General features: G+C 35.7%; 1 pseudogene; it reads right to left on the reverse strand.

The window, feature by feature from the left end:
* Positions 1–30,054: 30,054 nt before the first annotated feature.
* Positions 30,055–37,686, reverse strand: LOC126495366 (odorant-binding protein-like; annotated as a pseudogene).
* Between the last annotated feature and the right edge of the window lie 34,403 nt (positions 37,687–72,089).

The raw sequence follows: 72,089 nt of genomic DNA on the forward strand, positions 1-72,089 counted from the left end.
CCATATGAGCATAGAGAAATGCTGAAAACAGTTAAAGGTTTAGAGAAATATTGGGTCCCTAGAGGACAGGCCTTTGCACCCCCACTTGATCTGCTTTGCACTCTTGAGGTTGGTTGAAAACAGGAACAAAAGCAGGAACAGTCTGTTGTTTTCAGCAATGTTCCTAAGGATGTTTTCCCCTAAGCCATTGAGTTATGGTGATGAGCTTCCTGCTTTTGCTGGTTTGGCCTTTCCTGCTGAGGGCTATATATACTTGTGAGAAACTGGAATAAAGGGCTTGTCTGCAGAACCTGAAGTTGTGTTGTGTGTTAATCCCAATGTCCCTCGCTCAGAAGAATGAAATTTGCCATGCTGGAACAGCAAAGTGGAGGTTCCCACAGAGATCTGTAAAAGAAGGGGTAGCGGACGGGGTCGTCCTAGGCCGGTAAGGATGGATTGGAGTAAAATGGGATCCACAAGCAGTAAGAGAGACCTGATAGATGAGATAGCTAAACTGTTAGAGAAACAAGGAACCATGGTCAAAGAGAGAACTATAGAAGGGTTTTTTTTTTTTTTTTTTAAGAATATAGCTGCAGCAAGCCCATGTTTTTTGACAGGTGGAGGTTTGAACACCTCCGATTGGAAACAGGTAAAAACAGATTTGCAGAAAGCCCCTAGGTCCCTCTAGGGAGTGGCTCAAAGATAGTAGTAGTAAAGCTTGATCCCTCATTTGGGCTGTCAAGACTGCTCGGGCGGAGGTAATGAGGTTCAGTCCTGAACTTCCTGGGGTGGCATGGGCAAGGTCTGCAACACAAAAAGATTGCCCTCTGTAACAAACTGGATATGGCCATTGGGGTGGGAACCTCTGACTCCTTCTGTTATTGCTCCATACACTGAAGTTCTGGGGCCCTGGAGCAGGACCCTCTGCCCATTTCCCTGCTGTTGGCCTTGGATGGGCAGAGGCCTTCTATCTATATCTGTCTTAGATCTGCAATCATTTGCCAAGGGGGCCCTTTTGCATCATGGACACTTTCCTGGTCTGGCAGTAGTTCCCCGACTGAGTTGTGGACATTCCTTTTTAAAATGTCCAGGGGTACCACAGTTAAAGCAGATTTTATCCCCAGTTGTCCAGGATCCTCACCCAGGCCTGATGGCAGTGGCAATCACCTGGCCCTGAATGAAGTGCCCATCAATATCCCGGCAGATCTGGATGTATTCATTTAAGCCTTTTACCTTATGTGGCAGCAATGCTTACTTACAGTATTTATTTGAATTCTCAAATGCCAGCTACTTAACTATGGGCATAGCTGTTGTCACATCACCAAACAATTTTCCTGCCAATTGTAGCGACCTATCCACATAATCCTGGAAAGGCTCTGAGGGCCCTTGTAATACCTTGGACAACTGATCCCCTGTGGCCTTGTTTGGCAGGGCTTTCCAAGCTTTGGTAGCCACAGTGGCCCTTTGGAGATATATGGCAGGATGGAGCACAATTTGATTGGCCAAATCAGCATAAGCTCCTACTCCAGTTAGCATGTCTAGTTTGCACTGTGCCTGTCCTGCTTGAGCATTTAACCTAGCTGTTTGTAAATAATTTTCTTTATATTCTCTCCAAAATATGTAATCTTCTTCAGATAGTACCATATGGCTTAGCCACTGCCAATCACTAAGTATAAGATTTAATGCCACAAAAGATTCTACTATGGCAAAAGTAAAGGGGGCCTGAGCACCATGTGCTGCCACAGCCTCTTTCAACTGTTTCATTTCCTTAAAGCTGAAGACCACGTGTTGTCTCAGCATCTGTCCTGGATTGTTCAGATCAGATACCTCTATGAACAGAGCAACTGTGCACCTGGCTGAAAACAGACACTTCATCTTCTTCCTGAGCCCTCTTTGGTCTCCCACTCATCTCACAGTCCCCAAAGTGCCTCCCTCTTTCCCCAATCCTCATTATAAGCAGGCAGGGCTGACGAAACACATAAGGAGTTCTTCACCTTACAGCGTTTCAGCCTTTTCTGAAGTACCTTAATTTTCTGTGTTTAGCTGTTCTTTTCTCATCAGATAAACTATCCTCTGCACTAGAGCTGAGGCTGTCTTCCCCATTTTTGACTCATGTTATTGTTATCTGGTTTTGCAACTGAAAGCCTGCAGAATTTGGTGCTAGCCTTGGTCTTGTGCCAGATTCCAAAGTTACCCCTGGTACCCCTAACTCTTCCTTTGCATTCCTATGTGTAACATGGAGGGCCAGGCCTGCTTGTTTGGGTTTCTGTCCCGCCTGGTACCTCACAACTGTTTAGCCCCAAAGAAAGTCACACATGGGTCTCCATAAATTATAAGCTGATTGCCCATTAGCTCTAGCCTCTCATTGGCTAACTCTCACATCTTGATTAACCCATTTTTCTGATCTATGTTAGCCATGTGGCTCAGTACCTTTTTCAGTGGTTGCAGATCACATCCTGCTGCTTTGATGGTCTGGGCAGGAGTGGGAGGAATCAACTTCCTCCTTCCCAGAATTCTCCTGTTCTCATTATATCATTTCTACTTCCTGTTTGGTTTTCCCACCTATACTTCCTGCCTGGCCAATCAGCATTTATTTAAAACATGATTGACAGAATATAAACAATTCTCCCACACCACTTATGAGACTTCTCCACCGATCCTATGGACCAGCAAGTTTCCTCCTCCTCTATTTCTTCAAGTATTTCTTTAGCTGCAGTGACCTCCTGTCTTATTTTCACTTTATTTGTAAGCAGGGCATTGCAGACCAGGCACCATAGCAAAGAAGTAGAAATAGGGATGCTATCAGCACCATCCTTTTGCAGTCATTTCTCCAAGTCTCTTCTTACATGTTCCCAATCAGGGATGTTCAAACCTCCACCTGTCAAAAACCATGGGCTTGCTGCAGCTATAGTCTTAAAATCCTCTATATTTTTCTGTTTGACTGTGATTCCTTGTTGCTCTAACAATTTAGATATCCAATATATCAGGTATCCCTTACTGCTTGTGGATCCCATTTTACCCCAATCTGTCCTTACTGGCCAAGGACAACTCTGTCCTTTACCATTACTTTCTCAGATCTTGGTGGGACCTCCACTTGCCACACCAGCACTGGAACTGTAGTTCTCTGAGTGAGGGACATTAGGATTAACACACAGAACAACTTCAGGTTCTGCAGGCAAGCCTTTATTCTACTTTCTCACACAGTATATATAGCCCTCAGCAGAGGAGGCCAAGCCAGCAAAAGCAGGAAGCTCATCACTGCAACTAACACGGCTTAGGGGTAAACATCCTTAAAAATATTGTTGAGAATAACAGATTGTTCCTGTTTTCAAAACAACCAAACACAAGACTACAAAACAGGTCATGTGGGGGTGCAAAGGGCTGTCCTCAAGGGACCCAACAATGAAGCTCCTCAGAAGTTACTGTTACTGTGGCATGGGGGCCCATTTCCTAGCCTTAGGTCAACATCTATAGTCACCTCCTCCAGGGCTAAGGAATCATTGCAGGAGAGGGGGAAGGAAAGAATGCAAGAGTGAGATTATTCTGCAGGGGAGATCCATAAATAGCTAAACAATGGAGCTTCAAGAATTTCCTGTGCTTCCCTCGCCCTGCCTGAGTAAACAGATCCTAGCTTCAAATAAGACTCAGACAAGTAAATACTCACACAAGACTCTGAGAACAGAACAGCTTCCTGTAAGAGATTGAGACCAAGTTGTAATTTGCTGTTATCTGTGATTTGGTCTACTGTGGGTTCCCTGTCTGGGGTGATTAACAAGTGGGTTTTCTCTCCTCAAGAAAGGCTCTGTCACACATTTCCTCAGCACTGACTGGGACTGCAAGCACCTATAGATTTCTTAAAAGAGTAGTTGCCTAAGTTACCAAGCAAGGTGTTAATTGGTCAAATCATAGTGGGCCATACTGCCTCAGTTCATGACACCATGGGTATGGTGGAGGCTGTTGTGTCCCCAATAATCTCTTTGCCACCCACCATATCTTTATCATACCTCTAAAATCTGAAGTGCTAAAAGCCACTGTTCTTGGTGAATCAGGACCTGGGTATACACCAGGGCCACATCTGCATGGTTTAGCAGGTCTCAACGATGCTGACTGTCCAGAATGGCTTCCACCTGATGTAGCACTTGAATAGGTTTGTGCTTCAAGTTCAGACACAACTTGCCTGCTTGGGCCACCAGCTCCTCTGGGAGAGTAGGAATGTCCCCATGCACCCTTAGCGGTCTCAGGAAGTTCTGCATCCTGCAAGAGCAGTTCTGACAACACAGAACATTCACAATAACACTGTTCCCACCATGTTCTAGCCATGAATCTTCAAACCAACTCCAGAAAGCAGGTGACATGAGAGCCTCAGGCTATAGCACTTCCAAGGTAAGGTAACAAATCTTGTTATGGGTTCCCTTTCTGGGGTGCGTAGATGAGTGTTTTTCATCTCCCTAAGGAAAAAAGATTGTCAAACAACATAATTGGAGCCCAAACAGAAACCTGACAGTACTAAAGCATAGTTGAGGAGGAGTGAGTACATGGATCTAGGCATGCAAGCCATGCAACTGAGGCTTCAAAGACTGAGGGATGAACATTTACAAAGGATATTCAAGTACTGTTGTCAATTCCTTTGAACCAAATGATCACACGTACTTTAGAATTACTATAAATGAGATTCTTACAGTCTGTTGCATCTAATAGAACAAAAAATTCAACCACAAACCTCCAACCAAAACTATTTTGAAGGAAACACTAAGGGTATTGGAGACAGTATCTAACATCCATGAGAACTAACCTGATGTGGGAGTGTCATATATCAATCTGTTGATTTCATCGGTTAAGCAATAAAGAAACTGCTTGGCTGGCCCTGATAGGTTAAAACATAGGTAGGAGGAGTAAACAGAATGGAATGCTGGGAGGAAGAGGAAGTGAGCTCAGACCTGACAGCTCTGCTCTCTGGAGCAGAGATACCATGCTCAGCTCTCCCGGGTAGACTTGACAGCTCTGCTCCCTGGAGCAGAGACGCCAGGCTCCGCTCTCCCAGGCAGCTCCAACCCAGGATGGACATAGGCTAGAATCTTCCTGGTAAGCGCACCTTGGGGTGCTTACACAGATTATTAGAAATGGGTTAGTCCAGGTGCGAGAGTTAGCCGAGAAGAGGCTGGATATAATGGGCAAGCAGTGTGTAAAAGAATACAGTTTGTGTGTTGTTATTTCGGGCATAAGCTAGCAGGCGGCTGGGGTGCTGGGGATGCAGCCCCGCCGCTCTTATTTCAACACTAACCCATCATATAATAGAATAATCACATTGCTGAAGATGAGGTTTTCAATTTTATGACCAGAAACAGACCATTTCCCTGTAAGTTTGACAACATAAAGGCCGGGAAATGGAAATATTTTGCTCAGTTTACATGGTTGGCAATTTGCTTACTTGACCTAAAATGTGACTCCCATTTTCCTACATATCTCACTACAAGTAAGTTCATGAACATAGATTCTCAGAAGTCCTCCCACCTCTATCTTGTCCACATTGTCATCAGTGATGGCAATGGTAACCTACTTTCCTTCAAGCTGAAAAAACCACAAAGGCCATTGAAATGGGAGCTGGTATTCACATCACTTATCCCAATCTTTGGAAATACATAAGCTAACTAGAAATTTAAAATCAATGACATTTTGTTTATTAATTAAAAATTAAGCTTCTCATAGAATAACACAGGGAAATACAATGACTCAATTTACAAAGTATTTGGTACCCAAAACCTTTTGGAACTACTTATGTGCTAGTCTCTTAAGATCTGAAATTCAACCCATTGTTTTAGTTCATTTGTTTCATCATAAAAGAGAGAGAAAAAGAGAGACAGAGAGACAGGGAGAGAGACAAATATTAAACAAGTAGACGAGAGACATCTTTCGTTGGTATTGCAAAATTGTATAGCAATTCTGGAAACAGTTTGGATAATACATAGTTTTCTGAAAGTAAATATGGACCATGTGACTCAGTTATACAGCTTCTTGGAATATGCCTAAATGACTTGATATTCTACTTCACAGGTATTTTCTAATACATGTTCACAGCATCTTTTCATAGCAGATAGAAAATTGAAACCACCTAAATGTCCTACAGCTGTCTAATGTATGATGAAATAGTGATGCAGGTACACTGTGTTATAAGTATTCCATTGTAATAAAAATTGAAATAACAAAGACCCCAATTGGAGCACCGGACTGAGCTCCCAAGGTCCAAATGAGGAGCAGAAGGAGGGAGAACATGATCAAGGAAGTCAGGTCCTCAAGGGGTGCGCCCACCCACTGAGACAGTGGGCCTGATCTAATGGGAGATCATCAAAGCAAGCTGGACTGGGACTGATGGAGAATGTGATCAAACCGGAATCTCTGAACGTGGCAGACAAGGAGGGCTGACTGAGAAGCCAAGGACAATGGCACTGCGTTTTTATCCTACTGCATATACTGGCTTTGTGGGAACCTAGTCTGTTTGGATACTCACGTTCCTAGACATGGATGGAGGGGGGAGGACCTTAAACTTCCCACAGGGCAGGGAACCCTGACTGCTCTTTGAACTGGAGAAGGATAGAGAGGAGGAGGGGGGAGGGGGAGAGAAATAGGAGGAGGTAGAAATTTTTAAGTAAAAATAAAAAAAATGTAAAAAAAATTGAAATAATGACAATTTGCAGGCAAATGCCAGGTACTATAAAAAAATCCTACTAAGTTAGTTATAGCAGATCTAAAAAGACTAATGTGACATGTTTAGTCTCTTCTGTTATTTCCATCTCCCAATCTTCAGATAAATATTTGCGGGTCACTTGTGACCTGGACTCATATGCACGAGACAACATTTAGTAAAATAAAAGTACACAAAATTGAAGGAGATAAATATGGTGAATATTAAAAGTTTAGAGAGAAGAAAGGAGAGTGGGGAATGATGTAATTTTGCTATAATTTCAAAATGGAAGAAATAGGGAAAATATTAATATATTATTTTAAAAATGTGTCATGAAGGACCAACTAATTCTTCTTAATGGAGTAGTTAGTAATCACGGTTTGCTAACCAAAATTACCGAAGTGCTAAATGTAGGTTATTCCATGTGTCAGATAGGGAAGCCCCAGAGGATAAGCAAGTACTACAGAGTCTTGATATGCTTGGTTGATCCTAGAAATGGATGACAAGATCCTATGGCTAAGCATAACACAGACCTTGTTTTGATCTGTAAAGCAGTAAACTGTGCAGTGAGGGTACTTATATTAGGAAACATAAGCATATTTTGAGCTTGAATGCAGAGTGCATTTGCACATTATACTGTGTTTCTAAATGTCATTAGTTTTATAGACTGTTTCACTTCATTTTTTAATTGACTTTATTGAGCTATATGTTTTTCTCCGTTATTCTCCCATCCTCTCCCATCTCTATCAGCCCTCTCCTATGATCCACAAGTACCCAATTTACTCATGACATTTTTTTTAATTCATGACAGGATTTCTATGTGTAGCTTAGAGCATGTCCTGGAGCTCACTCTGTAGACCAGGTTGACTAATTCTCCTTCTCGTAGCCATCTCTAGTCACCAGTAGTTTATAACTATGATGGGAAGCTGCAAACCTTGTTCTTCTCCGTGTTAACATGTCCACTGATACAGTTATTGTCCCAGTGTTTACTATACAGCTATTTCTAGGAGACATTGTTTCACAGCCATTATCCTTATTTTCTCACCCTAAGAAACTTCTGTAATTCTCCTTTGCTGTGTTCCTTGAGTAATTGGTGGAGGAGCTGTCCTGTGGTTGTATCCATTGTTACTAGAAAAGGCCTCCAAAGGTATCCACAATAATGCAATAATGGCTCTTCTAATAGCTGGTAACCAACAATTCTCTATTAAATTTGTATGTCCTGATTGCACATAGGAAATTTTCACAGTGTGATAATGGTAATTTGTTAATCAGCACTTCTAGGGAAGTTTAAATAACATGGTAACTTGGCAGCATTTTCAGTTTGAACTACGTACATAAAGTATTTCAAAAGAAAAATTTTAATTTAATTCTGTCAGCAAAAACTTAAAAAGGGAAATTGAAATTTGCTATAGACAGTGAGTTTTAGACAAGCAAAATAAACTGACCATGTTGTCTCTTCTTTTTCCCAAGACATACATATTGTTAGTCAATCTTCATTAATGTTGTGCTTAAGTGTCATGAATATGGAAGGTAAACTTAGGTGTAGGCAGAGAGTGTTTTGTTTGTTTGTTTGTTTCAGGCTGCTCTGACCCTGAAATAGTGACACAGAAACTATACCATTCCCAATATTGTTTTGTCAATACCTTAAATGTATTTTTTAGCTAGCTCTTATACTCAAACAAACCAAACTCCATTAATCTTTGCATCACTATGAGGTCATTGCCTACTGGAATATTTTTGGCAAGCTATGGTGGAGGTATCTGTTTCCTATGGTGGCTACATGGCTTCTCTCTAACTTTGCCTACTCTCTTTCTGCATCTTTGTTTGGATTTCCCACCTGGCTTTACTCTTTTAAGCCATTGACCAAAAGAAGCTTTATTCATTAACCAATAAAATCGACACATATACAGAAAAACTTCCCACACCACTCAGGAACCCTCAAAGTTTATCCTCTTATGTCAATTCTTAGGAGCCATCCAGCTGATTTTTCAGACATGTTCTTTCATTGCACTGAAGCATCTCAAATATCTTAGTGTAGCAGTTTGCTGATGCCTAGGGATCCTCATGTTATTATTTCCTCACTTTAAGATTAACAAGTATATAACCCACATCTAGTGCATTATATAGTACATAGCTATAAACTTAGATCTACAGGCTTACTAGGAAAATACTTTGTTGAAGGAGGTATCTCCCATGAACCTAAAATGACAATTAAAATGTGAGACAAGATCTACATATGTAGCACAGTTTTGTATGCATTTCTGCAACCACCATTGTCATTTTCAGCAGGTAATGATCCACAGGAGGCAAGAAAGTAGTTTGGTTAAAAAATGACTAAATAATCTTTGTCAGTCTGGCACCAAATAGTTTATTCTAGAAATATTTAGACACCACACAATTGGATGAAAACTGGCCTGGTGTTTATTAACTCAATGTCATGTACACAATAAATCACAAAGTAAGCTAAAGAAAAGATCCAATGTCAAAACTCTTTACAAAGTACATGTGACACATCCCATAAATATTTGTTCTATAAATTGTGTTCATGTGACACATTCATAATGATGGGTGCTATAGAATGACTGCATTCAACGCTCTCCATTAAGTCAGGTTCTATAGACGGATGAGATAAACTAGATCACAATAATAGTCTAGGAGAGGCTCTGTTCTAGTCTCTGTCACACAGATAGTACAAAGGACACCCAAGCCCCAAGACTCCTGGGCTGATAACAGGTTATGCATTAAAATCTTTGAAGGAACAACCCTGTGTGGTTAACATCCCAGAATCCTATTACTTTTCTTTGAGCACAGGACCTCAGTTTCTCCTACACTGTTAGACCTTGAAATCATAATACCTCTGCCTCCACTCATCATATTCTAAAATCAAAGAAGTTAACCACACCATAGGGAATTTTAGTATGGCTAGTACAAATAACTTCAAAATTGTTTATGTATAGTATAATCTGTTTTTATGTTATTTTTGCTTTCTATAATGTTTGGATATTTAATATTTTGAAATAATGTAAACAATATTAAAAACAAAGTATATACTTCATTATATTAATTTANTTTCAAAGGGAAATTTTTAATTTAATTTTGTCAGCAAAAACAGAAAAAGGGAAATTGATATTTTCCAGACAGTAAATTTTAGACAATCAAAGTCAATTGACCATGTTATCCCTTATTTTTCCCAACACACATACATTTTTAATCGATCCTTATCAATATTGGCAATATTGTGGTTAAGTGGCATTCATATGGAGGGCAAACTTAGTTGTAGGCTGAGGCTGTTCATTTGTTCCTGGTCACTCGGACCCTGAAATAATCACACAGAAACTGTATCATTTGCAATACTGGTTGGTCCATACCTTAAGTGTATTTTTGGGTAGCCCTTATACCATAAACTAACCAACTTCCATTAATCTGTGCATCACCACAAGGTCGTTGCCTACTGGAAACATTTTGGCCATCTCCAGTGGAGGCATCTGTCTCCTGTAGTGGCTACATGGCTTCTCTCCAGCTCAGCCTACTTTCTCTCTACATCTCTGTTTGGATTTCCCACCTGGCTTTACTCTGTTAATTCATTGACTAAAAGCACCTTTATTCATTATTCAATAAAAGCAACACATATACAGAAGTACTTCCCAAACCACTCAGGAGCCCTCAACGTTCATGCTCTTATGTCAATTCTCAGGAGCCATCCAGCTTCTTTTTCAGACACCTTCTTTCACTGCACTGAAACATCTCAAATACCTTAGTATAGCAGTTTGTCGGTGCCCAAGGATCCTCTTGTTATCATTTCACCACCTCAAAATTAACAAGTATATAATCCATATCCAGCACATTTTATAGAACATGGCAGTGAACTTAAATCTACCAGCTTACCCTGAACACACTTTGTTGACTGACGTATCTCCAATGAAACTAAAATGATAAAAAATTTTGAGACAGGATCTATATATGGAGCACAGCTTTTATGTGCCTCTCTGCAACCCATGGTCAGCAGGGTAATGATCTACTTGAGGTAAGAAGGTACTTTGGTTCAAAATGACTAAATACTCTCTGATGGTCTGGCACCACGTAGTTAATTCTAGAAATATTTAGGCACCATACAATTTGTTGAAAAACGGCCTGGTGTTTATTAACTCGATGACATGTACACAACATATCACCAAGTAAGGCAAAAATAAAGATTCAAAGTGAATATATCAAAATGTTCTACAAAGTACATGTGACTCAATCCAGAAAGATTGGTTCTATACATTGACTACATGAGACATATTCCATAATGATGGGTGCTATAGAATGACTGCATGCAACACCTTCCATTAAGTCAGGTTCTGTAGACTGGTGAGATAAACAAGATCGCAAAATGTTTCTAGGAGAGGCTCTGATCTGGTCTCTGCCACACAGATAGTACAAAGGTCACCCAAGCCCCAAGCCATCTGGGCTGATAACAGGTTATGCATAACTATTTTTGAAGGAACAACATTGTGTGGCTAACATCCCAGACCCCTAGTACTTTTCTTTGAGCACAAGGACCTCAGTTCCTTCTACACTGTTAGACATTGAAATCATAATTCTCCTGCCTACACTCAATATGTCCTAAAATTAAATATGTTAACCACACCATAGAGAGTTTTAGTATGACTAGTACAAATAACTTCCAAAACTTCATAAGTATAACACAATACGTCTTTATGTTATTTTGCTTTCTATAATGTTTGGATATTTAATATTTTGAAGTAATGTAGACAATGTTAAATGCAAAATATATACTTCATTACATTAACTTAAACTACTTAATTAAATATTGCTAAAACAAAATTTATATATAATTGTTCACATGGAAAAATATGAAGAAATAGTTATGACTTGTGATTAAGAGATTAGATCATTACTCACTTCCAAATACATGTTTTGCTTCAAATTTAGAAAAATATAACTCATATAATTCAGAGAAGAATATTTCTAAAAGGTAGCTGACTATCAAAAATTTTTAGAGATGTGCAATTCACTTTTAATCTTCATGTGGATTTCTTTCCTGTTATAAGTAAAGTAACTGAAGAATTCCCATTTATATTCTTATTTCAAATTGAATAAATGCTTTTGTGTTTGTTGAATCTTGAAACCAAATGGATCACTCATTTGCTACTGTTTTCTCAAGAACTCTTCTACAGTCTTTCTTGACATGATGCTCAGGATCAATTCTGACAGAAGAAAGAATAAGTGAGATATATATACAGCCATTGATCTCTCCAAATCTATTGATACCTGTTAACACCATTCATTATTTCCATGACAGAATTGAAGACTTTTAGTTTTATGATGTCACAGTTGTCAATAATTGGCCACTATTGCTTGGCAAATGGAACGCTGTTTGGACAATCCTGTCTTACACTTATATCTTGTAAGGTATTGCCTATGTTTTCTGCTAGTGTATCTACTGTTTTATGATTCAGATTGAGGTTTTAGAGACCTTGCATCTCATTTTTGAGATAAGTAATAGATTTGGTCCAATTTCCTTGTACTGCAAGTAGATATTCAGTTTTCTCAACAGCATTCCTTGAAGATGCTGTCTTTTCTTCAATGCAGGTGTTTTGCCTTTTGTTAAGGTCATTATGCCCATAGTAATGAGTACTTTTAATTGGGTCATCTTGATTCTATTGCAATACACATTTATATTTGTACCTGTATATGATGTATGTTTTTATTATTCTGTCTAAATTTTATGATTATGATTAGAATTACATTACCATATGCCCTTTGTACTCTTCCACATTCACAGCTTTTTTTTTTTTTTTTGGTGGAGGAATTGTTCTTACTTACATATTTGTGTACGTTTATTCCTCTGTTTTCCAAATAGATAAATATAACCGGCTCATTCTGTATGTTAATTATGACCATTTGTTATTGAACTGTTCCTCCATGGAAAGATAATACCTCCCAATTTTCACATAATTAGTTGCATGTGAGTGATATCTGTAGGGCTGAAGCTTCATGATATTTCCCCAGGCTACTTTGGCATCCCTATTGTTGTCATCCTTGCTCTGCTGCTGTTGAGGCTGTCATATAGATGACACTTTGTGGGGGTAGCATCTAATACTATTAGCATATAAAATCTCATACCAAATCTCTTGGTCCTTTAGCTCCTTCTATCTTTATGCCCTCTCTTACACAAGGGTCCCAGAACCTTAGGTATGGGAATGATTTTTTATATATCCATTGGGAATGTGTTTTACATCTCTGTCATATGATTGATTGTTGTTTTATGTATTGTTTCAGTATATTGAAAATAGAAGTTTGCTCTAAGAGATGTCAAGAAAATACTTTTCTGTGTTGATTAGCACAGAATTGTGTGTGTGTTGATGTTGTTGTTGTTGTCGTTTTTATTGTTGCTGTTGATACTGTTAAGAGAAAACCTGGCAATTATTTGTAATATATATACATATATATATAAATATTATATAATTACTGGTCCTGGGTAGTTAGCTAGATTTTTTCATCACTCTAGACCTATAAAATACCTTGAAGACTGAAATATCAATACGTTCTATATTGAAAATTTTATCCCAGGATTCCTTTAAGAATCTAAAGTCTTTTCAGGTTGTATATGAAAAATAGGAGGCATATTAATTCTTATATCTGTGAAGAATGTCATATGGCATGTCTTTTTGGCATTTTATTATACCTGTAAATTGTTTCTTGCATATCAATCACTCCCATAATATTAATTCTACCATTCTGTGATTATTTAATGTCTTTCAAGTTCATAGGACTTTTTTTTCAAACTTTCTTCTGAGATTAGAAGTTTATTTTCTTTTTGTTCATTATGTTTAACCCAAGATTTTTGTCCTTTGTTGCTATTGTAAATGGCATTCTGCTCATGATTTCTTTCTAAGTTGGCTTTTTTGGTAGTGTATAGTGTATACAAAAAATTTTAATTTTTGTAAACTGATACTTTCCTTGTCATGCTGCTATTTTTTTCTTACTCTACTACATGTATTCTGTTACAATTTAGGTATGTCTTAGGTATAGGATCATGTCATCTGAAACAGGGGTTAATTTAGATTCATCTATTCATAGGTGAATGATTTTAATGTCCTTCAGTTTCTGTATTGCTCACTGTATTACAGCCAACTCAACATTAATTATAAAGGAGTGTGACGAGTAGGCAACCTGTCTTTTTCAAGATTTTAGTGGGATTCCTTGCAGGTTAATACCTGTAGGATATGTGTTGACAGCGTGTTTGTCAGAGACAGCTTTAATATTATAGAGTATATTTCTCCATTCCTATTATCTTACAGAATTTTATCTTGAAAGTATGAGGCATTTTATCAAAGGGTTTTTTCTTAAAATATTGATTTGATGGATTTGTTGCCTTAATTATATTGTATGATTTATAATATTTTTAGAAATCTATGTATTAACCCAAGCCTGTACTTCTGGAATAAAGTCAGCTTAATCATTGTGGATGATATGCTTGATATAAATGTGTATTCATTTTTTCTAGTACTTTATAATAGTTTTCAGCCTTTATTATCACCAGTTTTGTTTTCTTCTATGTGTACACTTGTGTACACACACAAATAAATGCATGTGTGTGTTGATTCAGATTAAATTAATAAGGCTATATATAACAGGTTTGGGAGTGATCTTTTACATTCTATGTTTAAAAAAATGTCAAGAGAGTTTCATTATAATGTTTTGCAGGACTTGTGGTAAGACAGATGTTATCATGTTAGGATCCTCCCCGCTGATTTTGATCACAGCTGAATCAGTTTTTACTTCCACCAACCAGGGCCAAGTGCAGCCCTTTCCCCACATCATAGACAAATTCTCTAAATAGTTACAATTTTATTTTCCTGATGGCTAAGGATATTGAACACTTTTAAGTGAGTCTTGGACATCTGTGCTTCACTTTCTGAGAACATAATTTTTATAATACATGTTTAATATGGAGTCATATGTTTTCTTGATGTTGCTGATGATATAGAAAAATGAGGATTCCTGCATTGTAAACTTGTAAAACTGACACCTTTGGGAGGCTTCAGGCTGTCATAAGAACATATCTGCAGAAACAATGCATTCTGCAATTTAATGAAGGAAGTTTATTCCTGGTCACCATGACAGTACTACCAACTAAACTTGATATTGATATCATCTATAGTAGTCTTGATTAGGAAACTATCATTCAGAATACACATAAAAATTACAATGGTTGATGAAAAGAACAATGATAGTTGAATATGTTTATGGAACCAAGTATGAGTTACATTCTACAGCTCAGGATGTAAATTCAACAAATCACCTTTGGGTTAACTCTCAGATTGGCCAAACTTTACCCATGTTATCATGGTGCTAATGGTGATCTTTAGAACTTCCATGCCATTTGAAGTCTTGCTATCTAAGAAAGCAACTTCTGATAGGAAAAGAAGTAGGTGTATTCCCTTTACCTCTAGAATGAGACTTTTAATTAATAAATAATTAAAGAACAAAGGGCCAGCACTGAATACAAATGCATATTAGAAACTCTACATGGACACAATTGGATATAAATTTCTGTGTAAACCTCTTCTTTCTTAATACACATACATATTCACACATATATTGAAATGAATTTGTATATTTATTAAGAAGTTGGAGAAATCGCAAGAAGAGGGCAGAATAATAGTAGTAATTAGTTGGAGAGTGAAGGTGAAATGATGTAAATATACATTGAATATACCAAATTTTCAGAAGACATAATTCAATTATTTTTTCTAAAGTAACTTTGTTTTGCAAGACACACAGAGAAAGTTTAAATAACAGGAGTTTTTCAACAGAAAATTATCATTGTTTCTTATTCATATCTCTTGTTTGTGAACATTAAATGCACGTTGCTTTCTTTATATCTTTAGACCTCATTAAACTGTATATAGCGACAGTGTCTAATATATTTTGTTTTTCCTTGTTCCAAGTCCTTAAAGAAGATTGTATCTGTCTTTTCTAATTTGATAGATAACTATATCCTAAAGAATTGTTGTAATACAAGGAGAAAATTGTAACAAACACATGCATATATGTAGGGCATGGCATCTTTGGAATATAATTCTCATGAATTTATTCTTCAAATGTGACTGAATCATATGCACCCTATTTAAGCATATCCTGATTAATTTGCTTACTGAAGTCATTTAATAAAAGATAATCTCATCAGATAGGCTTTTGAAAACATATTTCATCTTCTTTTTTAAATAATGTGTAACATGGAGGCAGACCCAAATTTTTTTTCTGTGAAATTTTTTAGAGTATTAGGATCAGTCAACATCAAATCACAATTTTTTAGCTAAAAGTAAACATGAAGCACAACATAAAATTTATTTCTTCACTGTTATTACTCATGGGTATCCAGTAATTGTCACATTTCTAATTTTTTTTCTAATTATTTTGATAGGTTTTAGTAATACAGATATTATTTGCTACACCAGAGTGGTTATTTTATTAGTTTAGTGAATATTTATGTGCTTTTTGAATGAGATACTTTCCACAAGGTCTTTATTGCTTCTTGAAACACTTTATTTAATCATTCACAAAATAAGAAGAGTTCATACATCATACGAAGAGAATTGAAAGGCAAGTCAGGAATTTAGTATATGGTGTTCTGATTTCACAGGATAGAAGACAATTCATTTGAAAGGAAATGATGATCTATATATGATACTGATTCCATAGTCAAGAGGATATGATGCATAATTCTATTCCATCTGTCATCTGTGCAGACACACAAAAAAATTAAAACATAATTGAACAAACAGGAACAATTTTATCATTGAGAGTTCATGAATGCAAAAATAAATATAACAATATAATGAGTATAGAGAAAGGATGGTACACAAAAAGTTCCTTTCCTAGATATCACCAACATTTTGTACTTTCAATTCTATAGAAGCACTGTTGACTGAAAATAATGACATTCTGTGACCTTACATGAAAATTTATATCAAAAGGTTTCAAGAAATATACTGAAAATATCAACAGGCTTGCAGCATATCTGTGACATTTAATACCCCATAATCATAAGTAAAGTAAGATTTTTCAAATAACAAGGCACATTATCTTGATGAACTATTCCTCAATATAAACAAATTAGCAATTCTGAATTAGATAAAATCCTTCATATTTTTTATAAATTAATATATCCTCTCCTTCATTTCTATCTCTGTAAGATTTTCTGTATTAGAAGACACATAGTATCCTATCAACATTTTGCTAATTTTCAGTTCACTTTTTCTTGGTGACATACTTATCTCTAATTTTTTATGCAATAAGCATGAATCCATTCAAATATCAAGATGATTAGGAATGGATTCTGTTTCTACTTACCTACAGAAGGTCATTATTTAGGACAAGTATCTGTAAAATAACATGAATGGGGTAAAAATTAACAGAAATATTTTAATAGGAATATGAGAACAGCTCCCCAAGTATTATTTCTGGAAATAGCAACTAAAAGATTGTATATGACTACACATAATCTAAATCAGGGATCTTACTAAGTAGATAGGTAGGTAGATAGATAAAGTATGTTTNAAGAGAGAGAGAGAGAGAGAGAGAGAGAGAGAGAGAGAGAGAGAGACTATTTTTTTTTTTGGCTAAAATATTGTTCACTGGGTTTACCTGCGTCCAGAACTTCTCTAATGTTTTCTGGTGGAATGTTCTGTTGCTTAGCAAATTCCTCAAGTTTTTCATATTGTTCAGGTGTCAAAGGTTGACCTTTTCCTACATTGAATGAAAGACAATGCCAGAGACATGTTCAAAAATTCTGGATAAATTACATTGCTTCCTTAGTGTCCCTGCATAATATGCAATAGAAAATCCCAACTGCCCAAATTCATCTACACTGGGTTGGTCAATACAGACAATAGTAATTTCCCCCAAGTTCCATGTACACACTTAATTTAGTCTCACTGATGATATGACATCAATTTTCAGTATTTCATGATATATCAAAAAATAAGGCAACTTCTCTAGAGAATTCTCTCATCTCAATCCTATGTACTTTCAAAAATATAACACTGGAGAGTCATGGATGCCTATCATTGGAACCTTCATATTTCTTCTGAGTTTATACTCTAGAAGTCATTATTTAATTTAGTACACACCAAATGACACTCAAAATGGTCTAAACTTTGGACAAATAATATTTGTTCCCTTCTTTCCAGTAAGGAAACATGAATATAAGCAATTCCAGTAGCATTCCCCATCACTCCGAGTCTTCAATGACCATGCTACTCAAATTATAATATAATGTAAAAGTTGGTCCGCACAACAATCATATTGTTATTTAGTGGAGAGGAGTTTGGAAATACCATGATACTGTACTTGGAGTGTGAATCTGACTTAATCTCTATTTGCAGGTTGATACTTTTTTTTCCCCACATCAGAAAACCCACTACCATTCTTACCAACAACAAAAATCTGGTTCGTTGTCCGGCCAGTTCTATCCACATTCTTATTGGTAAAGACTATATTCTCTGATGTTGCATACACAGGTTCAAATCTGTTGTCACCTTCAACTGAAGTAACAGAAATATTTCATGCTTAGTGTCACTCATTTTTCTACTTTGTTAGATGTGACATGTTGACTAAACATTAATAACGACCCTGACTCTAGCAATCACCTCAGATCCACTATCATACGACACACATGGGCCAAGGTATTCTTGTATGCATTCATTTTGTGTATCCTATCATAATACAGTGACCAATTATTTCCAATCTTTAAACCTGATAATGAATCCTAGGTACAGACACTTTCTCTTTTCCTCAATTACTTCTGTCAAGACCTGTGGGATCGGGTATTCCTTTCCCTTTCCACCAGATCCAAAAAGCCACTTGTCAATTTTTTGAAAGTGTAAAACATGGGTACCATATCACAGTAATACTTGGTAGGAAAAATGATACATATGCAGAAAGGCCATACTATTGGAAATATGCACAAAAGTTTTCATCTTGTAAGATTATGGATGACAAAGAGATAATAATGAGCGTTTTTAGTTTTCCAGACACTCATATTGTGTTTGTGTTTGTCTTTCTGTGTGTGAGATTTTGTCTTCATTTGCTTCTCTCTCACTTTGTCTCCCTGTCTCTCTGTCTCTCTGTCTCTGTCTCTGTCTCTCTCTCTCTCTTGCTGTGTTTGTGTGGGTGGGGAGTATATGTGTATGTGTGTTTGTGTTGTATTTCCTCTTGTAGACACTGATTAAATGATAAAAGCACTTCACTCAGGAGATCTTGTCTTTTTCTACTTCCCATGTAGATTATATCTATGTATGTCTCTCTTAGGGTCCTCATTTTTGTCAAGGTTCTCTGGCATTGTGACTTGTGTGGTGGTTTCTTTGCTTTATGTTTAGAAACCACGTATGAATGAGTACATGTGAGAATTGTCTTTCTGGGTCTGGGTTACCTCACTCAAAAAGATGTTTTCTACCTCCACTATTCACCTGCAAAATTCAAGATTTCATTATTTTTTTCTGCTGTGTAGTACTCCATTGTGTAAATGTAGCACATTTTTCTTATCCATTCTTCACTCAAGGGACATTTAGCTTGTTTCCAGGTTCTAAGTGTGACAAATTGGTATCATGGGGACCTTGGGAGAAGGTTGAAGAGGAGTGAAGAGATAGGGAGGAAAGTAGAGAAAAATGTGGAGCTCAATAAAAATCAATAAAAAAATTCATGGGAAATAAAATGATTTTAGGATCTACTAATTTTCTATTACTGGAATACTTTATATTGTTCATGTAAACTTAGGAAAGTAATAATATTGACAGAAGATTTGCTCTCCCCTCATTTAAGATCAAACCATTCATAATCCAGTTGCATAGTGTTGCTATTATTTTAGCACATCTTTTAAAATTGAAGGAGTCTGTCTGAAATTTTTGAGCATTTTTCCCATAACAGCTTTTCAAAATTGAAGTTTATCATCAAATGATCTAAATGTTATGATCCCTACAAAACAATGGAATAGGAAGCTTTAAACTAGAACTATTCATTAAAATTTTCCACAAATCCAGTATGACAGTTAATGCCTATAATATAAGTGCTTAAGAGCCTGAGGCAAGAAGTTTGCAGAAGATGTTTGAGGCCACTGAAACCTATCATTGAGTGTCAGGCCTGTCCAATAACAGAGAACTGTACAAATGCATCATTATTTGTCACAGCCAAAACCTGGAAACAACCTAAATACCCCTTGTTGGAAGAATGGATAAGAAAAATATAGTACATTTACACAGTGGAGTACTACACAGTGGGGAAAAAACAACATCATGTAATTTGGAGGCAAATGAATGGATCTAGAAAACATCATTTTGAGTGAGGTAACCCTGACCCAGAAAAAACAAATTTTATATATACTCACTCATAAGTGGTTTTCAGACATAAAGCAAAGAGAAACTAGCCTACAGTTTACCTAGACAAAAAAGAAGACCCGAAGAGAGACATACATGGGTACAATCTAAATGGGAAGTAGAAAAAGACAAGATCTCCTGAGTAAATCGGGAACATGGACATCATGGGAAAGGGTAAAAGGGGATGGGAGAGGAAGGGAGTGGAGCAGAGAAAATATATACTCCAATAATAAAAATTTTAATAAAATAAAAGACACTGAATATTATATAGAAATAAATTTTCATGCAGGAAACTATTTGGAGACATTTTGTTAGCATTAATCACATCTTCAGGTAATAGTATTCTTCTCTATGAAAACTTCAGGTGACCTACAATGTACTCTGACTTGGTAGCATATCTCAGTTGGTTGGAAGGATTGATGAATTTCCAAGTAGCTGATATTGTTCTAAGTCCATGTACCTATGAGTAGCTGAAGTGTCAGCATAAATGTACTCATTCAAAATGGTTCTGTTCATAGAGGAATCCCCCAGATCCCATACTTACACTGGGTCCTGTACTTGCCATCTTCTTGCCTATACCCAATGACTGTTGTTTCTGAACATTGGCCATTTGCACTAAAAATCAAACAGACAATCCCTGGTTTATTCTTTATAACCTTTAATTTATATTAGAGATTTTTAAGTATTACAATAAACTTGATGAAGTAAAAGAATCTATGAATAGTGTGCAGAGCTGGAACAGAAGTACCACTTACATCTCTTGATTCTTTTTTTTTAGAAAATATCATCCTATTTTAATCATACACATGACTTCCTTTATTTGTGGCAATTTTCCAAGTGCTTTGAAGGCTCTGACAACTTCCTTATCCAAATTTCCCTATTTACTGCATATGATTTTCAATATCTTAATTCTCTTATTCTAGTCTAATGATAACATGTACATAGATTTATATGCATGTGTTTTAAGTGATTTAATTAATAACCTAAAACTTACATTCATAACTAGAAGAAAGAAATGGTTCTATTCTTTCTAAGTTTGTATGGTCTTATGTACCCTTTCAATGACCACAGTCATCTAAATGTTAAGGAGTGTCTTTGAAACTAGAGCATCAAAGTAAGGGATCTGCAAATTAGATTTGTATAACCTGTTTGTGCAAAACTATTTATGATGTCATTGACTGAGTAATATAACACATATGATTATGAACCCAATGCTCACAGCCTTCAGCTTAGTAGAAATGAGATTTTTATAATCACTTGCATCTAATATTAGAGCACAAAATTTAACCACAGGCCTCCAACCAAAGGATTTCTAAAAAAACATTCAGGGAATTAGAGACATTGTCCAGAGCTAACTAATCTTGTAATAAAATAATCACATTCCTGAAGATGAGCCCTTCAATTTCATGACCAGAAAAAAAAAATATTTCCCTGTAAGTTTGACAACATAAAGGCTGAGAAACGTATAACAGTCTGCTCAGTTTATATAGTTGACACTTTGCTTACTTGACATAAAATGTGACTCCCATTTTACTACATGCTTCACTACAAGTAAGTTCACGAACGTAGAGTCTCATGGGTGCTTCTTCTTCTATCGTGTCCACATTGTCAGCAGCAATGGCAGTGGTGACCCACTTTCCTTCAAGCTGAACAAACCACAAATACCATTAGAATATGAGTTGATACTCGCATCTCTGATCCCAATCTTTGGAAATACATAAAATAACTAGAAATATAAAATGAATAATATTGTGTTCATTAGTAAAAAGTTATGCTTCTAGGGATGTAGAATAACACAGGACAATATGATGACTCAGTTTATATAGTATTTGGTACCTGAGACCTTTTAGAACTACCCATGTGCTGGCCTCTTAAGTTCTGAAATTAAAACCATTGTTTTCTTATTTCCATTGCTTTATCTTAGAAAAATTTGCTTGAAAAAGTACACATGAATGAATGTCAAAAAGGTTATTTCATGAATATGGACTGCAATGGACAAACTGAATGAAACATCATACCCACAGAAATATGCTGTTGATAAACATCAATCCAATGCACAGACCAAATAAATTTACCTCAGTATAAGCATGAGCCAGACCAAATGCCAAAGCCAGCAGCAGAAACTTTACCATGGTCGTGCCTGCCTTTGCTCTTCTGTAGAAGCTCAAAATAGGATATTGGTTGTGAAGGAACTGAACTGACAAAGCTTTTTATACAGTTAGTTAGAGGGAGTTTCTTGGAAACAACCAATGGTTCTGCACCACAACAACCTGCATCTGTTCAGTATTTCCTCTTTGGCCCTGTTGAACAGCATATGATCTCATATCCCCAAACTAATATGACTAGGCTAAAGGTCAGGTTCTGTTTGGATGATGAGTTGAGCATTCTTGTCAGAAAGAAAGAACTGTCCTTGTGAAAGCATCAAAGCAATTATTTTGAATCCACATCTCTTGGTTGGTAAAGGTCAAAATGCATATGTGCATGTTTTATGTGATTCATCCAACCAACCTGACATGCCTTTTAAAATACATTCTGGATCTAAGCATAATACTGTGCTGTCAAATGAATTTAAAATTGTGGCCTTAGAAATGTAAGTCAAAGCAACCACATTTTTAGATGATAAGATGGTAAAACTAAAGAAGGGTTTCCTATACAGATACTGATATATCCTGTGCTACCTTTAAGTCTTCCAATATATTGATTACTTTATTCTTCCAGCACACAGAATTCAAAGGCTCTGGCACAGAAGTGTAAGAGATAACACCAATGCTTATCTGCATCAATAATAGAAAAAAATGCTGCTAGATGTCCACTGGCAATAAATACAGCTATTATTAATTAAAAGAAGCCAAACCATTATTTTTTCTGTTGTGTAGTACTTCATTGTGTAAATATACCACATATTCTTTACCCATTCTTTAGTCAAGGGGCATTTAGGCTGTTTCTAGGTTCTGGCTATGATGATAATGCAGCTATGAACATAGGTGACCACATATCCTTGTAGTATGATTAAGCATTCTTTGGGTATATACCCAAAATTTTCTGAGAAATAACCATAGTGATATTCAAAGGGGCTGTAGCAGTTTAAACTCACATGAACAATAGAGGAATGGTCCCTTTACACCACATCCTCTCCAACATAAGTTTTCATCAGTGTTTTTGATCTTGGTCATTCTTAGAGGTGAAACATACAATCTCAGAGTTGTATTAATTTACATTTCTCTAATGGTTAAGGATGTTGAGCACTTCATAAGTGTCTTTCAGCCATTTTAGATCCCCCTGTTGAGAGTTCTCTGTTTAGGTCTGCACCCCATTTTTAATAGGATTATTTGTTCTTTTGATGACAAGTTTCTTGAGTTCTTTGTATATTTTAGAGGTTAGCTCTGTGTCCTATGAGGGGTTGGGAATAATTTTTCCCATTATGTAGGCTGTCATTTTGTCTTGTTGACCATTTCCTTTGCTTTATAGAAGCTTCTCGGATCCAGGAGGTCCCATTTATTAATTGTTTCTCTCAGTGTCTGTGCTACTAACATTATATTTAGAAAGTGACCTCCTGTGCCAATGTGTTCAAATGTACTTCCCATATTCACTTCTATGAGATTCAATATGGTTAGTTTTATGATGAAGTCTTTGATCCATCTCGATTTGAGTTTTGTGCATGGTGATAGATATGGATCTATTTTCTTCTTCAACATGTTGCTATCCAGTAATGTCAGCACCAGTATGCTTTCTGTTTTCGATTTTATATTGTTTGATTCTTTGTCAAAAATCAGGTGTTCTTAGGTGTTTGGGTTAATATCTGGTTCTTCGATTTAGTTTCATTGGTCTTCTTATCTGTTTTTAAGCTAGGAGCAGACTGTTTTCTGTACTGTAGCCCTATAATAGAGTTTGAAGTCAGGGGTTGTTATGCCCCCAGGAGTTCCTTTATTTGAAAAGGATTATTTTGGTTATCCTGGTTTTTTGTTTTTCCATATAAAGTTAAATATTGTTCTTTCATGGTCTGTGAAGAATTTTTCTGGAGTTTTGATTGGAATAGCATTGAATGATGACTTAGGTAAGATGGCCATTTTTCTATGCTAATTCTACTACATAAATACATGAGAGATCTTGTCGTTTTCTGGTGTCTTCTTCAATTTCCTATTTCAAAAATTTAAAGTTTTTGTGATGCAGGCCTTCCACTTGTTTGGTTATAGTTACTCCAAGATAGTTTATGTTATTTGCAGCGATTGTGAATCGTGATATTTCTCTGATTTCTTTCTTAGTCCATTTATCATCTGTGTAAATTAGGGCTACTGATTTTTTTTTCTTAGCTAATCTTGTATCCTGCTACATTGCTGAAGGTGTTTATGAGTTGTATAAGGTCCTTGGTAGAATTTCTGGGTCACTTATGTAGACTATCATATCATCAGCATATAGTGAGAGCTTGACAACAGATTTTCTAATTTGTATCCTCTTGATCTTTTGCTGTCTTACTGCTTTAGTTAGAACCTAAATTACTATATTGAATGATATGGAGGGAGAAGACAACCTTGTCTTGTTTCTGATTTCAGTGGGATCATTTTCAGTTTCTCTTTATTGAGTTTGATGTTGGCTGTTGGATTGATGTATATCATTTATTTATTACATTAGGTATATTCCTTGTATCCTTACTCTCTCCAAGAACGTTTTCTTTGAAGGGATGTTGAATTTTCTGGAAAACTTTTTCAGCATCTAATGCGATGATCAAGTGGGTTTTTACAGTTTGTTTATATGGTTGATTACATCCATGCATTTTTGGGATGAAACCTACTTTGTCATGGTGAATGATTTTTCTAATATGTTCTTGGTCTTGTTTTGCCAGTATTTTGTTGAGTATTTTTGCACCAATATTCATGAGTGATACTGGTCTGTATTTCATTTTCTTAGTAAAGGCCTGTAGTCATTTGGTTATCAGAGTAATCATAGCCTTATAAAAAGAGTTTGACAATGTTTCTTCTGTTTGCATTGTGTGAAACATTTTGAGAGTATTGGTATTTGTTTTTTGAAAATCCTGTGGATATCTATGTTAAAACCATCTGACCCTGTGCTTTTTTTTTAGTTGGAAGACTTTTGATGACTGCCTTTATTTCTTTGGAAATTATAGGTCTATTTAATTTGCTTGTCTGGTATTCACTTAATTTTAGTAAGTGATATTTATCCAGAAAATTGTACATTTCTTTTAAGTTTTCTAATTTTGTGGAGTACTGGTATTGAAGTAAGACCTGATGATCCTCTGATTTCCTCTGTGTCTATTGTTATGTCTTCCTTTTCATTTCTGATTTTTTTTTGCATATTCTCTCTCTGCATTTGGTTAGTTTGGATAAAGGTCTATTTTGTTTATTTTCTCTAAAATCCAATTATTTGTCTCATTGGTTCATTTTTTTTTTTTGAGACAGAGTTTCTCTGTGGCTTTGGAGCCTGTCCTGAAATTAGTTCTTATAGACCAGGCTGGCCTCGAACTCACAGAGATCTGCCTGCCTCTGCCTCCCAAATGCTGGGATTGAAGGCATGTGCCACCACCACCCAGCCTCATTGATTCTTTATATTGTTTTCTTTGTTTCTAGTTTGTTGATTTTGGCTCTCAGTTTGATTATTTTCTGCCATCTAGTTCTCCTGGGTGAATTTGGTTCTTTTTGTTTTAGAGTTTTAAGGTGTTCTGGTAACTCATTACTGTGGGATTTTTTTCCATCTTCTGTAATAGGAGCTACGGGCTGTGTTCCACTGCCCACCTCCCGACCGTCTGGGTAGCTTATGCCCCAAAATAACAACACACAAATTGTATTCTTTTAAACACTTTTTAGCCCATTCTATCTAGCCTCTTCTCGGCTAACTCTTACACCTGGACTAGCCCATTTCTAATAATGTGTGTAGCACCCCAAGGTGTGCTTACCGGGAAGATTTTAGCCTATGTCCATCCTGGGTCGGAGCTTCATCCCGTCTGCCCTGGCGATGAGCTGCATGGTGTCTGTCTGAGGCGTCTTACCTCACTTCCTCTTCCTCCCAGCATTCTGTTCTGTTTACTCCACCCACCTATGTTCTAACCTATGAGGGCCAAGCAGTTTCTTTATTTTTTAACCAATGACCTTCCTCCATCAATCTTCTTTATGTAGGCATTTACTGCTACGAAATTCCCTCTTAACACTGCTTTCATGTGTCCCATGAATTTGGGTATGTTTTGTGGTCATTTTCATTTAATTTGAGGGAGTTTTTATTTTCTTTTTTACTTCCTTGACCCATTTGTGATTTAGGTTAACATTGTTTAATTTCCATAAGTTTGTGGGCCTTCTGAAATTAGTGTTGCTGTTGGATTCTCATAATAAGCCATGATCATCTGATATTATACATGTTGTTATTCCACGTTCTCCAGCAGATAGGGCTGAGGTAGAGCCTGTCCCACTGAGCTCTTCCTGTGGCTAAGTGGGATGGTGGGTGTAGATTACCCAGACCTTTCTCCTGGCCACCAGGGAGAAACACACACTGAGTCCGGAATCTGTAGAAGCAGGGTCTGTCTTTATTGCATCAGGAAGGAACTTATATTGGGCTGGGATAATTAGTGGGATTTTTGGGATGGGGTTAATTGGAGTAAGGAAAAAGAGTCAATAATATCCTGCCATAATAGTGGTGGATAGGCAGAGGTGTGCCTAGGTTGGGCTGTGCTAAGTCACTACTCAACAAACTCAACTCAGGCTAAGAAAGTTATACTGGGCCTCATATCTAGGCTTCATAAGGCCCTACAGGGTTATAACTTGTAAAAAAAATCTGCCCATGTTTTCTTCTAGTGTTTCTACTGTTATAAGATTTAGATTGTGGTCTTTAATCTCCTTGAATCTAATTTTTGTGAAAAGTAATAGATTGGGTCCAATTTCATTGTACTTCAAGTAGATACCTCTTTTCTCAACAGCATTCCTTGAAGATGCTCTCTTTTCTCCAGTGTAGGTGTTTTGTATTTTGCTAAGGTCCATATAGCTACAATAATGAGTACTTATATTCAGGTTTTTACACTTGATTCTCTTGGTGTATATGTCTCTTTTTTGATTGTAATAGGCAAGTTTTTTATTCTATTTATTTTAAGATTAAAATAGAATTTCTTCACTTTCTCTGTCTTTTTTTCCATCTAAATTATTGCATATACCTTCTGTTATCACTTCCAAATTCACAACTTCCTTTTTTTTCTGGAATTGTTCTTACTTATATATTTGTGTGTTGTTTCTTCCTATTTGTTCCAAATAGATAAAGATAGCCTGCTCAGTCTGTATAATGCTAATTATGTGTTTCCAAGCTGATGATTTGGTATCAAATGTCCAATTACTCTGTTCCTCCATAGAAAGATAATATCTCCCAATCTTCATGTTTGTTAGTTACATGTGAGTTATTTCTGTAGGACTGAGGCCTCATGATGTTTCCCCAATATACTTTAGCATTACTATTGTTGTCATTTTTGTTCTGCTGCCATTGAGAATGTCATGTACATGACACTTTGTGGGGGTAGCTTCTGATGTTACCAAGATAAAGAATCTCAGACCAACTTCCTTATGTTCTGGCTCCTTCTGTCTTTTTTCTCTCTCTTATACAGTGTTATCTGAACATTAGGTATGGGAATATTTTTACATATATCATTGTAACTAGGCTCTATATCTCTGCCTTCTGGTTGACTATGGTTTTCTGTAATGGTTCAGTGTGTTGAAAACATAAGTTTATTTTATGAGAGGTGAATAGTATACTTTTCCATGAGTATAAGAAGAAAATTGTATTTGATTGTGTATGGGAGTGTATTATTATATCCCTGGTGCTAATCTTAGGGGCTATGCTGCTCTAAGAAAGTTGTAGTTATGCCCTGGCCTGTAAGACTCAGAGAGAAGGGTGGCCTTGTCTCATGCCTGAAAGTGTCAGAGAGAGAGGAACAGCAGATGTGTCACTCTCCATTCTTCCCCAGCCAGGAATTGCCAAGAAGAGAGATAGAACATCAGGTTCCCAGGCTGATCTAAAAGTGTTGAAGAAAGGGGGGGGGGAGAGAGAGAGAGAGAGAGAGAGAGAGAGAGAGAGAGAGAATATGGCTGGGCCCTGGCTGCTGCCAGATTCCATTAGAAATAGAGGGAACATGGTGGCTCCCCAGCCCAGGCAAGGAAGTGTTGGGGAGAGAGGGAGTGCTGCAATGGTGGCCCAAGCCTCAGAACAGAAGCATCAGAGGGACTAGCATTACAACAAAAATATCAACACACAAATTGTATTCTTTTAAATACTTCCTGGACCATTAGTTTCAGCCTCTTATTGGCTAATTTTCACATCTTGCTTAACCCATTTCTAATAATCTTGTAGCACCACAAAGTGGCAGCTTACCAGGAAAAAATCAGCATGTCTGACCTGGTGGCTGGCTCCATTGCAGCTGCCTGTCTCTGCTTCTTTCTCCCAGCATTCTGTTCTGTTTACTACGCCTACCTAATTTTCTTTCCTATCAAAGGGCCAAGGCAGTTTCTTTATTAACCAATGAAAGTAACACATAACCGAAGACTCCCACATCATTTCCCCTTTTTCCATTTAAACAAAAAAACAAAGGCTTTCACTTTAACATAGTAAAATTCATATAAAAAACAGTATCAAGCAAGAATTACAGTTACAACATTTATATCTATTTTATCTTTATCATAACAATGGAAAACTATAAGCATCTATCTATTTGTCAACTCCATCAAAGACTCCAGAAGGATATAATATTACCTAATTAAACAGAAATAAACAACTTTCAAACTCTAGAAATGACAGAGACATCTTGCTGCCTGGACAGTCACACAAAGTTCTTTTATACCGTTGGGGCATCCATCTTCAGCCTACAGCCCCATAGTATTCAGCAGACATTTCCACGAAGCAGGAAATTTCAAAGACAGTTCAGTCACTTTCTGCTGTGTTCTTCAGAATGTCTCGCAGACTCTTTTATGAATCAGGAACCCCGAAAGACCATCTCACCTTTACGCAAGTTCAGAATGCCCATCTTCCTCAGGAAGGAGCTTGGTACTGCCAGGAGTAGACATGTCTCATTGTCATGAAAAGTCCTAAGTTACTAAAACATTTTAAATGACATATTCTGCAGTCTTTGAAAGATATGAAGAATGCCTATCTAACTTAAATATATCTCTATATATCTAGAAAATCTAACATGACTACAAGCTCTATTATTATTGATGATTATCCATTAGCAACCTATATTTCCTAATTATACATTACATTTTTAAATGAACTACACACTCACAATACCTTAATAAATATCAGAAATACATATACATATAGCAAAATTGACCTTAAATTAGTATCAGTACACCGAGATTCATAGAAAAGGAGAAAAAAAAAGAAAAGACCCAACATGTATGCATCAAAACTCTTTACAAAGTACATGAGACACATTCCTGGTGAGGGAGAATTGTCTGTATTCTGTCAATTATGATTTAAATAAATGCTGATTGGCCAGGCAGGATGTATAGGTGGGAAAAGCAGACAGGAAGTAAAAATGATACAATGAGAACAGGAGAATTTTGGGAAGGAAAAAGCTGATTCCTCCCACACCTGCCCAGACCATCGAAGCAACAGAATGTAATCTGCCCCACTGAAAAAGGTACTGAGCCACATGGCTAACATAGATCAGAAAAAAAATGAGTTAATCAAGATGTGAGAGTTAGCCAGTGAGAGGCTAGAACTAATGAGCCAATCAGCTTATAATTTATGGAGACCTATGTGTGACCTTCCTTGGAGCTAAACAGTTGTGGGGTACTGGGCAGAACAAAAACCCCAACAAACAAGCAGGCCCAGCCTGTCCATGTTACACATTCCATAATAATGGGTGTTATAGAATGACTGCATGCAACACCTTTCATTAATTCAAGTTCTGCAGACTGATGAGATAATCCAGATCACAATAAGGGTCTAGGAGAGGCTCTGGTCTAGTCTCTCACAAAGATAGTACAAAGGGCACCCAATTCCCGAGCCTTGTGGACTGATAACAAGTTATGCATTACTATCTTTGAAGGGATCAACCCCATGCCATGTGGCTAACATCTCAGATCTCAAGTACTTTTCTTTGAGCATAAGCTCCTCAGTTCTTTCTACATTGTTAGACATTGAAATTATCATTAAGCCTTGCGTGATATCATCCATTGTATTATTAAAGAAAGTAGTAAAAGTTGCAATGGAAATGAAAATGGCCATATGACCTATTATCCAGCAGGTGGCGCTGTTTCCAAGTCGTGACTAGAACCAACGTGAAGGTGACAGAAACAGGGTCCTGTTTCAGAGTCTGCCTTAGTATTTGTTAAAGACTGGGAAATATGAGTTGCTCAACAAAGTAAATGTAATTAAATCAATCCTAAACACAGAACCAGAAACCCAGAATCCAGGCACAGAGAACAGCAACCCAGAAGCTCCATATGCCTCCATGTGACAAAGAGTTGTCCTAAGGGGTTGCAGCGTTTGGCAACTGCTTGCTCTCTTACTCGTGCTGCAAGGGGGATTTAAAAATCTCTCAGAAAAAGAGCAAACCAGGTGGGCAGAGACTGCCCAGGCCCATGAAGCCTGGGAAGCATGGAGTTTAAATCCAAATGAGAAGACAAATGAGACAAGCCTTCACATATTTTTTTAAAAACACTGTAAATTGTTTAGATTTTTTGTCTAAATTTATCTTTATTGTATATGTCTTTTTTCCTGATCACCCAAGTCTTTAATTGCTAAGCAGTATGGCTAGGATTAAAACTGTGGCATTGAAGGGTGAATCAACCCCATGCCTCAGCTTTCTGTGAGTCTAGCCTCATGGCAATGTTACCAGATGGAGCCAAGTTTATTGCCACAATTCTATGGACTTTCCATGTTATTGGCACCACAAGGAAGCATGCTATCGGCTATTCAACACCATGCTATCATGATGTGAATGGTGAACTTTAAAAATTCCATGCCATTTGAAGGCTTAGCATCTTAGAAACCGACTTATGTTACTTAAAGTAGTAATCATATTCCTTTTATCTCTTAAATGAAACCACTTATAAGTAATAAGTAATTGAAGACCAAGGGTCCAGTACTAAACATGAATACATATTAGAATCTCTAAATGGACACTGCTGAACTATAAATTTCTCTGTCAATCTCCTTTCTCTAAATACACACACACACACATACACATGCACACACACATACACACACATTCACAAATACTTTCAAATAAATACATATATTCACGATGAAGTAGGAAAAATTTGAAGAAGAGATGGGGGCATAAGCATAGTAGAAATTATTTCAAGAATGGGGTAAAGTGATGTAAATGTGTATTTAATATAGAGAATTTTTATAAAATATTAGTCAAGTATTTTTTCTGAAGTCACTTTATTTTACAAGACACACAGAGAAAGGTTAAATAACAGTTTTTTCAACAAGAAAATGTTTCATTTTTTCTTATTCATATATATTGCCTATAAGTATTGAATGTACTTTGATTGTGTTATGTCTTTAGATGAGAGACTGTATGTAGCAACACTGTATAATATCTTTTCTTTATCTCTGTCCAAAGCTCTCAAAGAAGATTGCATTGCCTTTTCTATTTTGAAAGCTAACTACATTCTAAGGAATCATTGTATTCATAACAGAAAATTGTAATAAATATGTGCATATTTATAGGGATTGGAATACATGGTATATCATTCTTATGAATTTATTCATCAAGTGAGAATGACTCATATGTACACTGTTTAAGAATATCCTGATCCATTTGCCTACTGAATTAATTTAACAAGAGATAATGTCCTCAGATGGACGTTTGAAAACATATATCATCCTTTGTTTTAAAAAATGTGTAACACGGAGGCAGACCCAAAGAGTTTGTTTCATGAAATCTTTCAAAGTGGTTTTCAGCTGAAGGTAAATAAGAACACAACATACAATTCACTTCTGCAGAGTTCGTGTCCATGGTTCTCTAGCAATTGTAAACTTTCTCATTATTATAGTAAGTTTTAGTAATACAGATATCAATTGTTACAAAAGAGTGGTGATTTTAATTAGCTTAGTGAAAATTTATGTGATTTTTAAATGAGATCCTTTACACGGGGTCCTTATTACTTCTAAAAACATTTTATTTAATAATTCAAAAAAAGAACAACTCATAGGTCATAAGCAGAAAAAGAAAGGTAAGTCAGGAATTTGGAATGTGGTATCTTGACTTCACAGGTGAGGGAAATACTCATTTAGAAAGAAATGGAGATTTGTATGTGATACTGATTCCGTGGCCAAGAGGATATAATGCATAATTCTCAGCCTGTTTTGATCTGTGCAGACATAGAAGCAAAAATTGAAATATGGTTGGTAAGACAAGAAAGTTTTTGCCTTTGAGAATATATGAACACAAAGTTAAATATAACAATATAGAGTGTAGAGAAGGGATTGTACATGAACTGTTCCTTTCCTAGAAATCACCAATATCTTGTGCTTTGGATTCTATAGGACCAATGCTGACAGTAAATAATGACATTCTTTAGCCTTACATGACTATTTACATTGAGAGGTTTCAAGGAATATACTGAAAAGATCAACATGCTTGTATCTTACTTGTAACAAATGATATGCCACAATCATAACTAAAGTAAGATTTATCAAATATCATGCCACAGTTTTATTGATGGAATATACATCGATATAGAAAATATTAGCAATTTATATTAAGATATATGTCTTTAAACTGTTTTATAAATAAAAATATGCTATTCTTCTTGTCACAGTAAGATACTCAGTTTTAAAAGACAAATAATAAACTGTCTAGATTTTTTTCATTCATTTTTTCCTTGGTCACATATTTACCTCTAATTTTTTATGTAATGAGCACAAATCCATTCAAATATACAGATGATTAGGCTTGGCTTCTGTTTCTACTCACCTCCAGCAGGTTGTTATTTAGGACAAGTATCTGTAAGAGATCATAAATGGGGTAAGGATTGACAGAAATGTTCTCATACGAATATGAGAACAGCTCCCCAAGTATTGTTGCTGAAAATAACAACTGAAAGATAGCATATGGCTAGATATAATCTGATTCAGGGATCTTACTGACTAGATAGGTAAATACATTGTTGATGGATAGATAGATAGATAGATAGATAGATAGATAGATAGATAGATAGATAGATACATACATACATACATAGATACATACATAGATACATAGATACATAGATACATAGATACATAGATACATAGATAGACACATAGGCAGAAAGACTCAGTATGTACATATACATGTATTTATGAATGCACAGTTTTATACACACACATATAAAGGCTATGGATAAAAATATTCATTGAGATTACCTGTAGCCAGAATATCTCGAATGTTTTCTGGTGGAATGCTATGTTCTTCAGGATATGCCTCAAGTTTCTCATGTAGCTCAGGAGTTAAGGGTAACCTTTTCCTACGTTGCATGAATGACAATGTCAGAGACACTTCCATTTTAATTCTGGAGAATTTACATTGTGTCCTTCGTATCCCACCACAATATACATAAAAAAAATACCAACTCCTCCAAATTCAACTACCCTGGGTGAGTCAATACAGGCAATAATAATTTTCACAAGTTCCATGGACACATTTAATGAAGTCTAAATGGTGGTATGACATCACTTTTTAGGGTTTCATGACGCATCAAAAAATAAAAACAATTTCTCCAGAAAATTCACTCATCTCCATCCTATCCACTTTCAAAAACATAACTGATGTGGGAGAATTGCTTGTATTCTGTCAATCATGTTATAAATAAATGCTGATTGGCCAGGCAGGAAGTATAGGTGGGAAAACCAGACAGGAAGTAAAAATGATGCAATGAGAACAGGAAAATTCTAGGAAGGAGAAAGTTGATTCCTCCCATTCCTGCCCAGATCACCAAGGCAGCAGGATGTGATCTGCCCCATTGAAAAAAGGTACTGAGCCACATGGCTAACACAGATCAGAAATAGGGGTTAATCAAGATGTGAGAGTTAGCCAGTAAGAGGCTAGAGCTAATGGGCCAATCAGTTTATAATTTATGGAGACCTATGTGTGATTTTCTTTGGGGCTAAACAGTTGTGGGGTACTGGGCGGGACAAAAACCCAAACACTCAGCCAGCCACTCATGTTACACATAACACTGGAGAGTCATGACGCCTGTCAGAGGAATCTTCACATTTCTTCCAAATCTATACTTTAGAGTTCATGTTTTAATTTAGTACACACTTGATCAAATGACACCAAAAATGGTCTGAATTTTTGGAAAATAATATTTACTCTATTCTTCCCAGTAAGGAAACATGAAAATAAACTCTTCCAATACCCCCCATTTCCCCTAGTCTACAATGACCATACTACTTGAAATGCAATATAATGTAACAGTTGGTCCACAAAACAAACAGATTGACATCTAGTCGACAGAAGTTTGTAAATACCATGACACTGTAGTTGGTGGTGAATCTTACTTAATTTTTATTTACAGGGTTATACTTTTGTTACTGTTTCAGAGAACCCACTACCATTCTTACCAAGAACAAAAATCAGTTTTGTTATCCAGCTGGCTTGATCCACATTATCACCAGCAAGGACTATGATGTCTTCTGTTGCAATCACAGGTTTAAATATATGACCACCTTCCACTGCAATAAAGACACATTTCAAAACTTAGTGTCACTCATTTTTCTACTTTGTTTGATGTCAACTGTTGACAAAAAATTAATATTGACTCTGACTCTAGCAGTCATCTTTGTGTGAGTCAGTCTTTCTGTGTGTGTTTCTGTGTATGTATGCCTCCCTTTCTCGCTCTTTGTCTCTCTCACTATCTCTCTCTCTTTCTGTTGTGTTTGCATGCATGTGTGTGTGTGTGTGTGTGTGTATGATATTTCCTGTTACAGACACGGACTGAATGACAAAATGGTTCACAGGAAAATAAATGGATTTAAGTATTTGGTCATTTCTATTATGTGACTGCTTTTATATATCTATGTAAGGTTAGAAAAGCATTATTTTGCTAGAAGAATGTACCTTCCCTTCATTTATAATCAACAAAAATTTATGCTATTTATAATTCAGTTGAATAGTGTTGCTATTATTTTAGTATTTTTTTTTCAAAATTAAGGTAGTAAGTTTGAAATTCTTAAATAGATTTTCTCCTAACTGCTTTTCAAAAGTGAATTTTATCATCCAATGTTCTAAATGTTATGATTTTTACAAAATATAGAAAAGAAAACTTTAAAATAGCACTGTTAATTTAAATTCTCTATGAATCCAGGATGATAGATAATCCCTATAATATAAGTACTTGGTAGCCTGAATCATGAAGTTTGCAAAGATGTTCGAGGCCACTGAGTCCTATTAGGGAGTGGTATTCCTGTCTAATAACAATCTGAGATACTGTATGAAAGAAAGGACACTGAATATTATCTAGAAGCAAATTTTCATGAAGGAAACTATTTGGAGACATTTTGTTAGCATTACTCACATAATTAGTTAATATTGATCTTCTCCATGTAAACTTCAGATGACCTACAATATACTCTGACATTTTATTATATCTCAGTTGGTTGGAAGAATTGATAACTTTCCCAGTAATCAAAATTGTTCTAGTTCCATGTACCTATGGGTGACTGAAGTGTTAGGATGTATATGCTCACCCATAATGTTTTTCTTCATAGAGGAAGTGCCCAGATCCCATACTTACACTGGGTTCTGTAGTTGCTATCTTCTTGCCTAGACCCAGTGATTTTGGTCTGAACATTGATTATTTGCACTAAAAATCAAACAGAGAAATCATAGCTTTTGTATTCATCCTTTGAATTCAGATTAAGGATCTTCAAGATTTACAAAGAACTTGAGATACTTTAATATCTATGAAAAATGTTCAGAGCTAGAGGAGATGTATCTCTGTTTACCTCATTCTTCATAATTATTTTTTTAGAAAATATCATTCTGTTTATAAGCATATATATGAATTATTTGATTTGTGGAAATTTTCCCAAGTGCTATGAAGACTTACTTATTTAAATTTTACTATTTACATACTATATTCAATATGTTATTTATCTTTTCTGGTCCAACAATATGTGCACAGGATTTTATGAATGTCTTTTAAGTGCTTTTATGTCTAACCAAAACTAGAACTGTGGCTAGAGCAAAGTATTGGTTCTAAGTATTTTAAATTCATACATTCCTCTCTACTCTTTCATTGAATATTGTCATCCAAATGTCAGAAAGCACTGGAGACATGTTCCCAGTGGCTCAGACACAAAATAATTGCACAGAAACTCCATTATTTAACTCACTTCTTGGCCAATCACTTATGCATATTGCTAGCTATCTCTTATATCTATAATTAACCAATTTTTGATTATTTTATATTGACACTGAGGCTCATGGCCTACTGGCAAGATTCCAGCTGGCAACTCACATCTTTCCCCTCTGGTGGCTACATGGCATCTCTTTGATTCTACCTTCTTTCTCCTAGATTTCAGTTTACTTTTTCCCACCTAGCTCTACTGTGAACTACCACAGGCCAAAGTGGCTTCTTTATTCATTGACCAATAAAAGCAACACATATACAGAAGGATTTCCCATACCAAATGTGCATTTGCAAATTAGATTTTCCTGACCTGTTTGTGGAAGAACTTTTTTATGACACCTATGGCTAAATAATATAACATGTATGACTTTGACCCAAATACTAACATCTATATTTTGGATTACTAGAAGTGAGATACTTAGAGTCTTATGATTCTAATGTTAGAGCATAAAATTCAACCACAGGCCTCTAGCCACAAGGATTTCTCAAGAAACATTCATAGAATCAGAGACAGATTTTAACTTTCATGTGGTGTCCAGAGATAACCCATCCCCATCATAGAATAACACAATCACATTTCTGAAGATGAGGCTTTACATATCTTACCAGAAAAAGAACATTTGCCTATAAGTTTAACAACATAAAATCTGTCAAATGTAAACAGTCGGCTCAGTTTACATGGTTGACAATTTGCTCACTTGACATAAAATGTGATTTCCATTTTACTACATGCCTCAGTACAAGTAATTTCACAAACATAGAGTCTCAGGGGTTCTCCTGCCTCTATCTTGTTCACATTGTCAGCAGTGATGGCAATGGTAACCCACTTTCCTTCAATCTGAAAAAAACGACAAAGGCCATTGTATTGTGAGTTAGTACTTGCATCTCTTATCCCAATCTTTCGAAATACATAAGCTAACTACAAAATAAATCAATAATAGTTTTCTTATTAGTTCAAAATCATGCTTCAAGAGATAAAGAATAACACTGAGCAATATGATAAATCAATTTACATAACATTTTGAACCTAAGACTTTTTGGAATTACCCATATTTTGGTCTCCTATGCTCTGCAAATTCAACCCATTTTTTTTTATTTCATTTGTTTCGTCTTTGAGAAATCTGACTAGAAATGTATAACTGAATGAAAGTCAGAAAGGTTATTTCATGAATATGTACTTGCACAGACAAACTGAATGACATATCACACCCACAGAATAAAGCTATTGAAGAACATCAAAAGAATTTAGTTCAGCCTGAACATAAGCCAGACCAAATGCCAAAGCCAGCAGCAGAAACTTTACCATGGTGGTGCCTGCCTTTGCTCTTCTGTAGAAGCTCAAAATAGGATATTGATTGTGGAGGAACTGAACTGACAAAGCTTTTTATACAGTTAGTTAGAGGGAGTTTCATGGAATCAACCAATGGTTCTGCTCCACAGCAACCTACATCTGTCCAGTATGTTTATGTTCATCCTGCTGAACAACATATGATATCATATCCCTAAACTAATAAGATTAGGGTAAAGGTCAGGTGCTGTTGGGATGATTAATTGAGCATTCATGTCAGAAAGAAAAATCTATTCCTGTGAGCCATTTAAGTAGTAAATTTGCTTCCAGAACTATACTGGTGGGTAAGGTCACAATGCATATGCATATGTCCTATTGAATTCATTTAAAACCATGGCATATGCTTTAAAATACATCCCAAAATTAAGCATAATACTTTGCAGTTAAATTAATTTAAAACTGTGATCTTGGCTTTATTATCCAAAGCACCCACCCTGTTAGAAGATAAGGTGGTAAAACTTGGAAGAGGATTTCCTATAAGGGTATTGATATATCTTGTGCTACCTTTAAGTCTTCCAATATATTGACTACACTATTCTTTCAGAACACTGAATTCAAAAGCTACAGCAATGTGCTACAAGAGATTTAACAAAGTTTACAGTATAAACAAAGTTTAACAGTATAAACAATAGAAAAATGCTGCTACGTATCCACTGGCAATAAATACAGGTATCATTAATCAAAAGAAAACAAATCAAGTGAAACAGTCTATAAAATAATGACATTCAGAAAAACTGTACAATTTGCAAATGGACTCTGCCTTCAAGCTCAAAATATGCTTACAATTCCTAAATCAAGGACCCTACCTGAAAAGTTGACTTTTTTACACATCAAAATCAAGGTCTGTGTTGTGCTTAGCCATAGGAACTTGTTATCCATTTCTAGGAACAATAAAAAATATCAGGACTCTGCAGTACTTATTTATCCTCTGGGGTTTCCTTCTCTGACATGTGGAAAAACCTGTAGTTAGCACTTTGGTATTTTGTTGACAACACATGATTACTAAGACATTATACAGAATTAGTCATCCCTTCATGACACTTTCTTAAAATTATATCCTATTATTATGTCTATTTTTAATTTTGAGACTATGGCATAATTACATCAATCGCCACTTTCCTTTCTTCCCTCTAAAGCCTCCAATATGCACCCTCTTCATCTCTTCCAATTTTGTGGATTCTTTTTTCACTAAATGTTGTTCCATGCATATGGGTTCCAAGGTAGCAACTGAGTCCAAAACATTTATCTGAAGTTTAGGAATTGGGAATAACAGAAGAGACCTAACATGCCACATTTGTTGTTTGGTCTGGGTTTGCTTACTCATAGACCCTACCACTTGCCTGCAAAACTTGTGATTTTAATTTCCTTTATAATGAAATATTTATAACATGATGTACATGTATCACTATTTCATTATCCATTAGACATCTGTAGAACATTTAGGTTGTTTCCATTTTTTAGCTGTTGAGAATATAGAAACAATCAACAATCATGAGAAAGTACCAGAAAGGAGTTTCTGATTACACATATTCACTTTCCCATGGACAATAAATACATTGTAAGGAGAGGTATTTTAACTCAAATATTGATCCAAATCTTTCTGCAAAGAATATCTACCAGCAATATGTTCCTTAACATTTTTAATGAAACAGTTTGTTTTCAATTATTCCCAAATTAATAACCATCTATGAACCCTGCTAATTTGTAAAAAAAAATGTGTTTTTTGTCTATTACACACTCTGTTATAAAAATCCCCAAAATTAATCAACCATAATGACTCAGAAAATCAATACTTTTTAAATTTCTGGTGAGTGACAAATTGTGTACCCAACCTCAAGCAGTGACTTCACCTTAGGATTCATGTACCGTAAATTCAATTATCATTATATGTTCAATTTGTCATCAAATTGGAAGAGATTTATTTTATTATTTTCTCCTTCCATCATCTTTCCTGTTCTGTATAGCAGGAACATGCCACTGCCCTTGTTGCAGTAAAAGCATATTCATTCTGTGTTTACTACTTCACTGCTATGTCTCATTGTTCCTAATATCTAAAGGTTAATAAAATTTGCCTCTTTGGAAATCCTAGAATAAATATTCATTCATTGATGCTTTCTCTAAATAGTTTCCTTAGTTCAGTTTCCATGTTCTCAGACTTCAACATGACCAGTTCTAAATTTCTTCAGATTCTCTTTTGTAATTATAAAGATCCATGGTTCAAATGGACATACTCTAGGGTACTGGGGAAAATGAGACTGAAATGTCTATGATTAATAATATTTTCTCTTGTGGTTATCAAGAATCTTCGACACTTGGTCTTAGGCAAAAGACCGAGAAGCAATCTGAACAACAATGAGGACGCTAAGAGAGATATACATGGATCTAATCTACATGGGAAGTAGTAAAAGATAGGAGGAACTCAAAAGTAAATTGGGAGCATGGGGACGATGGTAGAGTATTGAAGGGGAGGGAAGTGGCAGGAAGGGAGCAGAGAAAAATATAGAGCTCAATAAAATCTATAGAAATAGAACCTTCTAGATATCCATTGACAACAGTCTCTTTTATACTTACAATTATACAGTGTATTTTAAATTCCCAAATTAATATATACATTTTGGTTCTAATATATTATAAAAAAGACACAAATTATTTTTAAAAACACACTGCCGTTTAGAACACAAAGTTGAATCAACCATGAGAGTTTGAAAAGAAAATATCCTTTATTTTCAGTTGAGTGACAAATCACCTCAGAGTCCCCAACATCAACATCAACAGTTCCCTTTGGCTTTGGTATGATGTTCAATCCTAGGCAATTTGCCTCATATTTTCAGGTGAAGGTCAAATCAGGGCAGTTTGTAAATATTTCCTTCTTCCTCTGTCTTACTCTCTTGTCTGACATTAATGTTCCAGGAAACTGCCTGTGTCTTTGCTTGAGTACACACATATGCACCATCTTAGGTAAGGATTTTGTACTCTGAAAAGCTTTATGGAACACTAAACAAATTCATTCACTGCAAATTCCCTTTCTTTTATCTCTACTCACATAACAGTAATTTTGAATATAACAGCAACTAATTTTGAAAGAAGTCTCAAATAAATGACAGAAAAAGGGGAAAATATGGAATGCTTCTGAAGGAAGAAATGTAAGGAGCAATTGGTTTGTTATAATACAGCATATTAAAATTAAAGAAATCAAAAGATTTTACAATTTAATTTAATATCTGTTATAAATATAATCCTCTATCTGTTTATTTGGAACAGTCTGAAATTCATTTTTTCATTTTTTGACATTCTGATTATTTTTTCTATATCAATATTATGAATGTTGAGCCTTTAGGCCTTATTTTGATCTTGTATTCAGGATTCAGCCAAGAATAGTAACTCGTCTATGGTCACAGATTAAAAACACCAAAGTAATTTACACATAAGTTTCTTATCTAAAGACACATGGCATTCTCAGAGCCTTTTCTCACTCTGATGACAGACCTTATACTAAGGTTTAGCTAGAAAGAGAAAACTCAGGCAATATCTTCCATGGCAAGTACAAATTTACACACATGAAGCTATTTGTCCTTTATTTTGCATGTTTGGTTCTTAAGTTCACAAATCCCACAGAGATACCAATGCATTTTCCCATATTTTTTTTCTGTTTCTTCTTGTCTCTGTATTTTTCTTTTCACAAAAAAAAAATGGCAGACATTAGAATCACAAGTCATAACTTTGAGAAAAGGGTGCTGTTGGGAGTTACTCAATTGAAACTATGTATATATGGAAATACCTTAAACAATCTTAAAGACATGTAATGAAAAATAAAAGCAAATAATCCTCAACAGAGAGGAAAAATAACATAGTTAATTTTTAGATGATTCAAATGAATCATAGTCAAGTAATTATTGTCCTAATGCAAAATATATGAAGTTCAGTGCTTTGTGATATTAGAAAGAAAATCCAAACTCAAATGTCAATGGCTTCTTTACATATTAGGTGGTGTTTTATTGCATTTTATTGTTTTAAGTTGTCATCAACTTACATCATTTCCCTCTTTCTTTCCTGCAATAAGTCCCTCCCACTTACCTACCCTCCCTGAAATATCTTGTATGTATACACCCACTCAACTTTATAGACTTTCATTTTGATTATTGTTGATGCACACATACACACGTGTGTTTGTGTGTGTGTGCATATTACACACAACCTGATGAGTATGATTTTCTCTTTAACTATATATGGTTTGAGCCTTACTACTCTGCATTGAACAATCACTCTTCCCTAGGTGAGGCTAATTCACATTCTTCCCACACTCATTAGATATGTGTGGTCATTGTCCAATGCTGGGACTCTGCATAAATTTCACCTTCCATATTAATATTGATATTTTCCCATCTTTAATTCCACAATTTTTATCAGAGAAAGTGTCACAGAAGAATTCTTGGCATTATGGCTTTTACTGTCTTTCTACACCCTCTTCAGAAATGCTCCCTGGTCCCTAGATGCAGAAGCTGAAAAGTAGATTTACACATTGGTGCCTGGCCCGCACATTCTGTTGTTCTCTACCTTGTGTCCTGTTTGGATTTCTATGATGGTTTTTGTTGCTGTAAAGAGAAAGTTTTCTCAGAAAGAGGTTCTACCTACACTTATTTCTGGTTATAAATAAAAGATTTAGAATATAGGAGGAAATTATGTTGATTAAGCAAAATTCCAGTAGTAGATGCTTTTCTAAAATCCATGATCTCACTAACACTGGGCATTTGAAAAGATTTTAACTACCAGAAATGATTTCCCTCCTGGTGAGTTATTATTTATCCTGTCAAGACAGGTTATTGTTTGCCAACAACATAGGAGTATCACTTTTTGTACCATTTTGCTTATCTGGCTATGCTTCTAATTGCCATTCTTAGTTAGGACTGTTTATATCCCCCTCTTAGCATCTTAAATCATATTTTCTGGAACAGGAAAAGTAAAATCACAGGAAAAAAGTTAAGGACCAGTTACAATTATCTGATTCCTGTATCTTAACTGTATAGTGACTTTAGACATAGGGTTCCACCCATAACTTCTGCAATGTAAGCAAGCTGAAAACAGATACTTTATAATTTTTGGCAGTCACATTGACAATGTGACAAACCATTCCAAAGGAATTTTCTCATTCCCTACACTATCCATTTGTTAGTTTATTGTTCTGGTTGGTAGTTTACCAGTCCAAGTGGCTTAGTTTATTTATGATATCAATGTCTATTCACTTGTATATGTATATGCCTACATTAACATATATTGTAGATAAATTTAGGTAAATATAAAATATAAATACAAAATAAAATTATAATAAATTATGTAAATATAAAATATCCTTTGATGCTTGCTGAAACAAGTTTGATGTTATTTCACTCCCCTCCCCATGCCTTATTGTATTAAAATATCCCCCTTCTTTGGAACCTTAGCCTTATGATTCTGTTTTCATTTTTAGAGAACCTTTATCTTGTCATTAACCTCCCGTTCATCAACCCCCACCCTATACATAGTCCTTTACACATTCTGATATATTTTTTTTCACTCAATGTTTTATACTTAGATCTGTTGATTTGGAGTTAGGAATTGCAGATGAAAAAGAAAATGTGATGTTTGGGTATTCTTTTTTCTCTTTGGATCTGGATTACCTCACTCAGTATGATCTTTCCTTCTCCTTTCATTTAATTTTAAAGGTCATGATACTATTTTTATTTATAGCTAAATCTAGTTTCATAGTGCATTTGAAACACATTTTCATTATCCATTTCTCAGTTTTTTCCGTTTCCTAGATATTGTGAATAGAGCAGCTAAAAATGACTAAGAAAATATTAATGGGATATTGAGTCTTTGGACATGTAACAAGCAGTGGTATAGTTGTTCCATATGCTAGATTTACTGTCATCTTCTTGAGGAATTGTCCACAACAGTTTGCAGAATTTTGCAGTTTTGTAATTCCACCGAGTGTGAATGAGTGTTTCACACTCCCAGGTTTCTTGTTTGTTTGATCTTTGCTCTTCTGACTGGGTTAAGATAAAATCTCAACAGTGCTCAGATTTGCATTTCCCAAATGACAAGTGCAAAGGGACATTTTATAAAACATTTCTGAGCCATTTTCTCTGTTTCTCTCTGTCTCTCTTCATTCTCAGACCCATTTTGAATGTAGTATATGTTCTCCTGACTCTGTATTTTTAGTTTTTCATGTTTTGTGAATATTTATCACCTTTCAGTTGTAAAGTTGGCTAAGATTCCCACACATTCTGTGTACCATCTCTTCACCCAATTGTTTCCTTATCTGTGCAAATGCTTTTCAGTTTTCTGAAGTCCCATGATTCAATTGTTGAAATTATTCACAGCTGTGGTATCTCTTTGCTTGATATTCAGGATCAATATAGGCAGAGGAGCACACCTGTATGATGTCACATTTCTCAAATGCCACCATTATTTTTGTGAATACTGAGCCATTGTGCAGAGAAACATTGCAATATGTTTGTTATAGTTTCTATGCCATTTTGTTTTACATTTTCATAAAAAGTATATAATATATGTTCTATAGTTCTCTGTGCCCAAGAATATTTGATGTGCTTATTTTTATTAATGATATTAAGGATATAGTCATACATTTTGAATATATGTGCCATTACAGGCAATGTTTAGCTCAATGTCCAAAATATCTACATTTTTTTAAAGTTTACCTTTCCTATTTGCTTCCCTGTCCTATGTAGGACAATGTATTAACTCAACTGTCTTTCCCCTAATATTTTTACACTTCTATTGTCCAAGTTTTTAAAGTTTTGTGAGATAATACTCATACATTTTCTTCAGCTTTTCCTCTTAAATATTTATGTTTGTGATTCACCTCATTATTCTTTTATAGAATTGATTTACATGATCTGTATTACAGAACTTTATTTTATCAAAAGTGTTATTGTAATGTTTGTCTCATACTTATCAAAATCCTTTTCCTTAGAATATCTATTGACAACTTGCTATCTTACATTTGCTTGAATCTCTGTATTTTATTATTCCCAAAGTGATATCTACATTTTGGTCTCAATATATCATAAAAAGATATATAAATTTCCTTAATCACAAACTACTATTTACTCGCTATTTAGATCAACTGACTACGAATGTCTGAAAAATAAAAACTATTTTTTTCAGTTGAGTGACATACTTGACAGACTCCTCAACCTTAAAAGTTCCCTGTGGTTTGGCTTCCTGTATAAAACTGGACAACTTGCCTCATTCATTCAGGCTGAGGTCAAAGGAGGGCAGATTTTTATATTATTGCCTTCATTCTTTTTTACTATTCTATTTAGTGAAAATGCTCCCTGGAAAATTTCCATATTTTTGCTTGAATATAAGCATATACAAAACCTAAGTTAATAATTTCATTTTCTGAAAGCTTTATGGAACACAAAGCTAACTCAATAATTGATTCACTCTCTCATGCCTCAGAATAATCACAAAATAGTGCTCACAGCATTAAAATTAAAGTCTGTACTACAACTCTACCTCTCTTTATTTTCAACAATGAAAGTCCACATCGTGTTTTCTTTCATTTCTTTCACTTCTTATTATATTTTCATTGTATGCTATACTTATCTAAATGATGAGGTACATTAAGGACTTTTTTTTCTTGTTGGACTCAACCAAACACAGAACTAAAAATTTCAAGTTCACTAAATGAAAACATCCAGAATATTGACACAACAGATTGTTTCTAAGTACACATTGTACACTCAGAGCCTCTTCTCACTGGTGTCTGACCTTATACTAAAACTTGGCTAGAAGAAAAGAAAACAAAAAGAAGTACCTACAAAACCAAATATAACTTTATACTCATGAAGAAAAAAAACTATTGTCCTTAATTTTGCTGTTAGATTTGCAGTTTGCTCAATCTATTCAATGTACTTCTTATCTGGTTCCATTTCTGCTTGTCTTTTAGTTTTTGTTTTCACAGTATAACTATTGACAGTAATTACCCATAAACAACAAGGAGATAGAAAAGAAAAAGGGGGTTGGAGGCAATCAATTAAAATATATATGAAAAATGCTTAAAGATTCCTGAAGTCATATAATGAAATACCAAAATAAATAAAAACAGTAAAGAGAACATGATGTGGGAGAGTCTTCTATTTTGTGTTGATTTCATTGTTTAAATAAAGAGACTGCCTTGGCCCTTTAATAGGACAGAAAATTAGGTAGGTGGAGTAAACAGAACAGAATGCTGGGAGAAAGAAGCCAAGTCAGGCAGTTGCCATGATTCTCCAACCCCAGACAGATGTAGGCTAGAATCCTTCCTGATAAGACACCATCTCATGGTGCCACACAGATTATTAGAAATGGGTTAATTGAGATGTGATAATTAGCCAATTAGAGGCTACAGATAACGGGCCAGGCAGTGTTTAAAAGAATACAGTTTCCGTGTAATTATTTTGGGTAAAGCTAGCCATGCAGGAGCTGGGTGGTGGGAAGTGGCAACAAGAACAATCATTTATTTTATTAAAAACAAATCCTAAGAAAAATAATATATTGTCACAAATGTAAAATGTTGATGTGGTATTTCCCTCTGTGTGCTGGGATTACCACTGGTGAATAAAGAAACTGCCTTGGCCTGTTGATAGTGCATAAATTAGGTGGGTGAGAAAAACTAAACTGAATGCTCAAAGAAAGAAGGCAGAGTTGGAGGAAATTCATGTAGCCCCACCAGAGAAAGATGCCAGAACTTTGTCCCATAAGCCACAACCACGTGGCAATACAGAGATTAATGGAAATGCATTAAATTATTATGTAAGAGTTAGCCAATAAGAAACTAGAGCTAATGACCCAACCAGTAACTTAATTAATACAGCTTCTCTGTGATTATTTTGGGCTTAGCAGCCGGGAAGCAACAAGCTGCCTTCTTCCAAAAAACGTGAGGCCAAGCATTGTGTTATGTTAGAAACATTATTCCAACTCAAATGTAAAATTTTTATGACTTTGCATATCAGGTCATACTTTATTTCATTTTTGTTTACATTAACATATAATTACATCATCCCACTTCCATTTCCTCCCTGTAACTTCTCTCTTGTGTAACCACTTGCTCCCTCTCAAATTAATGACCTTTTTCCTCTCATTATTATTTTAAATACATACCTATTCCATATATTTAAACATGAATATATAAATATGACCTTCTGAGTAATTTTTGTGTATCTTGTTTTTCTTCCAATTTTCAACTGACCACTTAGTATTGGATAATCAGTTAGGAGATTCATCAGTGGGAAAGAAAAATACTCCTCCTCCCTTCCTTGGTCCTGAGTTGATTATAATTTTGTAGGGTTGGGTACCTATAAGACTTCCCCTTTTATGATAGCATAATTATTTTTGTTGCCATTATTCAAATACTTTTTAAGCAGCCATATTTCTATATATTTTATGTGCAGCTTCCTGTTGATTTTAAGAGACACTGTCTCTCAACAGACTTCCTGATCATCTTGCTCTTAGAATATATCAGTCCCTTGTTCTGTAACAGTTGTATAGTAATTAGTATATAGTTATGCTATAAGTATTCTCACTGGATCTGTGTGTACTACAATGTGTTGCTCTCTCCATTTTGACAAACTGGGATTTTCTGTGATAGTGTCTGTTACAAAGAAAATGTTCTTCAAGAAATGGTTAGAGCTACACTTATTTTTGGGTACCAAAGTAAGTATTTAAAATGTAGTTTTTAATTATGCAGGTCTATCAAAATCATGGTAGTGCATTTTCTAGGACTACCTCACTAGCTCTGGGTACTTTGTGAGATTCTCTAGATAGTTTTCTTTTTGCATTATTTACATCTTGTGGAGTGTTTCTTAAGTATAGTTATAGAGATGTTGATTGCTGCCAGGATATGAGTGCCTTTATTGAACTTTTAGGGATATTTTGTCATACTGGTCATTATCTTTCCAACCTTGATCAAGGGATATTTTACACTGAAACTTTTTATATTGTTTTTGTTGTTGTTGTTATACTTGAGCCAGAAATCACAATCTAGCCTGTATTAGCATGGAACTCACTGTGATTGCCCACTGATCTTAAATACTTAACAGTATACCATTTCCTGCTTCCTGAGTACTGGGATTTTAGGTGAACAATATCATTACTAGAGGAAACATTTACATTATTTATAATTGATTTTGATTTAGAATTTGTTTGTTCCAGAAGATTTGGCCTTATTGGCTACAATGGAATATAAAATCACATTTCATTTCCTAATTCTAGAGTGGATTTTGATATTGTGATAAGTGTTCTTTCCTCAATTCATGTTTCTCCCCTATCTTTGACTTCTGTAGTCTATATTAGGCTGTGATATGACTATAGCCAAGTCAACAAAATAAAGGTGAGTAGCTGAAGTTTATGACTTCTTTGATTTTAGGATGTACTCTTCAAAGTCATCCTCTTCACATATTCCATCTTATAAACTCAAAGCCCCACTTCTCTGACTTAGTTTCTGCATTATCAGTGCAAAGCAGAGACCCCTTGAATTTTATTGAGAATCCATCCTTGAACAATAGCAAAAGCCAGGTAAATCATGAGTACGTTCTTATGTTCAGGATAATACTTCTTTGTTGGTTAGATACTAAACCAAAGTCAAATCTATCTTCACCTCAGACTGAAGCAATATCCTGAAAGAATCAGTGAGTGTTCTTTATCATAGAACATCTATTTTAATAAAAGGCATATGTTGAGAGGCACAAACAATAGAAATGTCCACTCTCACATTTAAGAAGACCAGAGTGCAAAGTTGTAGCATGGTAATATTCTACTTTTTGTTCTTAAAGACAATTTTATCAAATCCCTCCTAGTTTATGGAGGAAGACTGTCAATTTTGAGACTGTTTGATCCTATACTCTGCTAGATATTCACAAAATGACCTGACTAGAGGCAGACCTCTGTTTCCAAAATTCACTCTCTTTACAAGGAAATAATTACACTTGAGGACATCTGCAAAGATTGTTTTCAAATAAAATCATTCAGTGACATAGTGAGATGGCACTCTCTAAAATACAATGTTGTGGAGATCACAAATAAAAACTAAATAGACTCTAAATGGAGATATATCTGAATGATATTGCTTTCACCTAGCACACACACAAAAAATAAAAACAGGTTTTACATACACACACACACAGACACTAGAATTAATGATCTATAAGACAATTGATTGAATCAAGGTTAAGATTTCAGCTACACTCTGTGGCTCATAATTGTTTATGGAGAAGAATTACAGGCTTGTCAAATATATGAATGATGGTAGAGAGATCAGATGCTTAAAAAAGGAATCCCATAGAAGCTCAGAACTAAGAAATAGACATGCATTTATTAAGGAGTAAAACTTACAAATCAGGATTCTCTACTTGAACGATAGATGAAGATGAGATCTAAAACAAACCAAGCCAGCAAAATGGAGCTCAGTGGGAGGAGAGAAGGGCCGGATGCGCTTCCACATCCCCAGTAAATAGTCTATGACGCCAAGTCCCAGTAGGCTGGTAGTTACTAGCTATAAACCTTCATGTAGTACCTCCCCCTTTTGTTTAAATAAGAGAGTTCTACACTTACTACAAAATTATATACAATAAGAACAAATACCCTATTCTAAGTAGCTTGAGTCTTGTATAATAAATAACTTGTATAATAAATAATTTGTATAATACATAATTTGGCCAAGTCATCAACCCCATCAAAGATACGAAAAGGGAAATAGTTACTTGAGTAATTAGGAAGTGCAATCAAACAACTTCCAAAACATGCAACAAATCACAGAGACAACTGGCTACCTGGACAATCACTCAAAGTCACATTTGCAACCTTGAAGCAACCAAATTAGGCTAAAGCTTAGAATAAGTGACAGATAATTTTGAAAAGCAAGAAATTTTTCAAAACTGTCTTACCCTATCTTGACAAGATTTGACAGTCCTGCTTATCCATTTCTGGATACTATGTATTTTGTGAGTAGAAGAGGTATGGGCAGTTCCTTGTCCAAAGTCCTGTTTTGCCAAGAAGATGACAAGCCCCAAGTGGAGTGTCTTTGGTTTTCAATATTCTCTCAGGAATAGATCAGTGTTGCCAGGAGCGATTGTGTCTCACTATTACAGAAATCTAAGTTATTGAAATGCCATTTTCTACAGCTCTTTGAAGAGGATGAATATTATCTATCTATACAAAATAGAATCTCTATGTATCTAAAGAACATGATTAGTCTATAAATATGACAAACATAGATGACTATTTATCTATAATTCTTAATACCTATCTAATTTAATGTCTAAAAAATTAACAACTGTGCAATAAATGAGGACAATGACCTCCAAATGTAAACAATGTATAAGTATCTTGATCTGAGGTATGTATGTTCACTGTAATATGGTAAATATATATATATGTTTTAAACTGAGGTAGAAACATGCACACATACAGTATTTAATATAATTTAACTTTGTATCAATAAACAAGAATCTATACTAATGTATAATATATAAACAATAACTCACAAATACAAATAATCTATAAACAATAACTCACAAATACCAATGTATTATCCCATTATCTAATTTTCCCTCTTTTTTTCTTAAAAAAAAGAACCCTGAGATTATAAAATTCTTCCCCCAACCCTCAACCACATACCAATTATAATCAATCCCTAAGCCTGAGGACAAACTTTGTTGGGAGAGTGGGCATCATCTTCTAGAATTACTTCCAGCTGCCATAGGGGTGATATTTTTCCTAGGGCATCCTGTGAAAATAAAATGATAGTTAAATTTCAAGATTAATGTCTGGTAAGATTGCAAATAGTCTCTGAGTATTTTGTGGAGGTCTGGCCAGAACATTGTAAAAGATGTGCACCATTTCAGCTAACCAAGTTGGAACCCTTTGGTACCCAAAGCAGATCTTGTAGTGGCACTATCAGTATCATGACCTCATATCAACCAGGTTGAGTTGTTGTTGTAGGGCTCCATCTTCTTCCTGGAAACATCAAAGATTACTGCAGAAAAATTCCTTTTTCATTGTGGAAAACTTAAGCATTATTTATATAGACATATACAGACACACAGATAGATAGATAGATAGATAGATAGATAGATAGATAGATAGATAGATGATAGATAGATAGATAGATAGATAGATAGATAGATAGATAGATTCAATGAAAAGTATGATAAAGACAAAAAGTGTTATGAAGAAAAGTTAAGATGTTCTCTAAATACTTTTTTTTCCTGCCCATACCATGGCTCCTGACACAAGACAGAAACTCTGGGTTTTTCTCTTCAGAACAGGCTTGGAATTCAGAACAGAGGGATCGAGCCAAAGTCCAACTCAAAAACCAGCTCTATACAATTATGAATAGGAATATATATATTCATATATAATATATTCATATATATAATATTTTTACATATATAACCCATTCAATTTTTCTTGCGGATCCTTATTTTTTCCACCTGTCCCTATTCAAAGATCCAGGGTCCCTTGAATGTTTTGAATATGAATGTTTTCCTGCAGAGAAAAAAAAAACAGAAACTTGTCCCCATCCTATATGTTTTTCTTAGCACCTGTATGATTATCATCATTGTGGATGAATTGTCACTTCTCCTTTCCAAGAAGTTTCTCCTCTTCAAACTGAACCTTTATTAATTTTGACGACATCCACAGTTTTTCTTCTCCTGTAGATACAAGACCAAAACCCCTTTCCCTGTGCTGCACATCTCCTAGCTTCCATTGCGGGATCAGCACATCCTTGAAATAAACTAGTTGATTTAATTCAGCAGACTTTTCCATTATCCAATGTTTTTCTGCTGCCTTTGCCCCTTCTTTTCTCTTTCTCTGACATTATTTGGGAGTTCTTTAAAAGTTAGTTACTGTCATATTCAAAATTGTGAAAGTTTGATGTAATAATATGACTGTTATGTGAGTAGAGATAGAAGAAAAAGAATTGGAATGAATGAGTTTGTTTAGTGTTCCAAAAAGCTTTTCAGAATATGAAATCTTTAATTAAGTTTGTGCATATGTGCATACTCAAGCAAAGACACAGGCAGTTTCTTGGCACAACAATATTAGAGAGGAAAGGAAGAAGGAAATATCTGAAAAAAAACTGTATTGATTTGACCTCCAGCTGAACAGATGAGGCAAATTGCCTTGGACTGAACATGATGGCAAAGCCACAGGAAGCTGTTGATGTTGGGAACTCTGAGGTGAGTTGTCACTCAACTGAAAATAAAGAATATTTTCTTTTCAAACTCATGGTTGATTCAACTTTGTACTCTAAACTTCAGTATGTTTTTAAAAAATAATTTGTGTCATTTTATAATACCTTGGGACCAATATGTTTATATTAATTTGGGAATTTAATAACACACTGTATAATGGTAAGTGTAAATGAGACAGTTGTCAATGAATATGTAGAAGATTGTTCTTTTATTGACGTTATTGAGCTATACATTTTTTGTCTGCTCCCATCCATGCCTTTTCCCTATGATTCAACCTATTTCCATGGTCCCCATGCTCCAAATTTACTCAGCAGATCTTGTCTTTTACTATATCCCATGTAAATTAGACGAATTATGTCTCTCTTAACATCCTCATTGTTATCCAGATTGCTTCTGAGCCTTTTTGTTTAGATCAAGTGTATAAGATTCTTGACAAGCACAAGTGAAAATAATATTAATCATAGACACATTTTTGAAGGGGAACCAATAACTCCAATCAAAAATTTCAGTCTCATTTTCCCCAGTGCACTACAGTATGTCCAGCTGAACAATGGATAAGTATAATTACAAAAGAAAATTTGTAGAAATTTAGAAAAGATCACGTTGAAGCATAAGAACATGGAAACTGAACTAATGAAACTGTTTAGAGAAAGCGTCAATGAATGAATGTTTATTCTAGGATTTCCAAAGAGGTGGAAAGGAGAGGCAAATTTTGTTACCCATTAGATATTAGGGACTGTGAGACATAGATGTAAGTAGTAAACACAGAATGAATATGCTTTTACTGCAGCAAGGGCAGTAGGAATGTGCAGGGCATGTTCCTGCCATACAGTAGAAGAAAGATGATGGAAGGAGAAAATAGTAAAATAAATCTTTTCCATTTTGATGTCAATCTGAATGACGGTAATTGAATTTGATGATGCAGGAATCCTATGCCAAGGCACTTCTTGATGTTGGGCATTCTATTTGTCAGCAACTGAAATTTAAAGAATATTGATTTTCCAAGTCATTATGGTTGATATATTTGGAGAATGTTTATACCATGATGCTTATTGACAAAAAGCACAGCTCTTTTTTAAATTATCAGGGTCCACAGACAGTTATTAATTTGGAAATAGTTAAAAAACTGTTTCATTAAAAATGTTAAGGAGCATATTGCTGGTAGATATTTTTTTGCAGAAAGATTTGAATCAATATTTGAGTGAAAAGACCACTCCTTATAATGTATTCATTGTTCATGGAAAAGTGAATATGTATAATCAGAAACTTCTTTCAGCTTCTTTCTCATGCATGTTCATTGTTGCTCTATTCACAACAGGTAGAAAATGAAAACAACCTAAATGTTCTACAGCTGTATAATGGATAATAAAATAGTGATACATCTACAACATGTTATAAATTTTCCATTTTAAAAAAAATGGCATAATGACTTTTGCAGGCAAATGCTAGTTTCTATAAAAGATTCTACTGAGTAAGTGAACACAGACCAAAAACAAATGGTGCATGTTAGGACTCTTCTGTTATTCCCAGTTCCAAATCTTTAGATTAATGTTGAGGAGTCACTTGCTACCTTGGAACTCATATGCATGTAAAAACATTTAGTGATAGAAGAGTCCACAAAGTAGATAGAGATGAAGGGGTAAATATTGGAAGGTTTACATAGAAGAAAGGAAAGTGGGGAATGATGTAACTATGCTATAATCTAAAAATTAAAATAGATAGAGATAATAATAAGATATAATTTTTAAAAAGTATCATGGAAGGCTGTGTTGCAATGATAACACTTAATTGTCCTAGCTGCCCAGCACTGAAATAATTACACAGAAAATGTATTCATTAAATCACTGCTTGGCCCATTAGCTCTAGTTCCTTATTGGCTAACTCTTACATCTTAATTTAATCCATTTCTATTAATCTATATATCACCATGATGTTGTGGCCTACCAGCAAAGTTTCAGCATATCTACCTATGGTCATGGATTGATGGTGTCTCCAGGACTGTTTTTTTTTTTTTCTCCCAGCATTCAGTTCTTTTTTCCACGGCTACCGAAGTTCTGCCCTATCAACAGGCCAAGGCACTTTCTTTATTCATTAACAAAGAAAAGCAACACAGAGACAGAAGGACCTCCCACATATTTTCCCCTTTTCTGTTTAAATAAGAAGGAAGGTTTTAAGTTTATCATAGTAAAATTACATATAACAAAACAGGCATCAAGCAAGAAATACAGTTACAACATTTATATCTACTTCATTCTTTATTATAACTAAAAAAACTAACTATAGCTATAAATTCTTCGACTCCATTGAAGATATCAGAAGGATATAACATTACCCAAGTAAACAGGAAGTCCATTGTAAGCAACTTCCAGAACTCTAGAATTGACAGAGACATCTCACTGCCTGGACAGTCACCCAAAGTTCTTTTGTACCATTGGGGCAACCATCTTCAACCACAGTATCCAGCAGACTTTTTTATGAAGCAGGAAATTTCAAAGACAGTTCTATCTATATTGGCAGTGTACCAGTTATTTTCTTTTGAATATTTCAGAATGCCTCACAGACTCTTTCATGAAGCAGGAACCTCAAAAGATCATCTCATCTTTAGGTAATTTCAGCAGTCATTTCACTGCGGATCATGCAAGGCCAGTTCAGCAGTCCAGGCAAAAGCAGTTTCTTCCCCAAATGGCTAAGCAGTTCCATAAGGAGCCAATTCGATGCCCATCTTCCTCTTGCAGTAGATTTGTATGCCCAGAAGGAGATATGTCTCAAGTCTTAAGTTTTTAAACATTTTAAATGCCTTATTCTGAAGGTCTCTTAAAGATGTGAAGAATGCCTATCTAGCTTAAGTATCTTTATACATCTAGAAAATCTAACTAACTTGACTAAAGTTTGTCTGTTATAGGTGATTATCTATTAACATATATTTCTGCTGGGAGCCGATTTGAGTGGTTGCCATTACAAGATGGCATTTGGCCCTGGCCTCACTTGATACCATAATAAAGGTTGCAGTTCTTCCACCAGAAAACAGGATGAGTTGTTGTGATTTAGCTGCCCACACTTCCCCTGACCAGCAGGGGAACTTCCTTGTGGTCTGTAATTGACAGGGATGTTCCCCTGCTTTCTTTCCTGCCGGTGGGTCTCCAGAAAAGCAGTTAAAGTATCAAAGTATCAAAGGCTTTGCTAGGCAGACTCCCTATATAAGCAGCTACAGCTCAGAGCTTGGGGCCCCTTGCTTTCTGCTCTCCCTTACAACCAAGAGGCTCCAATAAAGCGTGATTTGAGAAGAATCCTCGTCTGGTGGCTGTTCCTTCCTGCTGGTCAGGGAGTTCACCGCATATTTCTTAAACATACATCATATCTTTAAATGAGCTACACTATCACAATATCTTAATCAAGTGAAGAAATATACATATATATTATAACAGACTTTACCTTAAATTTGTATCATGAAACCAAGATACATACAAATGCAAATTATTCATATCTATATCATATCGCCCTGTAAATATAAATAAACAATTATAGACAGCATTTGGGAATATGGGCGTAGCATTTTCCATACAGTTTCCTGCTGATTTGGGATGCTGTTCATCACGTCTTTTATGGTGTATCCTGTGTGCTAGGTTCATCTCAGTAACCAGTTTGGCAAAGTAATTTTTTGAGGGTGTTCATGGAGACCTTTCAGGGGGTCTTGGTCTATGAAACCATATTGGTCTGGAAGCAATCCACATGTTCTCATCTTCTGTGACAACAAATGAAGAACCTCTTTTCTAAAACAACATATCCTTAGACTCAAATTTTGAAATTAAGAAACCTTTATGTTGGTTTAACTTAGCAGTCCATACAATGAAATGCCTCTCTGTACTTAGCTCTTTCACAGTCAAAAAATTCAAAGATAACACAATAATATACACAATCCAGACTCTGTGTATAGTCCTTCTTTACATGGCTTATTTTTCTTACTCCTTTTTATCTGTGACTATCGGTAGTGTCACTTTATAGACTTTACACTTATTTTTAAGCATTAACTTTATTTTATGACTCTCTATACTCTTTCTCTTCTCTCTCCCAAGCCTACATATATTTGTCCAACACTATGACTCATTTGAGGTCTTTTTATTTGGATTTGTCTTTATTGCATATCTGTAAATGTTTTCTGCCCAGAAGCACTTCCTAGAATGCTAAGCACTTCTTAAAAACTTATGCTGCACCATAGCTAGGTCAAATATGGTAAATCACTGCTTGTTCCGCACAGTCTAAAACTTAAGCTGCGCTATTGCTATTGTATATATGGTACTGCCTGATCACTATGCACAGTCCATCATGGTGGATCTGCTTGTATCTCTGAGCCTCACACACCATCCCAGTTTCAGGCACAAAGTTAGTCCACATTGCCATCAAACAAGTTGCAACACACTGCTCACAAACCCTACTGAAATGCTCTGTAGTGGGGCCTTCTGCCTGAAAAATCTAGAGGTCACACTGGCAGAAGAACCCAGAAAGCTGACATTTCAAAATGGCCCAGCTTTTTTTCCTACTGTGGCTGAATCAGGAAAACCTCTCTTAAAGGAGCTGTGGCACACTGCCAGCAAACAGCTAGAAGCTATGTTAAACTGTGTATTTTATTTTTATCTAGAATTCATTTTCAAGCCCTCTCAGATTTTATGTGGATTTAGTTGCCACATAGGCGCCCATTGTCGCAAGGAGATCACTTGTTTGTCCTGGCCACCCAGGCCCAAAATAATCATACAGAAACTGTTTTCATCAAATCACTGCTTGGTACATTAGCTCTAGCATCTTATTGGCTAACACTTACATCTTAATTTAACCCATTTCAATTAATCTGTATATCACCATTAGGTCATGGACTACCAGCAAAGTTTCATCACATCTACCTTTGGCTGCAGATCCATGTTGTCTGCTTGACTCTTTCCTTTTCCCAGCATTCAGTTCTGTCTTCCCCACACACCTAAGTTCTACCATATCAATAGGACAAGCATTGTCTTTATTCATTAACAAAGAAAAGCAACAAACAGACAGAAGGACTTCCCACACCAGGGCTGACTATTTCAATCACATAGTAATCATGGGTTGTCAACTCAAAATGCCAAAGTACTAGCTATAGGTTATTCCATGTGTCAGAGAGGGAAGACCCAGATGATAAACAAGTTCTGCAGAGTCCTGATAGCTTGGTTGTTCCTGGAAATGAATGACAAGATCTATGGCTAATCACAACACAGACCTTGGTTTTGATGTGTAAAGATGTCAACTGGGCAGGGAGGTTCCATGCTGTCAGAAATGTAAGCATATTTTGAGCTTGAATGCAGAGCCCATTTGCACATTGTATAGTTTTTCTGAATGTCATTATGTTTTATTTATTTATTTATTTATTTAAGATTTCTTTCTCTTCCCCCCCACCGCCTCCCATTTCCCTCCCCCTCCCCCAATCAACTTCCCCTCCCTCATCAACCCAAAGAGCAATCAGGGTTCCCTGCCCTGTGGGAAGTCCAAGGACCACCCACCTCCATCCAGGTCTAGTTAGGTGAGCATCCAAGCTGCCTAGGCTCCCACAAAGCCAGTACTGTGCAGTAGGATCAAAAACCCATTGCCATTGTTCTTGAGTTCTCAGTAGTCCTCATTGTCAGCTATGTTCAGTGAGTCCGATTTTATCCCAGGCCTTTTCAGACCCAGGCCAGCTGGCCTTGGTGAGTTCCCGATAGAACATCCCCATTGTCTCAGTATGTGGGTGCACCCCTCGTGGTCCTGAGTTCCTTGCTTGTGCTCTCTCTCCTTCTGCTCCTGAGTTGGACCTTGAGATTTCTGTCCGGTGCTCCAATGTGGGTCTCTGTCTCTATCTCCTTTCATTGCTTTCATTGATGAAGGGTTATATTCAGGAGGATGCCTATATGTTTTTCTTTGGGTTCTCCTTCTTATTTAGCTTCTCTAGTATAACTAATTATAGGCTCAATGTCCTTTATTTATATCCATGTCCATATCTATCACCATGCACAAAACTCAAGTCCAAATGGATTAAAGACCTCAATATCATTCCCAACACACTGAACCTGATAGAAGAGAAAGTGGGAAGTACTCTACAACACATTGGCACAGGAGACCACTTCCTATGTATAACCCCAGCAGCACAGACATTAAGGGCCTCATTGAATAAATGGGACCTCCTGAGACTGAGAAGCTTCTGTAAAGCAAAGGAGACTCTCACTAAGACAAAAAGGCAACCCACTGACTGGGAGAAGATCTTCACCAATGTGCAACTGACAAAGGTCTGATCTCCAAAATATATAAAGAACTGAAGAAATTAGACTGTAAAAGGCTAATCAACCCAATTATAAAATGGGGCACTGAGCTGAACAGAGATCTCTCAACAGAAGAAGTTCAAATGGCCAAAAGACACTTAAGGTCATGCTCAACTTCCTTAACGATCAGGGAAATGCAAATCAAGACAACTTTAAGATACCATCTTACACCTGTCAGAATGGCTAGAATGTCATTATTTTTATAGACTGTTTCACTTAATTTGTTTTCTTTTTTAATGATATCTGTATGTATTGACGGTAGACATCTTGCATCTTTTTTCTATTATTTATATAGTTAGCTTTTTGATATCTCTTGTAGCTTTGTGCCATATCTTTTGAATTCAGTCTACTGGAAGAATAAAGTAGTCAATATATTGAAACACTTAAAGGTCGCACAGGATATATAAACACCTTTTTAAGACATCCTTGTCAAGTTTTAGCATCTTATCTTCTAATAGTGTGGTTGCTTTGGTTCATTTAGCCCAGGCCACAATTTTAAATTAATTTAACTGCACAGTATTGTGTTTAGTTTCTGTATATATTTTAAAGCATATGCTATGGTTTTAAATGACTCATGTATGACATATGCATATGTATTGTGACCTTTACCCACCAGTATAGTTTTGAAGGCAAAATGATTTCTTACATGTTCTCACAGGGATAGATCTTTTTTCTGACAGGAATGCTCAATTAATCATCCCAACAGACCCTGACCTTTAGCCTAATCTTATTAGTTTAAGGATATGAGATTGTATGCCACAAAGAAGGGTCAAAGTAGAAATACTGGACAGATGCAGGTTGTTGTGGTGCAGAATCATTGGTTGTTTCCATGAAACTCCCTCTAACTAACTGTATAAAAAGCTTTGTCAGTTCAGTTTCTTCACAACCAATATTCTACTTTGAGCTTCTGCAGAAGAGCAATGGCAGGCACCACCATGGTAAAGTTTCTACTGCTGGCTTTGGCATTTGGTCTGAATCATGCTCATGCTGAGGTAAATTCATTTGGTCTGTGAATAGGTTTAATGTTCTTCAATAGCTTACTTCTGTGGATATGTTGTGTCATTCAGTTTGTCCATGCAAGTCCATATTCAAAAAAATAACCTGGCTGACTTTTACTCAGTTACTTTTTTTCCAGCCAGATTTCTCAAAGATGAAACAAATAAACTAAGAAAACAATGGGTCGAATTTATAGAGCATAGGAAGCCAAAATGTGAGTAGTTCCAAAAAGCTTCAGGTATAAAATGCTATGTATATTGAGTTATCATATTACCATTTATTATTTTTCATCCCTAGAAGCATAATCTTGAACTAATAAAGTATTATTGATTTATATTTTTAGTAATTTTACATATTATCAAAGATTGGGATCAGAGATGTGAGTATCAACTAACATTCTAATGGTATTTGTGGTTTGTTCAGCTTGAAGGAAAGTGGGTTACCACTGCCATCGCTGCTGACAATGTGGACAAGATAGAGGAAGGAGGACCTATGAGATTCTACATGCGTGAACTTACTTGTAGTGAGGAATGTAGTCAAATGGAAATCACATTTTATGTCAAGTAAGCTAATTGTCAACGGTGTACCTGAGCAGACTGTGTACGTTCTATAGATTGTTATGTTGTTAAATTTACAGGAGAATGTTCTGTTTCTGATCAGGAAACTGCAAATCTTATCTTCAGAAATGGGATTATGTCATTCCATGATGGGTTAGCTCTGGGCCCCACATGAAAGTTAAATCTGTCTTCAATTCTATGAGTGTTTCCTGAGAAATCCTTGTGGCTAGAGTCCTGTGGTTGAATTTTATGCTCAAAATTTAGAATCATGAGACTCTAAGGATCTCACTTCTAGTAAGTCAAAAGGTAGGTGTCAGCATTTGGGTTAACGTCATGAATATTATATTATTTTGCCACCTTGCCATAAAAAAATTCTTCCACAAATAGGTCAGATAAATCTAATTTGCAAATCCAGGTCTGCTATTTTAAATTTTTCTCTCTATATATTGTTCTATTGGATAATGAATAAAGAATAATACCTTGCCTTTTATAGGGCAGAGTAGAGCTAAGTGAAGGAAAACCAAGCTGAATGCTTTGAGAAAGAAGTCAGAGTCAAAAAGATCCCATTTAGCCACCAGTGGGGAAAGACATAAGTTGAAAGCTTGAACCTTGCCAGTGGGCCACAAGCCCTAAGGTAAAATATAAATTACTAAATGGGTTAATTCTACATGTAAAATTTAGCTAGAAATATGCTTAACTGATTGGCTAAGCAATGATTTAAATAATATAGTTTCTGTGTGATTATTTTGAGTCTGAGCTACTGGGAGCATGTCTCTGATGCTCTAGTTTCAAAAATTTTCTTTCTGACATTCAGATGACAATGTTCAATGAAAGACTGCATTGGACTGTAAGAACTTAAAATAGTTAGGACCATTAATTTGTTCTATTCACAATCGTAGTTTTAGGTTACACATAAAAGCATTTAAACCACATTCATAAAATCCTGTGTACATATTATTGTTGGTATAGAAAAGGAGAATTAACATATTGAAAATCATATTCAGTGAATAGAGAATTTGGACAAGGAAGAAAATAGAGTCTTCATAGCACTTGAAAAAAATGCCACAAATAAAGTAATTCATAGGTATGATTAGAAACAGAATGATACTTTCTAAACAAAAATTATAAGAAGTGAGGTAAACAGATTTGTTTTCTCTAGCTCTGAATGCTGTTCATATATATTAAAGTATCTCAAATTCTTTGAAACCTGAAGATATTTAATATGAATTCACAGGATAAATAGAATAAACCATGATTCCTCTGTTTGATTTTCAGTGTGTATGACCAATGTTCACAGACCAAAATCACTGCTTATAGGCAAGAAGATGGAAACTACAGAACCCAGTGTAAGTATGGTATCTGGGAACTTCCTCTATAAACTAGAGCATTGTGGATGAGCATATACATGTTGATACCTCACCTACCCATAGGTACATGGACCTAGAATAATTTTGGTTACTAGGAAAGTTATCAATTTTTCCAACCTACTGAGATATGCTAACAAAATATCTCCAAATAGTTTCCTGCATGAAAATTTGTTTCTAGACCATATTCAGTGTCCTTTCTTTCATACAGTATCTCAGATTGTTATTGGACAAGCCTGCCACTCCCTAATAGGTATCTCAGTGGACTCAAACATCTTTGAAAACTTCATGATAGAGGCTATCAAGTCCTTATATTATAGGGATTATCTATCATACTGGATTCATAGATAATATAAATTAACAGTACTATTTTAAAGTATCCATTTGTTATATTTTGTAAAAAAAATTGTTACATTCAGATCACTGGATGACAAAATACACTTTTGAAAAGAAGTTAGGGGAAAAACTGTTTAAGAATTTCAAACTGACTACCTCAATATTGCAAAACAATTGATAAAATAATAGCAACACTGTTCAACTGAATGATATACAGCATAACTTTTGGTTGATTTTAAATGAAGAGAATGTACATTCTTTTGGTAAAAAATAATCCTTTTCTAACCTTACATAAATATTAAAACGCAGTCACATAATAGAAAATGACCAAATACTTAAAACCATTTATTTTCCTGTGAATCATTTTATCATTCAAACAGTGTGTGGAAATATCACACACACACACATACACACACATGAATGCACACACAACAGAAAGAGAGATAGTAAGAGAGATAAAGAGAAAGGGTGGCATACACACACAGAAACATTCATAGAGAGATTGACTCACAATATGAATGTCTGGTAAACTTAAAATATTTATTCTAACATTTTACATCTATAAGCTTACAAGAAGAAAACTGTTTTGTATATTCCTTTTGTTTGTTTGTTTGTTTTTTTCGAGACACAGGAGAACAGTCTCTTTTTGCATATGTAGCCATTTACTCGCCAGGTCTTATTATGGTATGACACCAAAGTTTTAACTCTCAGGAAATTGACAAGTGGCCTTTTGGATCTGGTTAAAATTGGAAGGAATAACCAAAAGAGTGATCCCACAGATATTGACAAAAAGAATTCAGAAAAAAGGGAAAGTGTATGTACCTAAGATTCACTATCAGGTTTAAAGAGTGGATCTGATTGGTCACCACGTTATGACGGGATAAGTAAAATGAATGACTACAAGAATACCTTTGACCACGTGTGTCATGTGATAGTGAATCAGAGATGACTGATTGAGTCAGGGTCAATATTAATGTTTTGTCAACAGGTGATGTCAAACAAAGTAGAAAAATTAGTGACACTAAGTTTTGAAATGTGTCTTTATTGCAGTTGAAGGTGATCATGTATTTAAACCTGTGTTTGCAACAGAAGACATCATAGTCCTTGCTGGTGATAATGTGGATAGAGCTAGCCGGAGAACAAAATTGATTTTTGTTCTTGGTAAGAATGGTAGTGGGTTTTCTGAAACAGTAACAAAAGTGAAAACCTGTAAATGAGAATTAAGTCATATTCACCCACCAAATACAGTATCATAGTATTTTCAAACTCCTGCCCACTAAATGACAGTCTGTTTGTTCTATGGACCAACTTTTACATTATACTGCAATTCAAATAGCATGGTCATTGAAGACTAGGGGAAATGGGGGTGAGGCTATTGGAAGAGTTTATTTTCATGTTTCCTTACTGGAAAGAATAGAGTAAATATTATTTTCACAAAATTGAGACCATTTTGAGTGTCATTTGATCAAGTGTGTACTAAATTAAAACACAAATTCTAAAGTAAAGATTCAGGAGAAATGAGAAGGTTCCAGTGACAGGAATCATGACTCTCCAGTGTTATGTTTTTGAAAGTGGATAGGACTTTGATGAGCGAATTCTCTAGAGAAGGTTCTTTTTTAAATTCTTTGATGCATTATGAAACCCTGAAAAGAGATGTCATACCAACTTTTAGACTTTGTTTAAAGTGTCTGTGGAACTTGCAAAAATTTTTGTTGCCTGTATTGACTCACCAAGTGTAGATGAATTTGGAGCAGTTGGGATTTTTACTGTATATTGTGTTGGGATATTAAAGACACAATGTAAATTCTCCAGAATTCTACTGAACATGTCTCTGACATTGTTATTCATACAATGTAGGAAAAGGTCAACCCTTGACTCCTGAGCAACATGAGCAACTTGAGGCATATGCTGAGGAACGTAGCATTCCACCCGAGAACATTCGACATGTTCTGGCCACAGGTATGCACAAGGAATATTTTTATCCATAGCGCATATATATATATATACACATATATAAAACACTGCATATTCATAAATACATGTATATGTACATGCTGACTCTTTCTGTCTCTCTGTCTATGTGCTATCTATGTATCTATGTATCTATCCATCAACAATGTGTCTACATATCTAGTCATTAAAATCCCTGAGTCAGATTATGTCTAGTCATATGCTTTCTTTCAGTTGCTATTTCCAGCAACAATCCTTGGGGAGCTGTTCTCATATTCATAGGAGAATATTTCTGTCAATTTTACCCCATTTATGTTCTTTTACAGACACTTGTCCTAACTAATGACCTTCTGTAGGTGAGTAGAAACAGAAGCCATGACTAATCATCTTGATATTTGAATGGATTTGTTCTTATTACATAAAAAATTAGAGATAAGTATGTGACCAAAAGAAAAAATTAATGTGAAATCTAGACAGTTTATTTGTCTTTTAAAACTGAGAATCTTACTGTGACAAAAATGAATGATAGCATATTTTTATTTATAAAACAGTTTGAAGGACATTTATCTTACTCAGAATTGTTAAATTTTCTATATTCCGATATAGTCCATCAAAAAACTGTGTCACAACTTTTGAAAATATTACTTTATTTATGATTTGCCATATGATTTATCACAGATAAGGTACAATCAAGTTGATATTTTCAGTATATTCCTTGAAATGACTCAAAATAAATTTTTATGTAAGGCTAAGGAATGTCATTATTTCCTGTCAACAGTGCTTCTATAGAATTCAAAGTACAGGATATTGTTGATTTCTAGGAAAGGAACAGTTCATGTACAATCCCTTCTCTATACTCTATATTGTTATATTTAATTTTGTATTCATACATTCAGAAGGCTGAAAACTTTCTTGTCTGGTAAACCATGTATAATTTTTGCTTTTATGTCTGCACAGATGACAACATGATGAGAATTATGTATCAATCCTCTTGACCATGAAATCAGTATCACATACAAATCACCATTTCTTTCAAAATCAATTTCCCCCTTGCCTGTGAAGTCAGGATACAACATTCCAAATTTCTGAATTACCTTTTTTTCTCTTCTTATGATCAATGAGTTGTTCTTTTTTTGAGTGATTAAATAAAATGTTTCAAGAAGCAATAAGGACTTTGTGAAAAGGATCTCATTTAAAAACTCCATAAACACTCACTAGATAATTAAAATCACCACTCCATTGTAACAAATGATATCTGTATTACTAAAACTTATTGTAATAATTGGAAACTTTACAATTACTAAAGAGCCATATGCAAGAACTCTGCAGAAGTGAATTGTATGATGTATTCTTATATTCCTTCAGCTGAAAATTAGTTATTTGCAGATAAATGGTCATAACCCTTTAAAATATTTCACATAACAAACTCTTTGTTTCTGCCTCCATGTTACACATTATTTAAAACAAAGAATGAAATATGTTTTCAATAGTTCATATGAGGGGATTATCTCTTGTTAATTGACTTCAGTAACCAAATGAATCAGGATATTCTTAAGTAGTATACATATGTGTCATTATCACTTGAAGAATAAATTCATGATAATGTATTCCATATATACCAATCCCTATAATTATGCAAATATTTACTACACTTTTCTCTTTGTTATACAGTTATCTTTATAATGCAGTTAGCTATCAACTAGAAAAGCCCATGCAATCCTTTTTGAGGGATTAGAATAAGGAAAAATAAAAGATAGTAGACAGTGTTGCTATATCCAGTCTCTCATCTAAGGCTATAAAAAAATCAAAGTACATTCAATACACATAGACAACAGATATGAATAAGAAACAAGGTAATATTTTCTTGTTAAAATGTTATTTAAGCCGGGCAATGGTGGCGCACACCTTTAATCCCAGCACTTGGGAGGCAGAGGCAGGCGGATCTCTGTGAGTTCAAGACCAGCCTGGTCTACAGAGCTAGTTCCAGGACAGGCTCCAAAGCCACAGAGAAACCTTGTCTCGAAAAACAAAAAGTTATTTAAACTTTCATTGTGTGTCTTGTAAAGCAAAAAGTTTTCTGAACAAATACTTGACTGTTTGATAAAAAATTCTGCAAATTCAATGTACATTTATATCACTTCACCTCTTCCTCCAATTTCTCCAACTTATTCATGAATATACATATTTATTTGAAAGTATTTGTGAATGTGTGTGTGTGTGTGTCCATGTGTGCATGGGTGTGTATTTAGAGAGAGGAGACTGACAGAGAAATTTATGGCCCAACTGAGTCCATTAAATTATTGTAATATGTATTCATGTTTAGTGCTGGGACCTTGGTCTTCAATTGTTTATTACTTATAACTGATCTCACTTTAGAGGTAAAAGGAATATGGCTACTACTTTTAATATCAGAAGTTGCTTTCTTTCTTTTTTTTATTAAAAATTTCTGCCTCCTCCCCGTCTCTGCCTCCCATTTCCCTCCCCCTCCCTTTCCCCCTCTCCCCTCCCTTTCCCTCTCCAGTCCAAAGAGCAGTCAGGGTTCCCTGCCCTGTTGGAAGTTCAAGGTCCTCCCCCCTCCATCCAAGTCTAAAAAGGTGAGCACCCAAACAGCCTAGGCTTCCACAAAGCCAGTACATGCAGTAGGATCAAAACCCAGTGCCATTGTTCTTGGCTTCTCATCAGCCCTCATTGTCCACCATGTTGAGAGAGTCCGGTTTTATCCCATGCTTTTTTAGAACCAGTCCAGCTGGCCTTGACGAGTTCCCAAAAGATCAGCTCCATTGTCTCAGTGTATGGGTACACCCCTCACGGTCCTGATTTCCTTGCTCATGTTCTCCCTCCTTCTGCTCCTCATTCGGACCATGGAAGCGCAGTCCCGTGCTCCAATGTGGGTCTCTGTCTCTATCTCCTTCAATCGCCAGATGAAGGTTCTATGATGATATGCAAGATATTCATCAGTATGACTATAGGGTAGGGCGGTTTCAGGCTCCTTCTCCTCAACTGCCCAAGGAACTAGCCTTGGGCAGAAGTTGCTTTCTAAGCTGTCAAGTCTTCAAATAGCATAGAAGTTCCAAAACCCACTGTTCACAATGTGATAACAAGGGTAAAGTTTGCCCAATCTGAGAGGTAACTCAGAGGTGATTAGTTGAACTTGCATCCTGAGCTACAGAAGATAAATCATGATTGGATTCATAAACATGTCCAACTACTATTGTTCATTTCATCCAACCAGTGTAATTTCTATGTGCATTCTGAAAGATAATTTCTTAATTAAGATTATTAGAGATGATTTAAATATCAGTCATACTTGGTAGCACTCTCATGGTGGCCAGGGATAATCTTCCTTCATCAAATTGTAGAGTGTATTATTTCTGCACATATGTTCTTATAAGAGCCAGAAACCGCCCCAAACTGTTAGTTTTGCAAGTTAACAATTCCAGGGATCCTCCTATGTTCAGAGCCTTAATTAATCTTTGCAAAATGTCAGTATAGGGGTCTCTCTGTCCCTGCCTAATCCTGGTGTATGACTAGATCCTTCTTCTTGGTTCTGGTATTCTATCCTATGCATTCAAGGCTGCTTTGTGGCATAAGGACAATACTTCTTCATCGTAAAGAGCTTGGACCTGTGGATCAGCATAAGCTCCTACACCAAGAATTTGATCCTGTGAAACCTCCCCACCCTTTGCTCTCCTTTGCTCTTCCATATGTTTGGATTTTTCTCTGAAATAAATTCCAAACATCAAGTAAGGTCCACTTTCTAACTGTGAGAAATCATGGGACATAGCCCTGACATTAGAAGCTCAAATTCTTATCATTTCCTTAACAAATGTAGAGTGCAAGCCATAATTAACTATGGCTTGCTTAATTTCCGTTAGGTCATTCATTCTTACCGGTGTCCATCTAGCTTATTTGGCTCCCTTTGACCCTTTAGAAGTTGATGCTTTGTCAGCGTAAATTACAGGGTATGTCGCTAAAATCCTGGGTAAACCAGTTCTGACAGCCAGTGGTGGTGACAGTGTATCTTGCCCTTGTGTCTTCTTACCCTGTTCATCAGCTCTGAAAATTTCCTCAATAATTTTAAATCTCTTAATCATAATCACTTGTAAAGGCTGAATCTCCTGACCTGTAGTTGTTTCTAGTGATTTCTCTACAGTATCAATATTCTGGTCTCCATTCTGCACCTGTGATTCCAAGGTCTTAATATTTCCTTTCAAACATAACATCTCATCCTTTAAATGTTCCTAAACATCGTGTAAATTGCCACCCTGGAGGTATATTCTGTCTGTTACCTTTTCAAACCTCTGTGATAACTTCTGAATGTCGAATTCAACGGCCTGGCCTGGACCCTCTCATGTTAAGTTCCTAGTACCCTTAGATATGGAGTCAATTTTGCCTATCATGGTATTAATCATATCAATTAATGCCATATACTTCCATAATGATATAATATGAAGAAGAAAATTGAAACCTAATAACCAGGAAATTGGGGTATCTTCATAGGCACATAGGCCTCTTGTAATTTCTTCCATATTGGCAGCAAAAAACCCAGCAAGAGTCCCATTAAAAATGAAACCTGACATTTTATGTGTTAACCAGCAGATGGCGCGGTTTCCAAGTCATGACTTGAATCGCTGCAAGGCATCATGACAGATCCTGTTTTAAAATCTCATTCAAAAGGTTAGATGTAGTACGCAGAGGGAGAAAACCCAGAGTCCAGGCACAGAGCACAAAAACCCAGGGAGCTTCTAGTAATTGATAAACAGAGTGGCTCGCCCCTGGTGCACCTGCCCTGCTGCTCTGCTCCAACCCGATGCAGAGGAGCACGGCAAAGCCACTGTGACAGTGCTCTACTCTGTTGTGGTGGGGATTACAAATAGCATGTCTATTTGAGCCAGGACTTCATAGTAGTTCTTGCCCCAGGGAGTTTTCAGCAGTTGCTTGTACTTGCCTTCTGTGCTCTGCATAAGAGCTGCACTGCAAGGGGGATTTAAAAACTGCAAACCAGGCAGGCGGACACTCTCCAGGCCGTGGATCCCAGAAGGTGTCGAGTTTTCTGTTGGCTCCATGCAAAGGCCACAGCTGAGGGAGGGCTCGACTCTAGCCATGCTGGTGGCAGGCAGCCAAACCAGGGTTGGTGGTGTGGTTCTAAAACCAAATGTTGGATGCCAGATAAAGGAGTAAGTCACAAAACAATCCCACATCAGTTTGGAATTATGATAAATAAAAGGGTTATTTATTTAAAGGGAAAAATTCATAGATCACCATCCTAGACAACAGCCCCCTGCAGGACCAGAAAGAGTCTGTTATCTGAAAGCGGAGTCTGAAGCAAGCAAGGGAACGTGTGGCTACTGCCGCTTTTTCAAGTCAGAGAGACCACTCCCAAGTAGGCTGGTATCTTAAAGTCTATTGGTTGAAGGATTGGAAGAAGCTCCCACAGCAATCATGTATTTGAAAGTACATAGACTTGAGATGAGTGAATTCTTTAGGGAAGTTGTTTTATTTTTGATAAGTCATGAAACCCTGAACAGTGATGTTGTACCATCATATAGACTTTATTAAATGTATCCATGGAACTTGAGGATAATTGTTATTGACTGTATTACTCCACCAAAGTAGATGAAATTGGAGCAGTTGGGATTTTCCATTGTGTATCATGGAGGCACATGAAGGAAGCAATGTAAAAACTACAGAATTCTACTGAACATGTCTCTGACATTGTCATTCATGCAATGTAGGAAAAGGTCAACATTTGACTTCTGAACAATTTGAAAAACTTGAGAACTTTGCTATGAAACAGAACATTCCAACAGAAAGCCTTTGAAATGTTCTGGCTACAGCTAACCTCAATGAATATATTTTTGCTCATAGCATATATATATATATATACACATATATATGTATATATATAGAGAGAGAGTATGTGTGTATCTATCAGTGTGTATTCATATACATATATATATATATCAAGTTTATCTACCTATCTACCTATCTGTCTCTATACATCTATCCATCTACTCAATAAGGTCCCTGATTTCAGATCATACCTAGTAATATACTATCTTTCTGTTGCTATTTCCAGCAATAATCCCTGGGGAGCTGTTTTCATATTCTTATGAGAATATTAATATCACTCCTTACCCTACTTATGTTCTTTTACAGATACTTGTCCTCAATAATGACTGTCTGTAGATGAGAAGAAACAGAAGCCAGGACTAACCATCTTTATATTTGAATGAATTTGTGTTTATTGCATAAAAACATATCAATAAATATGTGGCCAAGGAAAAAATGAACTCAAATTTGTAAAAATCAAAACAAGATATTATGTGCCTTTTAAAGCAAAAATCTTACAATGATGGAAATGGAGGATAGAATATTTTTATTTATAAAACAATGTGAAGGATTATATCTAATTCAAAATTGCTAATATTTTTATATTGAGGAACTTTCCATAAAAAATATGTGTCTTGTCATTTGAAAAATCTTATGTTACTTATTATTCTAGTGCATTATTGGTCACAGATATTGTACAAGCATGTTGAACTTTTTAGTATATTCCTTGAAACCTCTCAATATACATTTTTATGTAGGATCACAGAATGTTTTTTTTTCTGTCAACAGTGATTCTATGGAATCCAAAAACACGAGATATTAGTGATTTCTAGAAAAGGGGCTGTTTGTGTACAATCCCTTCTTTATAATCAATATATTATTATATTTAATTTTATTCTGTGAACTCTCAATGACAATATCTTTTCTGTCTGTTAAATCATGTTTCAATTTTTGCTTTCATATCTGCAGAGATGACAGGAGGATTGGAATTATGAATCATATCCTCTTCACCATCACAACAGCACCACATATAAATCACCATTTCTTTTTAAATGAACTCTTCCCTCTTCTGAGAAGTCAGAATACTACATATCAAATTCCTGAGTTGCCTTTTCTTTCACTTTTTATGATCTATGAGCTCATCTTTTTGAATGATTAAATAAAGTGCTTTTTTTTTTTTGAGACAGGGTTTCTCTGTGGCTTTGGAGCCTGTCCTGGAGCTAGCTCAGTAGACCAGGCTGGTCTCGAACTCACAGAGATCCGCCTGCCTCTGCCTCCCGAGTGCTAGGATTAAAGGCGTGCGCCACCATCGCCCGGCTAAATAAAGTGTTTTAAGAAGCAATAATACCTTGTGAAAGGAATCTCATTCAAAAAGCACATAAGCATTCACTAATCTAATTAAAATAACTATTCTGGTTTAACAAATGATATCTCCATTAATGCAACCTACTGAAATAATTAGTAATGTGAAAATTACTGGAGATCCATGAGCAAGAACACTGAAGAAATAAATTTTATGTTGTGCTTCATATTTACTTTCAGCTGAAAATTGTGATTTTCTGTTTATCAGTCCTAATACTCTAAAAGATTTCACATAACAAATTGTTTGAGTCTGCCTCCATGTTACACATTATTTAAAAGATAGGATAAAATATGTTTTCAAATGTCCATATGAGGGGATTTCCTTTTGTTAAATACTTCAGGAAGCACATGGATCAAGATAAGCTTGAGTCATTCTCATTTGAAGAATAAATTCATGAGAATGATATTCCATAAAAACCATGTCCTACAAATATGCATGTGTTTATTACAATTTTCTCTTTGTTTTACAATGATTCCTTAGGTTGTAATTAGATATAAAAGGGGAGCAGAGAAGCACATATCTTAATTAAGGGAGCCATCTTAGGGTTGGCAAGAGATTTGGACCTAGAGGGGCTCCCAGGTTCCCAGGGCGATGTCCCCAGTTAGTTCCTGGGGCAGCTGAAGATAGGGAACCTGAAATGACCCTATCCTATAGCCATACTGATGAATATCTTGCATATCACCATAGAACCTTAATCTGGCAATGGATGGAGATAGAGACAGAGACCCACACTGGAGCACCGGACTGAGCTCCCAAGGTCCCAATGAGGAGCAGAAGGAGGGAGAACATGAGCAAGGAAGTCAGGACCACGAGGGCTGCACCCAACCACTGAGACAGTGGTGCTGATCTATTGGGAGCTCACCAAGGCCAGCTGGACTGTCACTGAAAAAGCATGGGATAAAACCGGATGCTCTGAACATGGCGAACAATGAGGGCTGATGAGAAGCCAAGGACGATGGCACGGGGTTTTGATCCTACTTCATGTTCTGGCTTTGTGGGAGTCTAGCCAGTTTGGATGTTCACCTTCCTAGACCAGGATGGAAGGGAGAGGACTTTGGACTTTCCATAGGGCAGGGAACCCTGATTGCTCTTCAGACTGGAGAGGGAGGGGGAGATGAGAGGAGGTAGGGGGAGAGGAGTGGGAAGAGGGGGAGAGGAGTGGGAGGAGGGGGAGGGAGGTGGGGGGCTTGGAGGAGGCGGAATTTTTTTTCTTTATTTCAATAAAAAAAATAAATAAAATTTAGTTGGCACTAAAATATTCTCTGAAATATAATTATCTTTTATTATTTATAAAACAAATTATGAGAAACTAAATGTCAACCAGATTTTGTCTCTATGAAAGTATAAATTCCTTATTAAGAAGGCACAAAATCCTTTTATGTGTTTAATGATTTAGCTGTAATAAAACT

Source organism: Alexandromys fortis, unplaced genomic scaffold (genome assembly GCF_014885135.2).
Source record: "Alexandromys fortis isolate MF-2015 unplaced genomic scaffold, M_Fortis_MF-2015_v1.1 scaffold_490, whole genome shotgun sequence".
Classification (NCBI taxonomy): Eukaryota; Metazoa; Chordata; class Mammalia; order Rodentia; family Cricetidae; genus Alexandromys; species Alexandromys fortis.